General features: G+C 41.9%; 1 pseudogene; it reads right to left on the bottom strand.

Annotated features, from left to right (window-relative positions):
* Positions 1–3,633: 3,633 nt before the first annotated feature.
* On the bottom strand, positions 3,634–11,662 carry LOC101711677 (aldose reductase-related protein 2 pseudogene; annotated as a pseudogene).
* Between the last annotated feature and the right edge of the window lie 49,286 nt (positions 11,663–60,948).

The following is a 60,948-nucleotide window of genomic DNA, read 5'->3' as shown; positions in this document are numbered from 1 at the left end:
TTTTGTGCCCTTTGATCAACATTTTTCCTTCCTCATCCCTCTTGGAAATAGATTATTATTATTATTTTTTTTTTTTTGGTACCGGAGATCGAACTCAGGACCTTGTGCTTGCGAGGCAGGCGTCGGAATCACTGAGCTAAATTCCCAGCCCAAAATTACAGTGGTATTTTTTGTTGTTTGTTTGTACTGGGGATTGAACTTGGGACCTTGTGCTTTTGAGGTAGGCAGCGGAACCACTGAGCTAAATCCTCAGCCCTGGAAATAGATTAATAAAGGTAAAGCTGCCCATGAAAGATATGAAAGTTTAAGGTACTTGTGCCACCCTTCCACCATATCCTGCAGAATAACCAGGCCCTGCATTCCTTCTCTAGCAGAGCATGATGTTTATCATGGAACAACAAGATGAGACAAAGCCATGCTGATGTTTCATTGTGTGTTTCTTTGAGTACCAGAGAGGGTGTATTGGGAGGTTTCATTTTATCTATGTATTATGTATTAGGAGTCATTGTTTCTCCCTACTTGTTATTGATTTATAGATGCTCTTGCAAAGAGACTCCATTGTATAGAAGCACACCCAAAAACAAAGCCAAGAAGCCAGGAGTACAACATAGCTAGTATCCTAGTCATCTTTTCATTGCTGAGAGATAATACTTAACACCTACAACTCTAAGGAGAAAAAATTTATTTTGAGTCACAGTTTGTAGATGTGTCAGCCTATAGTTGGCTGACCCCAAGGCAGAGCAGCATGGCAGAAAAGAAGAGTTAATGGCATGGTGGGGGAAGCAGAGCAAGCTCAATGAAGGGAGGAGGGAGATAGACCTTTCCAGACCACACCCCTTGTGACCTAGCTCCTCTGGCCAGGCTTCACTTCCCAACATCACATTTAGCTATAAACTCATTTGTGGCCTAATCCATTGATGATTAACACACCTCCACAACCCAATCACCTCCCAGAAGTCCCTCTTATGAGCATATGAGGCTTCGGGAGGACATCTATATATAAGCCATAACACCTAGAAATAATGTTAACAAGAAGTAAGACCTTCATAATGAATGGTTTTACACATTATTTGACTTTTTGTGGTCACATATTTTTAGTATTTAGCTTTGCTTCTTTTTAACTTTTTACTTTGAGGTAAATATAGAGTCACAAGAGGTTAAGAAGGCATTATAGAGAGGCCCATGTATACTTCACTGTTTTGTCTTACACAATCATGGTAAAATATCACACCCAGAAATCTGACATTGATACAGTTAGTGTGTGTGTAGTTTTATGAGTTTATATATCTACCACTGGAATCAAGGTACAGAACTAGTTTTGAGCACAGATCTCCTTGCTGTTACTGTTTACAGACCATAGAGTTTCAGTTTGGGAAGATGAAAGAGCTCTGGAGATGGATTTTGGAGATGGTTGTGCAACACTGAATGTACTAAATGCCACTAAAGTGTAGACTTAAAAGTGGTTACAATGGTAAATTTGATGCTATGCAGATGTTACCATAAAGAATGTGGAAAAAAGGGTATAGATGTATTATGGCTTATATATAGATCTCCCTTCACTGTCTCATGCACTTATAGTGGGGCTCTCAGGAGATGACAGGATCATGGGAGTATGATAGTGGATCATGGGTGTATGATGCTGGATCATGGGTTTATAGCTGGGTGTGATGTTGAGAGGTGAAGGGGGGGTCACTATGGGTGTGGCCTGGAGGGTATATATCCCTCATCCTCCCTTGATCTCTTTCTCTCTGCTTCCTGCCTGCCATATGATGAACTCTTCCTCTGCTGTGCCACCCTATCTTGGAGCCCGCTGACTATGGACTGAAACCATTTGGCTCTACATATTGTGAGCCAAAATTAACCTTTCCTCCTTTAAATTGTGCATATTGTGTAATGTCTTGGCAATGAGAAAGACTAAGACAACATAGCAACATAGGCCAGTTGTGTGCCACTGTTAGTCCCTCCTCCCCGGCATGGACCCAGCTGGTGCCAGATAAGTATCACAAGTTGGAAGAGAACCTAAATTTTCTTATCCTCAGAGATTTCACAGTAAAGAGTGTGTGAAGTAGGAGCCAGGCAGTAAGAGACAAAGGTGGATAGAAGAAATGTCAGAGCAGATGAGATGGAGGAAGTGAGAGGGAAGGTGAGCAAGGAGAGCACTGAGCCTTGGTCTGGATGCAATGTGGGAGGAAATGAGTCTTGAAGGATGTGACAGGAAACAGCAGTGGTGGAAGAGGGGACCCAAAGGAGGGAGTCTTCACCCCTTTGGGGCAAACTAAATTTGGGGTTCAGGAATATGTTTTGCAGAGGACCCAATGGCAGGTTTTGAGACGATGGGTTGGCATTTCTATGCAGGACTGAGTGGAGCTGTGGGGCAGCATATAAAAGAGGCTTGTCCCACACTGCCACAGCTTCCCCACTGGGACAAGGACTCTGCTGTCCATAAATACATAGAGAATAAAAGGGGCTTGATGACATTTTAGCAAAAAAATGATTCCTAGCTCCTAACAAATACATATAAAAATTGTGATTTACATTGGGTGATCAAAATATATGGTGAATATTTAAAATTTAAAAAGAATTTATTACAGTAAAAGATGTATTGCCATTATTCCCCCTCAAAATATTCTCCCTGGCTTTTATCCCATCATTCTTGCCACTTTCTGAAGCACTTCTTGAAGTCTTGTTCCATAAGTGTCTTTATGAAGTGTGATTAAAAAGATGGTGAATGGTGCAGCTGAGCACCACCCAATGAAAAGACAGGCTCATAAAAACATTACAGTGTGTTCTCATGCACATTATCCACTGATCTGCCACCATATAACTTCTGCTTCTTTTCCAAAGTCCAGATGCCCATGAAAGGCAAACATTTTGAATGGATCCAGAAATCAAGGTAGCCACAACAATGCAACCAAAGACACTTTTGTCATTTCTTTTTATCCAAAATGAAAATTGTACATAATTAATGTGTTCAATCTTAAGTATATATATATATATATATATTTAGTACAGTCAATCTAATTAACAATATCTATCACCTCATGTACCTTTCATTTGGTAGTGTGCGATGACATAATCTCAGATCTGTTCTGTCAGCAGATTTCAGTATACAATACATTTTTATTAACTATAGTTAAAAACAACATAGAGACCACCTTTATCTTCTCTAATAGAGTTTGACTTCTTTAAATTTCATATATAAGTGAGAACATATATTATGTGTCTTTCTGTGTCTGGCTTGTGTCACTTAGCAAAATGTCCTCTAGGTCCATCATGCTGTCACAAATGTCTAGATTTCCTTCCTATTTTTTTTACTATTACTATTTTTAAAATTATTTTTATCATTGTATTCTCAATGGTAGCAGAGTTCTTGGCATTTAACAAACATTTGGACCGATCAAATAAGTGAAAACAGTTGTCATTTGCTTATCTGAGTCCCATTTTGCGGTGATGGTCTGGTCCTCTTTGAACATAGGATCTAAACACTGCAACATTGCCTAGGGTCTGCCTATAAGAAGTCCAGACACAGCATGAGTTTTAGAAAAGCCTGGCTAAAACAGTACTCAGAGGGAGTGAGTTCCACCTCCATGAAGAGACAGCATTCATCTAGTAATCCTATCACAGGATTCAGCTTCAATATTTTACATCAAAAGGATATTTCTCCAAACAAGGTGTGCCAAGGTACAATACATGATCTCCAGTTTCTATTGAAGCAGAACATATCACTCAACTTGAAGTCAAAGACCTAAAAGTTCTCAGTACCACACATTGGTGTCCCAGATTTGGGGACCAATGCCACATTCCTCTGGATATGGACTTGGATAAGAACCAGTACTGGGGATTTTTTGTGCTTCTCAGCAATTTCTTTAATCTTAGGATCCCCCAGTAGTGAAGGGTCCTTTGGCTTGGCCCAATGTCCAACTGGTGAGGCCAGCAGGCTGTAGGTGATGACAGTGATGTCCTTGGAGTGACAGTACTGGGTCAGTTTCTCCTGGGTGCAATCTAGGTGATAATGGATCTGATTTGTCACTGTTTTTATTTTTTAGTTCAGGTTTGTTCAAGAGCTTTTCAATCTGGACATGGGTGAAGTTGGAGACACCAAGGGCTTTCACCAACTCTTTGTCCACCAGCTCCTCCATGATCTCCCAGGCATACAAGAATGTTACTTTACTGGGGAGGATATTGCCTTTATCATCTCTGGGGATAAAGTTCTTCCTAGCCTGAAGTCCCTGTGGAAAGTGAATAAGATGTATATCCAGATTGGACCCAGCTATTCCCTCCTTGAGGTATCTTCACAAAAGTATTAAAGACATCATACCATAGTGATGTATGTATACCCATCTCTATAGCAGCACAATTCATATCAGCCTATATGTCCATCAATAGATGAATCAATAAAAAAGTGTTATATTTATACAGTGGAGTACTATTCTGCCATAAAGAATGATAAACTTGAGTCAAAGAAGACATGCACTTTGAGGCCATAATGTTAAATGAAGTAAATCAGACATAAAAGCTTAAATATTGCATGGTTGCTCTTATATGAGAAACTCAATAAATATATAAATAAAGTGCAAAATAAAAGACAGACTGTTGGGGGCAATGCTACATAATTCTAGGGAAAAATCATTTGATTAGTCCTAGTTCTTCCACCTACAGGCCAGCTATGGCATTCTGAGACATAATTCCATTTTGGCCTCAGGTCACAACTGATACCTTAGTGATCCAGTGATGCTGTCATTCTCCAGGACAAGACCACAACTGCGGGAGACACCAGGGAGGAACCAAATCTTCATCTGCATAGTTCCTCAGTGTTCTTAGATTTCCACCGCCCCCCAGTCTTTTGTTACACCTTGTTTATCCCAATGTGAAATACTGAAATCTACATATACATTTGTTACATTTGTTTCTCCCCACGTACTGAATAAAAGGTGCTGCAAGCTAGGGGTTCTTGTCTTTGCTGCCCAGAGCAGCACTGATCAGACCCAAAGCTCAGCTTCTTCTCAGTCTCATTTTTCTACTTTTCCTGTAATTTGCCATGTCCTGGCATGGCTCGCAGGAGACTAGGACTTACTGCAGAGGTTCTGGTAACATCCCCTTCCCCTGTTCCCTACAACAGACAATAGGAAAAACAAGAGAGAAGGAGTTATTGTAATCTGGCTTGGACAATGTATCTCAAAGTGTCCCTTGATTTAGTATAACTGTCTTATGTGGTTTATATGATTTTTAGCATATTGGTCTGACTGTTAATTTGTATATGTCTGATAATTTTATAAGGACTTAAAACTAAATGAATCTGATGCTGGCAATAAAGGAGGTGGAGGAAGGGGAAAAAAGAAAAAAATAGATTCCAGGTAGTCCAGTTTTAGATCCTTTAGGGTCTTCTTTTTTTTTTATTAAACTTTTTAATTGAGCATTGTACGTATACAACACAACTACATTTCTCATTGGGAATTGTACCTTTACATAATGCATCTTGGTTCTTATTTTTTCCCCATTCCTAGCCCTCCCTTCCCTATTTACAAATACTTTATTTCCATTTTTTCCATTTCTCAGCATTTTTCCTTTCCCTTCTTTCCTTTCCCCTACCCCTCCCACTACCCCTACCACTTTGGACCTTTTCTTCCTATTTTGCGTTATCGATTATTCATTCTAATCATTGGTACATTTTAGGTATACAATATAATGACATTCATCATTGGAAATTTGCACCTTTACATAGTCTCTCTTGGTTCTTATTTTTCACCCTTGCCCAGCCCTCCCTTCAACCCCTCCATTCTTCCCTATTTACAAAGATTTTGTTCCTAGTTTTCCATTTTCTCATATTAATCCCATTCCCTTCTATAATTTCCCCTAGCCCTCCCACTTCCTTCCCCTTTGCCCCTTTTCTTCCTATTTCACATTACCTATTATACATTTAGTCCATATTTACACTTTCAGTTTCTCACACGAGAGAAACTATTCAGTATTTATACATGTGTGTCTGATTTATTTCACTTGAGAGTATCGCCTCAATGTGCATCCACTTAGCTATAAATGTCTTTAATTTCTCATTTTTGATGGCTGAGTAGTACTCCATTTTATAACAAAACCACATTTTCTTTATCCAGTCTCCAGTTGATGGGCATTTGGGCTGTTTCCAAGTTTTAGCTATCACAAACTGTGCTGCTATGAACATAGGCACACATATATCACTGTGGTCTGATTCTTTTAATTCTTTGGGGGGAGATCCCCAGCAGTGGAATAGCGGGGTCAAATGGGACTTCCAGTCCTAGTTCTTTGAGGTATCTCCATACTGATTTCCACAGTGGTTGCACCAGCCTACACTCCCACCAGCAGTGGAGCAGGGTTCCTCTTTCCCCACAGCCCCGCCAGCATTTGTTATTGGTTGATTTCATGATAGCAGCCATTCTTTCTGGAGTAAGGTGGAATCTCAGCATTGTTTTCACTTGCATCTCTCAAAGTACCAGTGATGTTGAACATTTTTTCATGTATTTATTTGCTGTTTCTACTTCTTTGTGTGAGAAATGTTTGTTCATTTCAGATACCCATTTTTGGATTGGGTCTTTAAATTTGGGAGGTCTGATGTTTTTAAGTTCTTTATAGATTCGAGATAGTAGACCTTTGTCTGAGGAAGAGCAGGTGAAGATTTTTTTCCCACATTGTGGATTGTCTCTTCACACTGCTGGTGGTTTCTCTTGCTGTGCAGAAGCCTTTTAATAAGAAGAGATCCCACTTGTTGATTGTGCTACTTCATGGGCAACTGAGGTTTTGTTCATAAAATCTTTTCCTACACCAATGTCTTCAAGAGTTCTACCTAACCTCTGTTCTAACTGGTTCAGAGTTTCTATTTTAATATTTAGATCTTTAATCCATTTTGATTTTAGTTTAGTGCATGGTGAGAGATATAGGTCTAGTTTGAATCTTTGGCAAGTTGAAGCCCAATTTTTCCAGTACCATTTATTAAAGAGGCTATCTTTCCTCCAGTGAGGGTGTTTGACTCCTTTATCAAAGATGAGATGGCTGAGTGTGTCTGGCATTGTTTCTGCATCTTCTAATCTCTTCCACTGGTCCTCAGGTCTGTTTCTTTGCCAGTACCATGCTGTTTTTATCACAGTAGCTTTGCAGTATAATTGCAGGTTGGGGATTGTGATACCCCCTGCCATGTCTCTGTTACCTAGAATTGCTTTTGCTATTCTGGGTCTCTTCTTGTTCCAAATGAATTTTTGGATTGTTTTCTCAAGGTCTATGAAGTATGCTTCTGGGATCTCAATTGGAATTGCATTAAATCTATATAGCAGTTTTGGAAGTATGACCATTTTCACTATATTAACCCTTCCTACCCAGGAGCAGGGGATGTCTGTCCATTTTCTGATATCATCTTCAATCTCTCTTTTCAGAGTGCCATAGTTTTCAGAGAAGAGGTCTTTGATTTCTTTCATTAGGTTAATTCCTAGGTATTTCAGTTTTTTGGATGCTATTATGAAAGGAATTATTTGCCCTATTTCTCTCTCAGTGAGTCTGTCATTTGTGTAGAGGAAAGCTATTGATTTTTGTGTGTTGACCTTGTAACCAGCTACTTGACTGAATTTGGTTATTAAGTCTAGAAGATTTTTGGTGGAGTTCTTGGGGTCTTCTATATAGAGCATCATGTCATCTGCAAATAATGACAATTTGACTTCTTCATTTCCTATCTTTATTACTTTTATTTCTTTCTCTTGTCTAATTGCCATGGCTAATGTTTCCAGAACTATATTGAACAAGAGTGGTGATAGTGGACATCCTTGTCTTGTTCCTGATTTGAGTGTGAAGGATTTCAGTTTTTGACCATTTAGTATGATATTGGCTGTTGGTTTTCCATAGATAGCTTCTATCAGTTTGAGGTAGAGACCATCTATTCCAATTTTTTGTAGGGTTTTTATCATAAATGCATGTTGGATTTTGTCAAATGCTTTTTCTGCATCTATGGAGATAATCATATGGTTTTTGTCCTTGGCTCTATTGATATAGTGTATTACATTAATTGATTTGCATATATTAAACCATCCCTGCATCCCTGGGATGAATCCCACTTGATCACGGTGTATGATCTTCTTGATGATCTTCTGCATTGTGTTTGCCATTATCTTATTAAGGATTTTTGCATCTATGTTCATTAGTGAGATTGGCCTATAGTTCTCTTTTTTGGTTGGGTCTTTCTCTGCTTTGGGGATCAAGGTGATGCTTGCTTCCAGGAATGAATTTGGGGGTATTGCTTTCCTTTCAATTTCATTGAAGAGTTTAAAGAGTAGTGGCAGTAGTTCCTCTCCAAATGTCTTGTAGAATTCAGCAGTGAAGCCATCAGGGCCCGGGCTTTTCTTAGATGGTAAGTTTTTAATTACATTTTCAATTTCATTGGTTGATATTGGGTTGTTCAGAATTTTGAGGTCTTCTTCGTTCAAATTTGGTAATTCATATGTATCTAGGAATCTGTCCGTTTCTTCTGTGTTGTCCATCTTATTGGCATATAGGTTCTGGAAGTAGGTATTGATGATCCTCTGGATTTCTGCTGGGTCTGTTGTAATTTCACCCTTTTCATTCCTAATTGCATGGATTTGGGCCTTTTCTTTCCTTTTTTTTTACAAGGTTGGCTAAGGGTTTGTCAATTTTGTTGATTCTTACGAAGAACCAACTTTTGGCTTCATTGATTTTTTTGTATCATTCTCTTAGTCTCCATTGCATTGATTTCTCCTCTGATCTTTATAATTTCCTCCCTTGTATGAGCTCTGGGGTTGTCCTGTCCTTCCTCTTCTAGAAGCTTGAGGTTCAGCATCAGGTTGCTTAATTGGGCTCGTTCTGTTTTCCTAATATGCGTATTCACTGCTATGAATTTCCCTCGTAAGACTGCTTTCATTGTGTCTCATAGATTCCGATATGTTGTACTGTCATTGTCATTTAATTGAAGGAACTCTCTGATTTCTTAATTTCCTCTGTGACCCATTGGTTATTCAGAAGTGTGTTGTTCAATTTCCACATGCTTATGAAATTTTTCAAGTTTCTTTTGCTATGGATCTCCAATTTCATCACACTATGGTCTGATAATATACAGGAGATAACTTCAATTCCTTTGCACTTACTTAAACATGTTCTATGTGTGAGTATGTGGTCTGTTTTGGAGAATGACCCATGCGCAGCTGAGAAGAATGTGTATTCTGATTTTGTGGGGTGGAAGACTCTGTAAACATCTGTTAGGTTCATTTGTTCAAGAGTTTGATTGAGTTCTAGTATTTCATTATTTATTTTTTGTCTAGTTGATCTATCTATTTGTGACAGTGGGGTGTTGAGGTCCCCACTACAATTGTATTAGTGCATATATGACCTTTCATGTCTGTTAATATTTGTTTTATATAGTTGGGTCCACTAGTGTTTGGTGCATAGATATTTATGATTGTCATCTCTTCCTCTTGGATTCTTTCCTTTACAAGGATGTAGTGTCCTTCGTCTCTCTTAATCAGTGTTGGTTTGAAATCTACTTGATCTGCAAAGAGGATAGCTACTTCTGCTTTTTTTTCGGGTTCTTGTCACATGGAGTATTGTTTTCCACCCTTTAACTTTCAGTCTATGAGTTTCCTTTGAATTAAGTGTGTTTCTTATATGCAGCATATTCTTGGATTTTGCTTCTTGACCCATTCTGCCAGTCTATTTCTTTTGATTGGTGAATTGAGACCATTAACATTGATGGTTATAACTGAAATGTCTTGACTTGTCATTGCCATGACTTTTTCTTTTTGTTGGGTTCTCCCCCTTTACATTTAATTTCTTGTCATGCCAGATGGGTTCATTCTACTTTGCTTCCTGGGGTTGTGATCCTCAATGTTTGTTCCTAGGATATTGTGTCAAATTCTTTGGAGTGCTGGTTTGGTATTCACGAAGTTCTTAAGGTGCTCTTTGTCATGAAAGTATCTTATTTCTCCATCCATTTTGAAAGACAGTTTTGCAGGGTACATCACTCTGGGTTGGAGGCTGTTTTCTTTTAGGGCTTGGAATATGTCACTCCAAGCTCTTCTTGCCTTGATGGTTTGTGTTGAGAAGTCTGCTGTGATTCTGATGGGCTTTCTTTTGTATGTGATTTGTTTCTTTTCTCTAACTGCTTGGAGAACTTTGTTCTTCTGTTGAGTTTCTGGAATCTTAACAATTATATGCCTATGTGTAGATTTTTTTTGATCAAGGCTATTTGGAGTCCTATATGCCTCACTTATCTGTATGTCAAGCTGTTTTCCCCTCCTTGGGAAGTTTTCTGCCATTATTTCTGTGAAGAGATTTTTTTATGTCATCTGCACTCCCTCCTGTTTCTTCATTGAGCCCAATCAGTCTTATGTTATTCTTCTTTGCACCATCTAGCAGCTGCTGGATTGATTTCTCATGTTCCCTTATAATTTTGAAGCAATTTTTCTTTTCTTGGTCCCTAATTGCAATCTTATCTTCTATAGCTGAAATTCTGTCCTCACATTGGCTCATTCTGCTGTGTAGACTTTCAGTGGAGTTTTTCATGTCCTGGAAATTTATTTGCATCTGTTTTATGGATTCCATTTGTTTCTTATGTTGGGATTCCATCATGTTCCTGAGCTCCTCTCTAGATTTATTAATCATGTCTTGCACTAGGGACACAATTTCTCCTGTTATCTGAGAAATTATTTCTGATTTCATTTTTTCCAGATCCCCTTTTGTTGCCAGTTCAGTGGGTCCAGGTTGTTGAGTATCAGAGTGTTTCATCTCATTTCCCTTTGGAGTTGCTCTAGGTGATCTGGGAGTCTTGTTTTGAGATTTATTTACGTGTTTTCTCATTTTGACTGAGGGGGCGCTGTTGGTGCCTGCAGGGATTACCTCCTCTGAGCTGGGAGAGGTGGTACAGGGGCCGGGAGCAGCAGTAGGGATAGTGGCCCAAAAGCCCTTTCCTGTGGGCTGGGAGCAGCAGGAGGGATGGTGGCCGGGAAGCCCCTTCCTCTGGACCAGGAGCAGTGGGACAGCGGCTCAGAAGCCCCTACCTCTGGGCTGGGAGCAGTGGGAGGGATGGTGGCCCGGAAACCCCTTCCTCTGGGCTAGGAGCAGTGGGACAGAAGGTGGCCCAGATGCCCTTTCCTCTGGGCTGGGAGCAGCGGGAGGGATGGTGGCCGGGAAGCCCCTTCCTCTGGACCAGAAGTAGTGGGACGGCGGCTCAGAAGCCACTACCTCTGGGCTGGGAGCAGCGGGACTCAGTACCATGGTCTGGTGGTCCGGTGTCCTCTGAGTCTTTGTAGTGTGGAACCAGGTGGCTATACAGAGGAGCGCGGGGCGGGGCCCAGTGGATTGTTGCCAGGGTGCGGGCTGATTCAGCATGTTCCGCGCGACTCAGGACCTCGGCAGGGCGTGCGCAGACCTGCTTGTCTGCAGCGGGCTGGTTCCCTTTAGGGTCTTCTGACAGGCCTCCTTCACAAGGCTTCTCTCAAAGAATGCGGTCCATTACTTGCTAACGATGAACAGGCCCTTCCACTTCACAACCTTTTGGATCTTGTATGGCTTCTTCTACCTCGTCCTGATTCTGATAAGTGTATCCATAGTCAGTGTGGTGATACCCTGCATCTATGGCCACCTTCAGGTCTTCCCTGACTCTGCCTGGGGGAGACATCTCTTTGTCCAGGCCCATAGTGGGCATCTTTGGCTTTGGTACTGAGCTTCATGGAGGTGGTCCTCTTTGATGCAGAAATTGTTGTGTGTGAGATTTCCTTCTTTTTAAGGCCAATATATATATATATATATATATATATATATATATATATATATATATCACATTTTCTTTATCTGCTCATCTACTGAGTGACACTTTATGTTGCCCCATGTCTTGATTAGCATGAACAATGCTGTAATGGACAGGGAATGCATTTTGTGATTCTGATTTCTATTCCTTTGGCTATATTTCTGGAAGTGCATTGGGTCATATGATGGTCCTCAGTTTTTTATATTTTTTGGTTTTTGTCCTGCAGAGGATCAAATCCAGGGCCTTGGACATGCTAGGTAAGCAGAGCTGGTAAGGTGGAGCTGGCACAAGCTCTGCACATGAGATGTTGGTTGCAGCTGGCCCTGCAGCTAGAAGAAAAAAAGATCACCAACTGCCCATGTTCTTTCAGTGGGACACCTCTGTCAGCCAGCCTATCCCAGGAAGTCATCCCAGACTGTGTCTGGCACTGACGGGTGAGTGTTCCAGGGTCACCAGAGCACCTGGCAGCTCTCTCTATGTGCTCAGCCCCATCCCCTCCCACAGGCCCACAGGCTCATGCCACAGTCCTTCTCACCCTTCTTCTCTGGCTCAGTGGGCTTGGGATGCTGCCTGACACACAATTCTCTGCCACTTCTCACTGGAATGTCACCTCCATGAAGAAAGGGACAATTGTCTACTCTGGCATGTGCACCATAAATAACTGAGAAGTAGAGAACAGAGTGTTTCCTACCCAGCCTTCCCTCAGGTTTATTTGCTCATTTCTCTGCTTAGTTCCCTGTGTGTCCTCTGGATTCCTCTTCTCTGTGCTGTGCATCCATATCTAGGGAGATTAGGAGACTGTCACATCTACTGTACTGTGGAGACTATCTACTCAGCTGTCTAGGTTGACTATGTAGCCCTCAACTAGCACAGAAGCCCAAGAGGGCAGCAATTGCCTCAGCTTCGTTATTGGATCATGGTCAGTGCCTAGATAAGTGTCTGCCCATAGTGCGGTTTCGTGTATATTCTTGGAAGAATGGCACCCACCAGCTCCTTCAATGTTGTGTGCGTGAGCCTGGGCCCTCTGCCAGCCCCCAGGGACTCCTGTTCTGCATACACCCCAAAGCTCATAGAGTGACTCTTCAATTGTCTTTTTGATGAAGAGAATAGCTTCCCCAAAGTGCAGGGGTTAGTGAGGGGGGAGACAAAGCTTCCCTGTGGGGAAAGAAAATCACTAGTGAGAATAAGCTACAGGTCTTCCACAGGACCAAGACCAGGGCCAGCACTTGCCTTGGAGACCCCATTTCCTTCTACAGAGACTCTATGAGCTGGGCCTACAAGCACTAAACTGTTCAGAGTGCAAACAGAGGCTCAGAGGGGTACAGGGACATGCGAGCTGCAGGTGGCCCAGTTGTGCTGCAGAGGGCACAACTCACAGTCCTATCATCAGGGCCTGCCAGGTGGAGGTGTAGCCCCAGAGGTGATCGAGCCAGAGGGGCCAGAGAAAGGTTGGCTGTCCAGGAAAGCTGGTAGTAGGGGCTCCACAAGGGAGTGTGGCCTGACTGCTTGCTTATGGCAACCACATTTACCATGGCTACCAGTAGAGTGATTTCCAATCTGTGGTCCAACAAAGGGGAGACATGAAATTAATTGCCAAGCATAGTCGCAGGGTGAAGCTTAGATAAAATTATAAAGTCCTTAGTGGTTTGTGTTTCAGGGGAGATAGGTGAGCCCCAGCATAAAAGTGATTGTCTCAGTTAAATTTAAAAAGGGAACCTTGGAAAAATTAGCATTTCCAGGCCATTCTGTTTATCAAGGAGATGTAGTACCATAATTCCCTGCATTAAGAGCATCACCCCATGTATCCTGAGACGACATCCCACTGTAGAGAGGAGAAAAGAGAGCCTTGTTCTGGGTGGAGACATGAGTACATGGGGATACACAGGATGTTCCCCAGGTGCCGCTGAAATGGCCCCAGGAACAAATTGAAGTCCAGGTCTCTTAGCATGAAAGGCTGAATGACTGTTGTCACCACCTCCTTTCTGGAACGTAGCGCAGCCCTGAGCTGTAGGACCCAAGATGTTGGCCTGCAAAAAGACAACGGGTAACAGAAAATTGCACAGAATAACAAGAGGCTCTGTTATTTTCAGTGAACACAGCTCTGGTCATCTGATGATGTGTAAGAGCTGGAGGACTGAAGGACAGTCAGCCCAGTGCCACATGGACACTTGCGCGCAAGAGCTGAAATGACGTGAAATGGCAGAATGCAAATTATCACAAGAAGTGAAGTGATAATGTCAATGTCCCTTCTCTGATGTTCCCACCAAAAGTTGGACAGTGACCTTGCACCTGGCCAAGGTGGGGGCTAGGCAGAGAGGATGTGGTGGGGGAGGACATGGAGCCCAGATTCCTTTCAGAGAAGGACCATGGTCTCGCTGTTCAGCTAGGCCAGGAATGAGGTGTTGGTGGTGTCTGGCTCCCTGGGCCCCTGTGGTTCTATTCTAAACCTCGGCAGGAACCCCCTCTATCCACTCCCTTGGCCAATGGCTGAGTTGGCCTCTATCGGTATTTCAGAACTCTGGTATCTTGTATAGGCAAATGGCAGAAAGGACACAAGTGAACAGCTCCAGTTCAGTGTCCTACATGCAGCTCTGTATGGACAGTGTGCATCAGCCAGCAGGAAGCATCAGGCCCTGCTCGCCCTTCGTTCAGGCTATTTATGTCCCAGGTGACCTTCTGCTTCCCTGACCACACATGTACCTGTGTCACAGCATTCTACTCTAATATGATAGGAGATGACTCTGGGGATTAACACTGGGTACTGGACTTCCCTACCTCCCAGCTCTTTCCTGGATGTGAAAGTGACTGGACACTGGGCTCACAACATCCCAGAACCTGCTCCTGCCCAGGAGGACTGCCCTTCATGGCCCTGTTCTTCCATACTCAGGAAGAACTTCTGGAGTTGTGCAAGGGGACTCACAGTGTGTGGGGCCAGAGGGGACGTGTGCTGGGCTTCCTGGGGTCTCTAGGTACCTGGTGGGAAAGTACCTCAGGAAGACCTCTATTGGGCTCCTTGGTGCCTTTTGACAGATTAATTAGCCTGCTGCCCTTAGTCTCCATCTTCTTCAAAGTCTCAGAACATGAGGAAAATGTAGACAATTTTTTTTTTTTTGCCAAAGCATAACACACATGGTCTCCAGCCCAATTGCCCCGTCTTCTTAGTCATAGATTAGAGACTGTTAAGCTCTAAGTGCTAGTTGCTCAGCATACAGAGTAACTGGGGCTTCCCAGAGGGCTAGCAAACCTTTCTTGGTTAGCAGCTAGGGACTTTTCTTCCTCTAAAGCAGTGGTGGTGAACCTATGGCATGCATGTTATTTGTTTTTCTTTTAAGACAAAAGATGTTAATGTGTGAGTTTTTTTTTCTTTTAAATTAAAACAACATTCAGGTTTAATTGCATTGTTGGCACCTTGCAATAAATAAGTGGGTTTTGGGTTGCAGTTTGGGCACTCATCTCTAAAAAGTTTGCCATCACTACTCTAAAGGGATGCTTGTTCATGATCCTCATTTAGCAACAAGGCATTTCAGAAGAATGACTTCAAGGACTAGGATAAACGTGTTCCAGGGAGTAACTTGTTAGCTGGGGAGCACCCTGAGAAAGAAGGAGGCAGGTGTCTGTCCTTTTCAGCACAGTACCCCAAGCCCAGGAAAACTGTTTTCCAAACAAATCTTCTTAAAGTTATTTTTTGGAAGTAATGTTCCACAAGCAACCCTAAGAAATAGGTGCCAGTGACCAAGAGGTGACCTTTACTTCCTTATAATACAAAAGCCTCCACTCAGCAAAGAGCTAAGGCTCATTTCCATCACGTGGGAAGTACGAAGGAGCATGCTGTCAGACTGTACCTGGGCAGGATTTTCTCCACTACACGTGTGTGATGCCTTTCCCACCTGCACTGTACATTTCCTCCTCAAATAAGTTGAAGCTTACCTTACCTCCAGAGAGTCACAGCTTTGGAAATGATTCCCAGTGTTCTCCTTATTTGTAGCAAATACATTTTTCTCTGAATCCTATGCCCAGTACTCTACTGATTTACTTCCCACCAGGAGGCAGACCCATTGCATCCAGTGATATTACTGGGGTCTCTAAGGGCTAAGAGAGGAAAACAGAGAGAGGGGAAATCAGGCATCCATGTAGATTCTGCCAGAAGCCATGTGACTGAGCCTGAGAGCAGATCCTGCCACAGTGGAGCCTCCACTGAGACCACCATCCAGCCTCAGTTGAGCTTTGAGGGCTACTGGTTCTCAGAAACAGTGAGAGAACAAATGTTTGTGGTTGTATCTACTATGTTTGGGGTGATGTATTCACCCAGCATTGGGTCATGATATAGTCCAGCAGGCCCAAAATTCTGCCTCTATTCTTATCCTTCCCTTCCCTCCCTTCCTCTCCTTCTGGATTGTCTCCAACCACACTGGCCCCAATTCTAACCTCTTCTCTGACTGAAAACAATTTTGACTGTGAATCTCCAGAAAGTTGATCCTCCCTTTTGCCACACTCTCTCCAGCCACATGCAAGGCTGGATCTCACTTGTAAATCCTGTAATCAATACATGAGCCCATGGCACTTCATATTTCAACCATAGCAGAAGGAAAGAGGATGGAAGAAAATAGTGGCTTATCCTGGCTCAGACCCAGAGGGGCTCCAGCTGGGTCTTAACTAACATCTCTGAAGCTTTATCCACCTGTATGTAGACCCTCAGTGTCAAACATAGTGCTCAAGACTCAGCCGGAACTCTGAAATGTTTGCTGGTGGTTGGTTCATTCAGGCTGCCTTCCGCCAAGCCCACGGACTGGTGTCTTGAATGTCAGAAATTCATTTCCTCACAGTTCTTGAGACTGGATGTCTAAGGCCCATCTCTAGGTAAGGCTGGTTTCTTCTGAGGCCTCTGTCCCTGGCTTGCAGATGACTGTGTTCCTGCTGTGTTACTTCGTGGCTCTCACTCTGTACATACATCCCTGGTGTCTCTCCATGTGTCCTTATCTTCACTTCTTATAGAGGGGTGGATTAGGGCCCACCTTCATGGCCTCATTTAACTTGATTATCCCTCTAGAGAATATATTCAAACACAGGAGGCCCCTTATACACAGGGTCTATGTTCCAGGGTCCCCAGTGGATGCCTGAAACTCAGGCTAGAACTGAACCCTACGTGTCCTCTCTTTTCTCGTACATTTTTCTCTATGATGAAGTTTAACTCAAAATTAGCCGCAGGAAGAGATTCACAATAACAGTGGATCATAAAATAGAACAAGTATAACAATACACTGTAATACATATTATTTAAAACTTCTGAATTGTTTATTTTTGAAATTTTTCATATACTATTTTCAGTCCACAGTTGAGAGTGGATGAGTGAAGTCACAGGAAGTAAATCTGTGGGTGAGAAGTGGGGTCAGGGCTTCAGCCAATGAATGAGAGGACCATAATTCAGCCATTTGCAACAGATCCATTCGCTCCCCTTCCTGTTCAGAGCATCTTCAGGCTTCCCTGTATCTGCTGCCCTGGACTCTAGAAGGCGGAAGCTTTGGGTTCTTCGTTCTCAATATCAAACTAGGTTGCAGCTGTGAAGCTGAGTCTGAAATGAGGGGCTTGGGGCACCCAGGCTGTTGCTCAGAGGCAACAGAGGCTTTGGGAAGACTCTCCAGAGACGGGAAAAGTCTCAGTTGAGGGGAGCTTGCCCAGCCTCTCACCTAGCAGGTGTGCACGAGGCTGGGGCAGCTGCCTCTTCTAGAGTCTAAGCCCACTTTCCAGGTGCATCCTATATCCTCGTTTTCCAGGTAGTTTCCACAGCCTGTCCCCACTGCCATTCTGCCTGCCCTTCTCCCAGGCCAGAGAAGAGACCTTTCACTGGAAGGAACTCAGGTGTGGTCACAGTCAAAGGGGTCCACGAAGTACGGTGTGTGCATGTGGCCACTAGATGGCACAGCAGCTCCGCGTTCTAGGAAGTGCAGAGCCTTCTGAGAAGGAATTCCTTCCTTGTCCGCTCCACTCCTTCCCTCTTTTCCTCTCCTCTCTTCTCCCTTTCCCTCTTTCCTCCACCCTCTCTTCCTCTTCCTTCCCTCCTGTTTTCTCCCTTTCTTTCCCTTCCTTCCTTTCTTGGGAGTTGAACCTAGGGTCTTCACACTGAGCCACATCCCCAGCCTTTTGTTTTGAGCTTTTGTTTTTGCCTAGCCTTTTGAAAACATTTAAAAATTTTGAGACAGGGTCTTACTGAGGTGCTAAATTGCCCAGGATGACCTTGAACTTGCAGTCTTTCTGCCTCAGCCTCCCAGATTTCTTACCTCACAGATGCGAGCCACCATGCCCAGCTTGTCTGGCTGTTTTTTGAGTCCATTTTCAGCATTATCAAGTGCTAATCATTTTGATACCAGTGAGAAAAAGGAACCATTTTTAAATACCCCCACCCCAAGAGCTTATCTGGCAAATGTGAATGGTAATATTTCTCTTCCATCAGTTTATAGTGAAAACTTCAAACACAAACTGTGAGCACTCATTGGCCCAGCACTTAGACCTCACCATTAGCATTTACTACAGCTGTCACCTACCCACAGCCATCCTGTCATCTGTCATCTATCCATCCCTCTAACCCAGCCAGTCTGTGTCTAAAATTTGTTTCAAAGAAAGTGAGGTATAAGATTTTGAGAAAATTTCCTTTTCTCGGAGTCACCCCTCTCCCACTTCAAGCAGATGGGTGAGGGCTACATTTAATGTCTCAGGACAGAGATGTGGTTGGGGAGAAGGGAGAAATAGCCTGTAGCCTTTGCTTGCTTTTGAGCCAAAAGCCTTGGCTGCGGGGTGGGGTGGTGGTGGTGGTGGTGGTGGTCATGGTGGTGTTGATTTTCTGGATGGAGAAAATGTCTCTAGCAGAGACTGAGAACAATTCTCACAATATTTGTATCTGGAGGAGATTCTCTTGGGCCCAGGGAAGGGAAGGAGAAGAAAGGCAAATAAGAGTTGGAATCAGTGGGCCTGTGCCCCTTTCTTGGGCAGAGGCCCTGGCAGGTGACAGGACCCCAGGGAGTAATGGCTGCATTGGATGCCTGGAGAGACGGGACCTAAGGTCCTTCTGACCGAGATGATGGGCTTCTTGGACCCCTGGCACCCAGTGTCTGGGTCCCAGGGGTTCCTCTGTTTGCCCTGGTAACATGTTGACTTTCTTTGTTCCTCATTGTTAGGGATGGAATGGTGTCCCTATTCATACATCAAACCCTGAGGTAGATTCTAGAATTCTTTTTGTGGACTCGTGTTATTAGGGCTACCCAGAGAAAGAGAATCCATAGCATGTCAGGATCATAGATAGGTATTTATTTCAAGAAATTGGCTCTCAAAATGGCAGGCCCAATATCTTCGGGCATAATGCAGACCAGGGAAGAACTGCAGCTCAAGGGGAAGATCCTTTCTTTCTCTGGGAGTTCAGTCTTTTTACTAGGAGGTCCTTTAACTGATTAGAAGAGTCTTGCCCACATCATAGAGAGTCCTCTGCTTTACTTAAAAAAAAAAAAAAAAACAACCAACTTTCACAGAGATGTCTGAATGATGTTTGACAAACTTCTGGGAGCTGTGACCTAGCCAAGTTGACACATGAAGTTAATCATCATACGTTGCTTGACACTGGTCAAGTTAAAACTGAGCTGAACGTGGTCCTTGTGATGTTCAAAGGGGACACGGAGAGGGAGGACGGCCTGTGCTGACTGCCCCTTGTTGAGGATGCACTGCTCCACCCGCCACAGGAAACTGCCATCTGAAGGCTCCCGAAACTGGAGCAATCCTGTAAAGCAGTAATAGCTGCCATTTATTGAACACTTACTGTGTAGCAGACATTCCGCCAAGTGCTCATCAGGGCTTATCTCATTTGAATTCCCTGGGCTCCATCTGGTCAGCAACACTGTTCCCTCCCCAGGACTCCAGCCCAGAAAGCTGGACACAGGGCCCCATCAGTACTTCCGCTCCACAGGTTGGGGGATGTTTTCCAAGAGAAATGGGGAAGGGCTGGAAATTCCTTCTTTCTTCTGTGAGTTTTTTTCTAAACATTTTATTGTCATTCCCCCAAGAGCTTGGGTTTTGAGAAACCCAAGCCCAGAAGACTTCTTTGATCTCTGTTCTCTTGTCTGCCTAGTTCCTCCAAGAGGAAAAGTGGGCCTAGCTGCTTGGATAGAGGGAGGCAAGGGAAAAAAAATCCTTGGGAGGAAAAGTCAGTTAATATTTTTAAGACATTAGCCCACCTCATCCATGATAGCTGATCAGTCATATCTTCTCATCACCTTTCTTTGTCATGTAGTTTACTTTCTTCTCTGCTCCACTCCCCAGCCCCTAAAGTCATTGAGAAGAGGAAGATGAGTTCAGAGCATTGAATATACCTGACCAGCCAGGCGTGCTGGTGCTTGGCTGTAATTCCAGCACTCTGGAGGCTGAGGCAGAAGGATTGCTAAAAGTTTGAGGTCAGCCCGGGTTACATAGTGAGTTCAAGGCCAGCCTGAACTGCATAGCGAGACCCTGTCTCAAAAAGAAAAAAAAAAAAAAAAGAAAGAAAATACCTGAAAATACCTGATCATTCTGTCTTAAAAGATAATGCACAGACTCCTGTTTTATAAGAAAAGAAACTTATAAGAGATTTTCTTAAATGCAGCTTTGTGTTCATCTTCTCTTTTCTCTCTCCCTCTCCCCTCATAACTAAAGGAAGCTGGTAGCAGCCACTCTGCTTTCAGCTCAGTTGGTAGAATGCCTGGAGGGCAGCCAGTGGCCTGGGTTCAATCTCCTGATAAGTCATCAATTTCTTTCTCACCCAAAACATCTGGTTTAGGATCCTGAGTTATGAGCTAATATTAAATATAAAAGTTTATAGCATCACATATATAATACTGTTGATTAGAAACATCAAGGAAAGTAATTGACTGGAGGGGACTCAGGGTGACCAGCTGGTTGAACATCTGGATGGCATCCAAAGAGCCTGAACGGAATTCCCAATTCATCCATTCTTTCTTGGCCAGTAATATCTGGTTTGGCATCTTTAAAATTTTTCCTTCGGTACTATTTTTCCACAGTATTTATATAAAATACTGTGAATGTGTGTGTGTTTCAGATAACTGAAAGAAAAGCTAAAATAAAATAATTACAGTTTTTATCTTCCCATGCATCCATTCATCACATTTATGGATTTCCCTACTCTTGTTGTGTCACCAACTATGACCATTAGGTGGCAGTGTGCACCCATATGCTTTTCTGTGTGAGGGGAATGAGGCGGTCCACTTATTCATGTGGTCGGTAGCTAAGCCTCCCAGGAGAGAGAAGAGCTCCTGCTAGTCGGGGGCTTTGTTCTCAGGAACTTTCACTGAGATACATTGTTTAGATACTGCCACAAAATTTCTAAGTCAATGGCATCTCAATAACCTGGCCCTGAAGTTAGCTAAGTCTTTCCGTGACCCTACTGTCTGCCCAGTAGCTGCCACCCCTGTTACCCTCCTCTCTTTGGTTTGGTTCCGCCAAAAAATCAAGGACGTTTCCATCTCCCCTGACACGGGAGGGCTTAGGATTTAAGAAGGGCTTCAGTTTCTTTATGGTAATCTCCTCTCTCACAGCTTCTTGCCAGGACGTCAGGCAGAAAGTTTGCCTGCTGTGTGCCAACCCCGGCTCAGAGTAGCTAGTTTGAGTGTCGTGTGGGGAAGGACTCTGGGGCCTCCAGGTCGAGACTCAGAGAGGTCCCTCCTTCCCACTCTTTTTTTTTGTTGTTGATACCAGGGATCAAACTCGGGACCTTGTGCTTGCGAGGCAGGCGGCAGAAGCCTCCCACTCTTCTTTCTTTCCTTGTTTATTGAATTTCTTTGAAGATCCCAGGTACTGGGCAAAGGATTTCAACACTGAAGATCGTTTTGTTCCCTGCTGTCATAGAATTAACAAACTAACAGAAGACAATAAAAACCCGGACACATGATTCGGCCTACAATAGGAAAGCTATAGTGTGAGGACATGTAATCTCAGCACTCTGGGAGGCTGAGGTAGGAAGATAGCAAGTTTGAGCCAAACCAGGGCAATTTAGCAATTCCTGTTTCAAAAAAAAAAAAAAATTTTTTTTTAAAGGGCTGGGATGTAGCTCAGTGCAAAGGCCCTGGATTAAACCCCCAGTAAGGGGAGGGGATCTTACCCAGCCTTAGGCATGAGAAATGGAATTAGGATGCAGACAGTGAAACCAGAGTAATAGGGAAAATATTAGAACAAAAAAATGTAGCTGGATGCAGTGGTACATGGCTGTAATCCCAACACTTGGGAGGCCGAGGCAGGAAGACTACAAGTTCTAGACAAGACTAGACTACATAATGAAACACTGCCTCAAAAAAAAGAAAAAAGAAAAAAAGTCTGCCAAAAATATATATACACTTCAGGAAAAGAAAAATAGTATAATGTGTTTTCAGCAGATGCATCGCCCTCATATGAGGGATCCTAGAGTATGTCGTACATTGCAGAAAACCCACTACACTGCCGGCCCTTAGAGAAGAAACGGAAAATGCATGTGCAGCAATCTCAGTGACCAGGGTTACCCACGCAGCAGTTTGCTGTACTAATAAGTGTCTGGAAGCTAATGGCCACCACTTTGAGCACCTCTTGTAAGTGTACAGGCCAAAGGTAACTTGTATTAATCTCATGATGTCTCAATAAATTTAGTATTAAAATATTTATACAAGTTTTTCTTTTCCTGAACGGTCTATACGTTTTTGGTGGACTCTATATAGTCAGTACTCACCTTTCATTTTGCAGCTCCGAGTGGATGACTGTCCAGATGCGGCCCCATATCTCACCTCATATCATGGCTGAGTGTGGATTATGGGACCGGCCCCGTGTACAGAGCCAAGCAGGTAAGGTGGGTGGAGACAGAGGAGAGCCAAGAAGCCCTTGCTGCAGTCCCAAGGGGGTGCTCTCAGTGCTAGGTGACTGCTGCCCTGCGAAACGCACATTCACAGTGTCAGATCATGTGTTGTTTAACAAGAGAAGCTAGGGATCTAGTTTTCTATGTGAAATTTCCTGAAAATATTTATGAACATGTTGGGGGCGCACAAAGCTGTGCATGGAAGCTGAATTTGGACCCTTAAGGATCTCCAGCCCACGGAACATTTGTTTCTCTGGCTGCCCCCTACTGGCGAAGATGGGTGGCTGCATCCTTTGTTTTTCTGCAATTGTGGACAGAACCAACTTCCTTTCACCCTTCCTCAATCTGGCTTTTGATTTCTAGAATAACTATTTTTGGGAAAAATTTACAGTGCCACCCTGATGGTGGTTTCTCACCTTTGCGTTCCGGAAATCAGTCATACCGAAGGCAGTAGCAGTTTTGAGAACAACTTTGTGGGTGTGAATTTTTCAGGCTGATTCCAGTGAAGTGAGTGAAGTAGAATTTACGTCTTGACCTGCCTGGAATCCAGATCCAAAGACCTGAGTGTCCCTTGCACCTGGAAGGCTGTAGGAGTCTAGAGTCAGAGCGGGCCTTCTCTACCAAGATCCCCAGACGCTGAGGGCTTTTCTTGAATGGGCTCCACTCCTTGAAGTTGTGTGCAAAACTTGTTGCTTGTTCATTTTTCTTGGTGAGAGCTGCTAGCCGGAGTCAGATTCTCCAAGGACTTATAACTCAACAAGGGGAAAGACAGGGCTGCAAATCAGAGTTCTGAATGGTGAGTGAGGCCTTGAATCCCTGAAGAACTTGTCGACATGCATATTGCCAGGCCCTGCACCCAGAGTTTCTGAGGCAATAGGCCTGGGAGGGCTCCGAGAAGTTGCCTTTCTAACACATTCCCTGGGGATGCTGCAGACACTGGTCTGGGACAATGTCCTGAGAACTCTCGATGCAGAGTACCAGCACTTGGTGAACAAGAACAGATTCCAGGCTGTTAGCGCCATGTTGGTACTCAGAGTTGGCCATCTTGTTTTCAAGTACAAAATTATAAAAGAAAAAAGCATATTTTAAGAGCTCTCTTTACTCTTAAATCCACCCTTTGCTGCATCAAAAGTGGTTTTCAGATTCTGGGCAGCAAGTCTTTTGTTTTGAATGCTTAACTTAATGGTGTTCTGTCTCGAAACCAAATGACAAAGAGCTGGCATCTGGAGGAGGAGGGCAGAAGAGTTTGACAATGACATAACAAGGACAAAGTATCTAAGGGCAAAATACCGTGCCTCCTGGTCTTTTCCCCTAACACTTCTGTCATGGTACAGGAATTTGCTCAAGGAGTAGCTCACTTGGGGCTGCATGTATGATTCTAAGGTAAATATCTATGTCTCTCTTTGGACTCCTTATGGCTCAACTAAATTTGACTAAGGAATGATTCAGATTCCTTTCAGTTTTAGAAATTTCTGTGATCTTTGAAAAAAAAATAGACACATTGGAATGCTTAAATGTGTTGTCCAGTGCTGTTTTGTTTGTTTGTTTGTTTGTTTTTGTTTTTGGTACCGGGGATCGAACTCGGGTCCTTGCGATTGCATAGCAGGCATTGAAACCACTGAGCTAAATCCCCAGCCCACCTGTAGCTTGTTTGCTGAGCAAATCACCACGACACAGCAAAATGTCACCATTCACAAGCAGGTGAGTCCTCATTGCATGCAAGATGCCTTGCTGAAGGCTTCAAATGTGCTGAGGTCAAAGTGTTCTGTGAAGTCCCGTTTGTTCAGGAATAGTGATGACTCAAGCCTCTTCTGGCAGTGAAAGTTGGAAAGGCTCCAAGCTTCTGGCACTGCGTTCCTGGTGGCCAGAGCTTTGTGAGAACATTGCTAGGTTGGTGACTGGTTCTTAGAGTCCTTTGTCTCCTGACTTCCTATTTCTACCTTTACTATCTTAACTTTTCCCTGACTGCCTGTAAAAGTAGAAAATGGATGTTTTCCATTCTTTGCCTTTTGAGAAAGTTGTTTGAGGGGGTGAACAATAGCATGCAAAGCAGGACCAGCAAAGCAGGAGATGGTGGATAGAATTTTGCAGATGGCAGAAAACATTGTCCCATGGCTTGGGGGAAGGCATTTCATGATACCTCATGACAGTAGGATTTCCCAGGACTTTGGTAGTGGCTAAATTCACATCATAAGATGCATGTTAACGTCCCTTTGCAGCTGAGATCTGAATCAGTGAGTAAGGGGCAAGGTTCTCAGGGGTTGGTATGTAAGATAGGAGGGCAGGTGTCTTCCTGGCTTGGGGAAAGTGGAAGCTCATGAGAGAAAATCTGTTTACTCCTTTTAATAGCTCTACCCTTAGCTGGGTGCTTTGTGCCCATAGTCCTCAGCAGTGGGGAGAGAAGGAAAAGGCTGGTTTGTTCGATCCTCACCCCTTGGAAATGGGAGAGGGAAGTCTCACTGCTTGGATGAGGAAGGCCCTGGGTCTGCAGTCTAGAAGGCACTTGTGGGGCTGATGCTCATTCACCTCCCTACCTTTTTCTCCCAGTCTTGTGGGGAAAGAGCCCAGGGCAGGCATCACAATTCTTAGTTCTTTTCTCTGGGAGGGCAGAATCTTGGTGTGATTCAAAATAAGTCTCCACAACTCTCTGAGCCTGTTTCCACCTCTGTAAGGTGAGGGCATTGGAGCTGATTCTGTGGTGTAGATAGGGATCCGGAATGGGGATGATTAGAACATATGAGAAATTGAAAGAATGATTATATAAGAATCCTTTTGGCTTATGTCTTTTTTTGTTTTTTGTTTTGAGACATGGTCTCATTATGTAATTCAGCCTGGCCTTGGACTCACTATGTATCTCAGGCTGGCCTAGAACTCATGGCAATCCTCCTGCCTCAGCCTCCTGAGTTCTGGGATTACAAGTGTGCACCACCATGCCTGGCTGGTTTATGTCTTGTCTTCTGAGTAATTACTTTGAAGGTAATGACACACAGTGTAACAAATATTGTTATTCTGTTATTATTTGATTATAAAACTTTGTTTTATTTTTTCATAAAATAAAAAATGAAAAAACATTTGCTTTCAGGTTTATTGAGGCATCATTTTTCATCAATAAAAGCACCCACCTGGAAAGCAGTTTGATAAATTTCTTTCTTTCTTTTTTTTTTTTTGAGGCAAGGTCTTCCTAGGCAGTTCAGGCCATCCTTAGCTCTCTGTGTAGCCCAGGCTGTCATCAAACTCCCAGTGATCCTTCTGCCTTAGCCTCCCTAGTGCTGGGATTATAAGCGTGTGCTACCACACCTGGATAGTCTTGTTTTACTGTATTTTATGACTTTCTGAAGTTGTTTTTATTTGTTTTTGTTTTGCTTTGTGGTCCAGGAAATTGAACCCGGGGCCTCAGAGGTGCTAAACGAGCACTCTACCACAGAGCTGCATCTGCAGCCCTTTTTTGTTTATTTTGAGATAGGGTCTCGCTAAGCTGTCCAGGCTGATCCTCCCTCCTCAGCCTCCTGAGTACCTGGTGATACAGGTGTGGGCCACCCCACCCGGCTTGAAACTCCTGCTGTGGCATTCTTGGCTGTATGAGATTGTATTGGCAGTATGAGATTGGGACTGAGTTCACCACACCCGCAGGCAGCCGGAGGGAGGAGTCGGGGCAGGGCCCAGTGGTTCTGAGCATCACAGGCAGTAATAGGTAGTGGGGACTTTCTAAAGAGACTTGTTTTTATCTGCCATTGTTCTCTTTCCTCCCCTTGAAGTGTCTTCAAGGACTGTGCCCTTGAGCTGTCCAGATGGCAGGTGTGGGGTCTGCAGAGTCTGAGTCCTAGAAGCCTTCCCTCCTGTTGCCCTCTCTCTGCCAGCCCCACTTCCATGTCCCCCTCTCTCTACTGGTAGTGGGTTTTGTTCACCTGGATGGAGCAGAGGATAAAGTTTGGAAATAGCCCTTCACGACCTGCCTCCCACAGTGGCCTGTGCTCATGTCCCCACAGTCGGCATGGTGGCTGCTACATACGATGTGCTCAGGATATAGAGAAGCAGCAGAACCTTTCAGTGGTGCTAGTTTGATAAATTTCAACAGTGGTAAACACTACCAGTAAACACTACCGAAATAGGGAGAAAGATTCCATCCCTTTGAATGATACTCCATGTTCCTCCCCATGCAGCCCTCTATGTCCACACCTTGTCCCAGGTTACTTCTGACCTTCTATCTTAAACCTTGCTTCTCCATTTGCTCCTTATGTTAACTTCTTATTGCTGATGGTACAAAATGACACACATTCAGTATCTTGAAGCAATGCACATTTATTCTTAAACCATTCTGGAAGTCAGAAGGCTAACATGGGTCAGCAGGGCTTCATACCTCTCTGAAGCTTGAGGGGAGAATCTATTTCCTTGTCTTCTGTTGCTCTTAGATGCTCTGATATTCCCTGGATTATGGCTCTAAATCACTCCAGGCTCTGCTTCTGGTGTCACATCTCTTTCTCTGACTGAATTCTCCTACTTCCCAGTTATAAGGATCTCTGTGACTCCACAGGGCCTGCTTGGATAATCTAGGATAATCTGTCTTAATCACTTTCTGGTTGTTGAGACTCAACACCTGTTACCCACACTTTCAAATAGAAGAGGTTTATTTTGGCTCATGGTTACAGTCTCCCTTGCCTAGCTCTAAAGCAGAAACAGCATGGTAGAAGGGTCCGGTGAAAGAAAGGCTCCTCACATCATGGTGTACAGGAAGCACAGAGAGGAAGATTAGACCCTTCCAGGTCACAACCTCAGTAATTGTCCTTTATGACCTCCAAACAGCAAGTTATCTATAGTGCCCCCATCATCCAATCACCTTCCAAAAGCCCTGTCTCTGAGTACATGAGAGTTCTAGGGGTCATTCCAGATCCAAACTGTAAGATTCTGCCCCTGACCCTCAGAAGACTGTGTGTCTTTTTATGCAAAATACAGTTAGTCAAGAGCTGTGAGTCATCAAAGTCCTAAAAGTTGAGCATTGCCGAAGAGGATCAGTCCAAAATTTCCTCTGAGACTCAAAGCAAACTCTTAGCTGTGAGTTCCTGTAAAAATCAAAAGGAAAGTCAAATAATTCCAACATACAATGGCACAGGATTAATATTCCTGTTTCAAAAAGGGAAGTGGAGGATAGAAAGGAATGGGACCAAAGTAAGATTGAAACCTAGCATGTAAAGCATTAAGTCCTGTAGCTCTGTGGTGAGAGTAAGAAAAAGCTTAGAAAGCCCTGCCTGTAGGGCATTGCCATTTGCAACCCTCATGGCTTCTCTCTTGGGATGGCTTTGCCCACTGCCTGCAGCTTTTCTCAGATAATCCATGTTCCAGCATCTCCAGTTTCCTGAGGTCTTTACTGCACTCTTGGTTTCACTCTCACAGCTCCACACAGTGTCTTCTCAGTGGTGCATTGTCTAGCTTCACAGGCATTCCTCTGAAATATGGATGGAAACCCCTTTGACCTCATAACCCTTGCATTCTGTGTTCCTATAAAATCAGCACCACATAGATGGCACCAAAGTCTCCACTCACTTGAGCAGTATCTGGGTCCCCTTTGATCATGGCTACAGAGCCCTCCAAGGGCCCAGATGGCTGAGCACTGTGAAAAATATCTCAAGGAACCAATTCCTTAGGTGGCCCTTCTGGAACAATGTGTCCTGGGGCTGTCTTCTCAAAGCAAAATCTTTCACTTATATACCTCATACCTCGTACCATATGAAGGGTGGGTTCTTGTAATTCCTGAGATGCCCTCAAGCCATCTTTACTATTGTTCTGGTACAAAGTATTTAGTGCTATTGTTTTCAGCAAGCATGCTCTACAAGGCCTCAACTTTTCAGGCACTTCCTTTGTGGCAAAACTGTGAACTTTAAAAATGGTCCTTGCTCCTGATTTTCATTATAGATCTCACTAAAAACTGCCTATGATACTCATGTCACAGCCTGAATCTTGGGCTGCCTTGAAATTTCCTCCACTAGGTTAGTCCACCACCCTTAATCTCAATTTCCTGCAAAGTCTCAGGGCATGAGCAAAATGTAAACACATTTTCTGCCAATGTCTAACACATCTGGCCTCTAGCTCAACTTCTCTTGGAGTCCTTGTTCCCACCTGAAATCTCCTGAGCCTTTCCTTTACATCTAAATTTCTATCAACATTCTGGTATTCTGAACTCTGACAAGTATCACTCATCAGGCTCAGCTTACAAGATTCTAGGGCTTTTCTAGCCAGCATCTCCAAATCTTTCAAAACTCCTCCTGAAAGCCAGTTCCAGAGGCTTCTAAACCACATGGGCAGGTAAATCACAGCAATGATCTCACTTCTCTGGTGCTAAAATCTCTTAGTCACTTTTCTTTCATTGAGACAAAATGCAGAACACCTGCAACTTGGAGAAGGACAGGTTTATTTTGGCTTATAGTTACAATCTCTGGTTGGCTGGTTTCAAGGCTGAAGCAGCATGGTAGAAAGGTCTGGTGGAAGAAAGCTGCCTACATCATGGAAGCTAGGAAACGGTGGGAAGAGAGATGGCAGGGAGGGAGATATACCTTCCCAGGTCATGTCTTCAGTGACCTGACTCTAAGCAGACCTCATCCCCTAATAGCAAGTTAGCAATAGTACCCTCATGATCCAATTACCTTGCAAAAGCTCTGTCTCTGAGCACATGAGAGTTTTGTGGGTCACTTCAGACTCAAACTATAGCAATCTCTTTTCTTTTTTTCTTTTTCTTTTTTTTTTTTAACTGTGGCAAAGTTTCACATTTATTAGAGGTAGGAAAAAAAGGGTAGAGAAAAAAACAGGCCTTACCAAACAAGTTTGAGCCGAGGGAAAAAGGAGAAAAAAAATAAAAAGAAGAAAAAGTCTAACCTATAGTAGTGTAGGGTGTGCTACTGTGAGGAGACAGATAGGGAGTTCTCAATGGCAACCATCTCTTTTTCATATTTCCCATATTGGTGTCACATCTGGTTGTCATCCGATCACAATGTTCTATCCCCCCCCCCCCGCCCAGTTCTAAGAGCATTGGGTCTACCTGATCATTGACCAGAACCTCCAAAAGTGTAAACCTTCTCCCTTTATTAATTTATTGTGCAGGTATTTGTTTTAGTGACAGAAAGCTGAGTAATGGATCTCCCGTTCATTTTTCCCTGATGTCTTGCAGTCTTTTTCTCACAACTTACCACTTCTAGCCCAAATCCTTTTTCATTTGTCTTGTTACCTCTGCACAACTTCTTGTTAAAATGGTATATAAGCTATCAATCTATCCACTTTTTTGGGTCTTTTTTTTCCCAGAAGGCTTCTGTGTGTATAGTGTTAGTATAAAAATACTAATATCAGATAAAATTCATATGCTTTGTTCCTGGTAATTTGTCCTTTTTCAACTTAATTTTCAGGTCTGGCTACAGAATTTAAGAGGGTAAAAATAAAGCCTTTTCTCTCTTCTTGTTCTTTGACCTTTCCTGCCTCATCCTTTCTAGCTCTTCATCCTTCAGGTGTACCATCGTCCTGTTCCTCAGGGTGAACTTGGGGTTGGGGAGGAGGCTGTTGCTTCTTGGAGAAGCCACCAGTTGGGCTGGGGATGTGGTAGAGTACTGGTCTAGCAATCGTGAAACCTGGGTTTGATTCTCAGTACTGAAAAATTTTAAAAGGCCAACAATGTCTTGGGAAGAGTTTATATGGAGAAATAGAAATTTGAAAGTGGCCTTGAAACAGCCAGGACAGAAAGAAAGGCAGTAGAGAGGAAATGGAATGTGTAAGAATTGTAAGGGAGAAAAGATTCTTACTTACTTAGATGGGTCCACTTGCCCCCTGTGGAGTGAACATCATGCATTGATGGTGGGAAAGCAATAGTCCCCAAAGGACAAGCAGGATGAAGAAGAAATGGTCTCCAAGTCTTCCAAATGTCACATGGTTCTCCACATGGTCCTTTTTTGATTTGGACATTTGGGAGGCCTGCTCTCTTTCTGGATTGCTTTTTGCTATATTTTGTTTTTCCAGCATGCTGGAACTACCTTTGCCTGGAAGGCTATGTCTCCTCTTTATGCACTTTTATTTTATTATTTATTTATTTAGTTAGTTAGTTACCAGGGATCGAACTCAGGACCTTGCGCTTGTGAGGCAGGTGGCGGCACCACTGAGCTAAATCCCTGGCCCTTTTATACATTTTTAAATTCCATGTTTTTAATGAGGACTTGCATAGGCTGCATTTGATCTAGAATGGACAAATTTCTGTAGTTCAGATGTTGTCCAGGGCAGCTCATGGGAAAGCCACTTTCAAGTTTCCAGTGAACTCCACCAGAAACACCAAGCTGTGTTGGATCCTGGGGTTCTGTATCTACATGTCCTTTCTAGGGTCTATGTACCCATTTCCCAGCTCCTGGGAATGTTCATAGATGTGGTGGCTCACAGCTATATCCCTCCAGAGTTGCCCATGGCTGGTGGGCATTTCTTTCACCCAGGGTTGCATACATCCCAATGGTTGGGCCAGAGTCAATGACAGACCTTCATCTGTTTCTTTGTTGAATACAGAATTAATCAAAAGGCATTGGTTGCTTTTAGGCCTTTATGTACTTTGTGAGGTGACCAAATGAATTATATCTCTGAATTTCAAGATGTTTTCCTCAGGGCATTGTCTGCTGGGGCAGCCCCACCCCTCAGTTGTGAGACTTTCACAATAATAGTTGCGTTGCAGATCTTAAAGTTCACTCTTCAGGAACACCTGTCGAGACATTCGGCATCTAGGTAGAGATTTAGGAAACACCCCGATCTTGTCTGCAACACATCACCAGAAGGCAATTTAGCCCTGCAGATGGCTCATGGCTCCAATTTCATGTTATTTCTTATTAGCTTCAGTTTGAAATGGGAACATTTTCTGACCCTGTCCTAAATTCTGAGGCTGAACACTGTCTGAAAGCCCATTAACCCTTCTGTACTGAGTCCACACAATAAATAATCTCTCAGTGACCAAGCTGATATTATCAACCTAAGTTTTGGTCTGTGGCTGACCCTATCTGACCTCCAGCATCCTGATCCTAAAGACTATTAGAATTGTTAGTGGGGTCAGCTTTATCTAAGATTGCTGAAGGACTCTTTCCAGACTAGGGGTAAGATTCTAGCCAATTGCAGTATTTCAGTTCCAATATCACATAGTGTTCAGTACAGATTTCCCCAAACATATGACTCCTGCATGAAACACACCTCCTATTCATTTTCCAGTAACTTTGTTAGGTTAATGAAGTTACTGGTTAGAGTCAGATAATCTTCACCTTAAACAAGGAGTTACAGGAAAAGCAAATCTTAAAAGAACACATTACTTATTTTGCTTCTACAACTACCTTAATATTCAATCTATTAAGTTATCTAAAACTTTTCTATATCAGCTGACCCTATCTGACCTCCAGCATCCTGATCCTAAAGACTATTAGAATTGTTAGTGGGGTCAGCTTTATCTAAGATTGCTGAAGGACTCTTTCCAGACTAGGGGCAAGATTCTAGCCAATTGCAGTATTTCAGTTCCAACATCACATAGTGTTCAGTACAGATTTCCCCAAACATACGACTTGTGCATGAAACACACCTCCTATTCATTTTCCATGTGGAACATATAAAAATATGTATTCCTCTCTCTTGCACTGCCTTGCTCTGCCATCTGGTTTAAATTTGTGTGAATGTTGGGTGCTCAGAAAAGGGTTAATGATAAAGGGGAGGAGGTTCTGTTTTCATGGCTGGGCTCTGCAGGAATCTTAAGTTCTCCCAGAAACTGAGCCCAATCAAAAACAACCCACAGGGCTGAGGAGCATTTCCTGTTCAACCCATAGAACTTTGCATTGGCAGGGTAAATGCTGCATGAAGAGGAGAGAAGAGAAGAGAAGAGAGGAGAGGAGAGACCAGGACAAGACAGAGCAGGGCAGGGCAAGAGAGGATAGAAGAGGATAGGAGAGAAGGAAATTTTGGTTCTAGCATCAGCATTAGCACTGCTGGAGGAACATCTGCCAGGGTATGGCCTGTGTAATAACAACTAGCACTTTAAAAACATAATAAAAACCACATTTCTATAATTGTATCATATACAGGCCCAGGATTGTAACATCACTTGTCTAAATGTGATGCACATTGGATGCAGAAGTTTAGGCCCTTTGGCAAACACTTATCCAACAATATTATTTTCATAGAGACATAATTTCTCACAGGGTTTCAATCTCATTAAGGCCAGCTACTTTTTCCGATGGCTAATTCAAAAATTTAACCCTTTCCAGTTCTTCTTTCTAATCCTCATGAAGGTTCACAAGAATGTGACCTCTTCTTTCCCAAATAGAGTTACCTTAGGATGGGTGGGCAGGGACACTTGGGATAATTATTTCCTTAAGGGGTGTCCAGGGAAAGGAATTCATGGGAGGTGAAAGTGAGGGTCACTCTCTGGAAAGGCTCTAGCCAGAAAGATGGCCAAACTTGAGGTTAGCAGACTGGTGTAAATCTGCCTGTGACCATAGTCAGTAATGAGTCAGGATCTTGATTACTTTATGTTTTACATGAATGCTGTCATTATAATGCAAGGTCTTCTGCTCTGGTTCTAGGAGAAGCAAGATAGTAAAATGACATTGTGTCTTAAAATACAGTGTGCTACAAAGTGGTAGCACCTGTGACTGGGACAGTGCCTGCATAAGAAGCTTATTGTGTATCCCACATTTTCAGGTACTCTACTGATCCCCATGGATGGTTATCTATACTTTATCATTTGCAATTGCATTGAAATTTCCCATATCTAGTTCTGTTTTCAGACCTGGCAAGCTGTATTCAGTGGGGGCATTTATTATTTCTTCCAATCTTTCTGGTGATTTAACAGCATGTTCAATGCATGTAGCTAGTGATGGGAGCTTCTGAGCATTATTCTTCTCCCTTTTGATTTCAAAGTGAGCACAAATTTCCATCTAACCATATAGGATATGCTTTCACCTAATTCCCTCTGCTAACAGTATAATCATGAAATGTAGCAAGAAGCATCTATAACCCCTAAGTAACTCAATAATGGGCAGCTACAGGACAACAAAAATCCATTTCCGTTAACCAAGTTGATTAATTTTCACATTTGTTTTCTTTTATCTTTTTCTTAAAAAAAAATCATACTACAGATTGAACTCAGGGCATGTGCACAGAGTTGAATTCAAGCCCTTTTCATTTTCCATTTTGAGACAGTCTTTCTCCCAATCACCCAGGCTGAGCCCAAACTTGTCATCTTCCTGCCTTAGGCTCCTACCATGCCTGGCTTACACATTTGATTTTTTCCCCCATGTGTTCCAGTGGATGATCCAGAAGATCAGGATTCTTCTGACCTAGTTTCAGTGAATTTACTACAGTCTGCAACTGTGCTGTTCATATATCAGCAGCAACAGTGTCATGTGGGAATTTGTCCAAATGCAGGAGCTCTACCCCTGCTCAGACTCATTCAGTCTGAGCCCAAGTGTTCATAAGAGCCCTAAGGAATTTGTATGGATATTCAGATTTGAGAAGTACAGTATTTGCAATGCACACATATTTGCTTAGCCTTGCCTGCTTCATGTAGTAGGTTTGTGGTTTATATGTAAAGAGAAGGGAGAGAAAGAAAGCAGGCAGAACATACTTATGTACTCACTTTTGGGAAGGATTGAAGGAGAGATTATGCTGGAGACAGAACAGCTATGGAGGGAAGGACCTGGAAGGAGCTTGGAACCTGGGAAGAGTTTGGAACCAAAAAGAGCTTGGAAGAAGCTGCCTGTAGACATCTGGTTTGTGGTTTCATGGAAATGGGGGTGATATTAATTTTTGAAACAGGAGAGCATTTTGTGAAATAGCATTTGAGAAACCCTAGTGTGTTTCTGAGGGGGGGACCAAGCCAGGCTAACCATTGCTATGCATCGTGATCTGCCAAGTGGGCTGTAGGACTGGAAGGAAATGGAGGTTGCTTATTTCTTCCACTGATGCCTGAGCTCCTCCCCCAAAATCCTCTGGCCTTCTGCAGTCCCACCCTGGGTGTGAGACTTACAGCTTCCCTGATCCAGTGTCAGAACCTCCCCTCCAGGCTGTGCTAACTTGTCTCCCTCTGGAAGCTCAGAATTTATCCAGCCCAAGCCCAGATTCCTGCTCTGGTGGGCCTGAAACCCTCTCTTTTCCCACCCTGCTTTTCCAGGCCTCCATCTTTGCTTTGCCGGAGCTGCCAGATGTCAAATAGTTCCATATTCTGTGGCTTCAAGATCCAAGCAAATGTCCATGAAGGGGAGAATTGTAACCACTGAAATGCAGCATGAATACAGGGCCCTGGATCCTGTTTTAGGCAAAGATGTTGAGCGATTTGAAATTACTCTCCTGGGAGTTGGTTGTCAAATTTTTGGTGTGTTCAGGAAATGTCTGCCACATTTTACATCAACATTTTCAAACTGCAAGTGAGTGAAGTGTTGAATGCTAACAATGACTGAGGGAAATGAATGGTCACAGTGCCTGTGGTAGATTAGCTTGGCTAATAGAAGTAACTTGTGTTTTAATTGGAAACAACAACAACAACTTTGGCCATGGGACAACTGTTCCTGGTGTTTTACGAGGCGAATGCACACTCCATCCTGTGACACGAAGCCACAGTATGTCGAAATCTTTATATATAGATTATGAGGGGAAAGAATGGGATGCCTTCTGGCTACCTGCTATCACTCATATTTCAAGGTCCAGAGGGGACAAAATATAGCTAAATATGCCTCTAATCACACCTTTACTCAGTACTTTCGGGTCTGTTACTCAAGGGCTTCAAAGAACTTGATACTATCACTGTGAGTCAGCTATTTAGGATTAGGATTAAGATTTTACTCAAATTTAACTTCCACCATGAGCCCCTCAGCTGGGATTAATGTCTCCTTTCCTGTCCATTGACATGAAGGCGGGTAGGGGCCAATTGCGAGGCCCCTTTTTCTTCTGTGCTGACTACTTGGCTACAAACATGCTGTCAGTTCATCCTTCCACCATTTTTACAGAAGAAGAAACAGGGCCTGAGCTTCATCAATTTGCTCAAGAGCACACAGCTAGGAAGGTATGAAAGCAGGATTTGAACTCAGGATTTGATGCTCTGAAGCCTGTTCTTTTCTCTGTACTAATAGGTTTTAAACTGTCCCTGAATGAGCAGTATCAGCATTACCTGGGAACTGTTAGACATGTGAATTCTTAGGGCTCATAGGCCTGAGAATCAGAAACTTTGTGGGAGAGGGCCCCCTAATCTATGTTTTACATTCCCTCCAGGTATGACTTCTGCTGTGTGCTCAAATATGACAAGCACTTTTCTATACCAAGCTTGCTGCTCATGTGTTCTGTGATATGTGTGTTATTTTAGCCACCAGAGTGTAACCTCCCTAGGGCAGGACTTCACTCTCACACTGAGACTCACCTGGGTGAAGCAGCTTGCTCCAAATCTGATGTATTACAAGATGAAGCCAGGATGTGAACCCAGAGAATCTGACTCCAGGGCTCAAGCTCTTACTGCAGGCTACCCTGCTCTGCACATATGTACTGGGTGGAGTGTAAGTGTCAGACCATTCTTTGTACTATATGGAGAGAAAGTCAAAAGTGTAAAAAGGAGAGAATGGAAATATAGAGCAGTGGACAGAGAGGGCTTGGATGTCTGTCGGGAAGGAAAACATCATTTTCTTACAGAAGGGTATTAGCAGATTTGCACTACTATCATGAAATACTTGAGGCCATTAACTTGTAAAGAGAAAATGTTTATTTGGCTTATAGTTCGAGAAGGTGCAGTCCAAGCTTGGCTGAGTCTATTGCTTTGGGCTTCTGGAGAGAGTGGTATGTCATGACAAAAGCACACAGCAAAGCAGACTGCTTAAACCCTGAGCCAGAAAGCAAAGATGATGAGACAGGGTCCCACAATCCCCTTCAAGGGGACACCCTTAATGGCCTAAGGACCTTCTATGAGGTCCTACCTCCTAAGGGTTTACAAAGGCCTCCCAATAGTGCCACCCTCGGGACCAGGCCTGTGACACATAGACCTTCAGGGTATACTCATCCAAGCCTTTTCAGGAAGGAAGAAGAATTCTCAGGTTCTCCTAAATTAATTCCTTATAGACCCAGTCATCTTGAATTCCTGTCTAGGCATGGCATCCAGTCTACTCAGTCCTTTTGGAGCAAATAATACCTAAATGTCTTGAGTTGCACCAGAAGGGGCAGCTTTCAATGAGTCAGGGGAAGGGTGAGAGGGACAGGGGAGAGGAGTGTCTGTGGGTTCCCATCCTGGTAGGGATGCTTGAATTCAAACTGCTTGGTCCAGGTCATAATTGTGCTTCTCAGAATCAGTGTCTTATTAGACATAAAACATCCTCTCTATTGTTCAATTATTTTCGAGTATAAAATAGGGGAAAATAATAGCTCAGAAGTTCATGTGTAGCTCAGATGAGACTAAGGCTGTGAGAGATCCTTACATACAAAAAGTGCTGTCTGGAAAATTCCATGTATATGCCTTGACCATCGGAGAAACTCATCAGTCTTGATTTCCAACATGAGATTCTTTTCTGCCTGAATTTCACTGGGACATGTGTGATTTCTCAGCACTTCCTGCAGATGCTCGGCTTAGATGGCTCTGAGGCCAGAAATGACTTCATGGTCCTTTTGTCACAGGAACTATCTAAAACAGAAAGGACTCAGTGACTCAAGAGACCAGAAGCAGAGGCACCTAAAGGTAAGTGATGCTGCTCCACATCCTGGCCCTCAAGACAATGGCATTTCACAGCCTAGACTTGTCGAATCTCACTTAGATGTCTGGGCTCCCCCACTGAACAACCTCTTCCCCTCCCTCTCTCCAATCCCTCCTCAGGCACCAAAGCCCTTTCCAAAATGTCTTCACCTTTCATGTGACGCCAGCACGCAAATCCCCAATTCCAAATAAATAAGAAAGAAACCCCTTTCCACCCGGTTTTGCTTGTGCCCCAGCAACCCAGAGCCTGGATAAAATTTCGAGGCAGGGTGCATGTGTGTGTAATTGCTTCCTGAGAGGAAGACCTCCAGAGTCTGCTCCAAATGAGGTGTTAATGATGAGCCCTACAGGATTTGTTACTGTAGCAAAGGCCCATCTGGATTGACTATATTAAATTGCTTTTTATGTGGATGTGGCCAGCAACAGAGTCTTTTCCCTCTTTGTTAGGGAGCATCCTGCAATAGGGAAAAAACCATAAAAAATAACCCTCCCAAATACTCCTACTCTCTTTCCTTTGCTGAGTCACTGTTAGCATGTTACTTTATGCACCTTCAGATCTCACAGACTTTGTCTAGGGAGGGGATCCCTTAGGAATAGAACCTGAAACACTGTTACTGGATGCATAGCTTGGAGTACTACCTCTTTTTAAAAATAAATAGTCAATCATATTAATTATATAAAATATGACATCCCCATACATACATATATTGCACATTGAGCATATCTACCACCTTACCACTCCTTCTCAGCAATCCATGAGGAATTAGAATATTTGGTGTATGTAGTCTGAAAACTGAGGTTTAGGGGAAGCTAAGAAACTTCATAATGTTATGGAAGTTAGATGAGTGGTAGTTTTTTTGACTGTAAAATAGTTCTTCCAGTATCTCTCTGAGGTGATATCATAGACCTGTAGAACCATTAGCGTGGTACCGGGGTACTATAGACTCTCCAGGCTCTTGTCCTGAACAAAAAATTGGACAGGAAATGAAGTTGCGAGGTTTTAATTTATGAAAGAAAGATATTAGAGGTGGAAAAAGAAGTGTGCTCTGCAGAACAGAGTGAGTATAGGACAATTAAAGGTAGAAAAAGAATTATGCTCTAGAGGGTGCAGAACAGGTGGGTGACAAGGCTCACAGCAGCCACAAGGTTCATGGCTGCCATCTTTTACTGGTGCTATCAAAAACCTGCTTGATCTTGTGCTAGAAGATTTGTTTTTTTTTTTTTGGTTCTGGGAATCGAACTTGGGGCCTTGTGCTTGCCAGGCAGGCGCTGTACTGCTGAGCTACATCCTCAGCCCGGAGAAGAGTTGAAGACAGCATTCTCTGATTGGTAACAGGTGCAGGGTTTGGGTGCATGTCCTGGGTCTCCGTCATGCCCCCTTGCTCAACCACTTTGCCCCATGCTAACCTTCTGCCTTCAAACTGTGTCCTTAGAAGATCTGTCACTAGAGTTTATGTCCAGCCACTTCATTTTTATGAACAAGAAGAAATGTTAAGAGAGGCAAAGCAATCTGGCCCAGAACACAGAATTGTTATCAAATGAAAAAGAATACAAGAGTTTCGATTTTTTTTTTTTTTTTTTTTTTTTTTGGTACCGGAGATCGAACTCAGTACCTTGTGCTTGTGAGAGACGAAATTTCAATTTTTTTTTTTTGGTACCAGGGATCGAACTTGGGTCTTTGTGCTTGCGCAGCAGGCAGCAAAACTACTGAGCTAAATCCCCAGCCCCAGGAATTTCAATTTTAAGAGGTTGGTTGTTAGTTCTGATTCTGGCTAAAAGAGTACTAATTCCTAATGCCTTCCTTTGCAAATAACTTCTTCTCACTTTCCAACACTGTAAGGCTATTGATTTGGCAGGTGCAGACTGTAGCTGGGACCCTGGTATTCTCTACAGACTTAGTTATTCATCCCACCTCTGTTTCAGTTGTCCTAGATGCCCAGAAAACAGGTGATCTTGCTGCCTCCTAGCACTGCTGTGGGTATTAGATGAGTTACAAACAGTTATAAATACTAAACATACCCACATATTGACAGCATATGGCCCATTAAAGGTTGATTTGGCTTCACAATCAGTCAAGTCTTCTAACAACTCATTTGGAAGACATGCTCTTGCAGATCCTAGCCAGCCAAGGAAAGCAACTGTCTCTCCGTATGAGGAAACCAGTGCCTGGAATTCAGCTGATGTAAATTGATCTGGCTGGATCAAAGTAAAATTTAAAATTTTCCTCACCATTACATTTTATTTAATCTTTCCTTTATGAAGTCATGCTATAGGCTGAATGTTTGTATCTCCACACATATACTCTTATGTTAAATCTTTTAAAAAATTTTGGTACTGGGGATTGAACCTAAGGCCTTTACACTGAGCTACATCCCTGACCTTTAATTTTTTTTTTTAAATTTTGATACAGGTTCTTGCTTAGTTGCTAAATTACCCAGGCTGGGATCGCACTTGCAATCCTTCTAACTCAGCCTCCAAGAGTGCTAGGATTGTGGGCATGTACCACCATGCTGGACTTAGTTAAATCTTACTGTCCAGTGTAATGGTATTGGGGCTGGGGACTTTAGGGATACTTAGGTCATAAGGGCAGCAATGTCATGAATGGGACTAGAGTCTTTTTTTTTTTTACCCCATTAACTTTATTGGTACATTTTAGGTATAAAATACAGTTACATTCATCATTGGGATCTTGTACCATTACATGAGTCTCTTGGTTCTTATTTTTTTTCCCCTTCCCTTGCTCTCCCTTCACCCCTCCACCCTTCCCTATTTGCGAAGAACTTGTTTCCATTTTTTTCCTCTTCTCATATTTTTTCTTTTCCCTTTTTTTCCTTCTCCTACCCCTCCCAATTCCCCTGCTCTTTTAGACCTCTTCTTCCTGTTACACAATATCAGTTATACATTTTTTAAATTACAATATTAAGATCTAGGAGACATTACCACAGATTTTACAGAATTTAAAAGGATATAGAAAACATATTGCAAAAATCTTTTTTGAAATAAATTTGACAACTTCTAAGAAGTACCTTGGAAGACAAATTAATGAAACTAACTCTGGAGGAAATATAAAATTTGAATAACACCTATTAAAGAAAGTATATTCCTAGCTTGAAAACCTACCTATATGACAACAGCAGGCTCATAAACATTTTAACTGATAAATTATATCAAACAATTAAAGCAGAAAAAAGGAACACTTCTCCCCTCATTTTAGGAACTCAACATTGTGCTAATCCTAAAACTGGGTAAAGATAATAGAAGAAAAAAGTATGAACATAGATAGAAATTTGTTTAACAAAACAAACTCTTAGAAGTCAGATCTGGCAGTATGTAGAAAGTGGTTTTGTTATAGGGATGGAAGTGTTGGTTCAGCATTGGAAGATCCACCCCCAAAAGTCATCATTTTAACAGAGGAAAGGAAAAAGCCATATGATCCTGTCACTAGTTGGAGAAAAAGTATTGGACTAAATTCTACAGCTGTTCATGGTAAAAGCTATCAGGAGACTGGAAGTAGAACAGAAACTTCTCAACAGATTAAAGACATGTACTCCATACTTCCAGCGAGAACCCCTTATATGAATGGAGAAGATACAATGCTTTCTCCTTAAGGTGGGGAACAAGGGCAGATATGCTCACTCTTTATCTGTCCATTAAACTTTGAAACCTAGTCCCCATCAAAATAGTCTGGCAATAAAATAACACAACTAGGATAGGATTGGCACAGCAGAAGCAAAATCTTTATATGTAGATGAAATGATCATCTACAGAGAAAATACTAAGAAATCTCTAGGAGCCCCTAGAACTTGTACTTGAATTTAGCAGGATTAGAAAACACAAGGTATATATAAAAATTCAGGTCTGTGTATACTTGCTATAAATGAAGAATTGGATATTGAAATTTAAAAGTTATGTAGTAGTACAAAGGACCTAGAAAAGTTAAAAACAAAAACAAAAACAGTGTTGGAAGACGTTTAGTACCTAATTTAAAGACTTCTTCTAAAGCTACAGTAATCAAGGCAGTGTTGGTGTAAGGAAAGACATATAGATCATTGGAATAAAACAGAGAATCTAGAAATAGTACCACACATATATGGTCCACTGAGTTTTGAAAGATTATTTAACATGAGCATTTTATAGAATATAAACTCGATTCAAGAGCTGAGGAAGAGATAGTGTTTGCAGCAAATGGCACTAGAACACCTGGTGTCCATATATAAGAAATGAACCTCAACCCTTTTTTTCCATACATGAAAATAACTTGAAGGGATCTATGAACCTAAATAAGAAAGCCTAAAAGTATAAAACTTTAAGAAGAAATTATAAGGGAAAATATTTTTGAATTCAGGGTAGGCAAGAACTACCTAGGATACAAAAAACATGATGTATAAAAGAAAAAAAATTAAATGAGATTCCATCAAAATTTAGAACTTTAAATGACATCATTAAAATGAAAAGTAGTCCTTAAACAGACCATATTTACAATGCATATAACCTATGAGCAGAATATATAAAGAATTCTTAGAACTCATTAATAGACAACCCAATTAAAATATAGACATAAGAAGATGATAAATAGCCAGTATAGCACAAGGAATGGTGTGCAACTCTAGAATCAGAAAAATACTAATCAGTACAATAATAAGATTGAATTATACACTCATTAGGGAGATGAAGTTAAAAGTTTTAAAAGCCTTGTTATGACTTTTTCTTTTTGTTGGATTCTCCCCCTTGCGTTTAATTTGTTACGCCCAATGGATTCATTCTGCTGGTTTTCCTGGGGTTTTGATCCTCATTGTCTTTTCCTAGGGTATTGTCTAAAATTTTTTGGAGTGCCAGTTTGGTATTCATGAAGTTCCTGAGGTGCTCTTTATCATGAAAGTATCTTATTTCTCCATCCATTTTGCAAGATAGTTTTGCAGGGTACATTAATCTGGGTTGGAGGCTGTTTTCCTTTAGGGCTTGAAATACATCACTCCAAGCTCTTCTTGCCTTGAGGGTTTGCATTGAGAAGTCTGCTGTGATTCTGATGGGCTTCCTTTGTATGTGATTTGTTTCTTTTCTCTCACTGCTTGTAGAATTTCGTTCTTCTGTTGGATTTCTGGAATCCTAACTATTGTATGCCTATGTGTAGATTTTTTTTTGATTAAGGCTAGCTGGAGTCCTATATGCCTCACTTATCTGTATGTTAAGTTCTTTACCCCTCCTTGGGAAGTTTTCTGCCATCACTTCTGTGAAGAGTTTTTTTTAATGTCATCTGCACTCTCTCCTGTTTCTTCATTGACTCCAATCAGTCTTATGTTATTCTTCTTTGCATCGTCTAGCAGCTGCTGGATTGATTTCTTGTGTTCCCTTACAATTTTAAAGCAATTTTTCTTTTCCTCCTCACTAATTGCAATCTTATCTTCTATATGTGAAATCCTATCCTCACATTGGTTCATTCTGCTGTGCAGACTTTCGATGGAGTTTTTAATCTCTTGGAAATCTGTTTGTATCTGTTTTATGGATTCCATTTATTTCCTATGTTGGGATTCTATCATGTTCCTCAGATCCTCTATTTTTTTATCTGTGTCCTCTCTAGATTTATTAATCATGTCTTGCACCATGAGCAAAATCTTTGCTGTTATCTGAGTAATTATTTCTGATTTCATTTTTCCCAGATCCTCTTTTGTTGCCAGTTCAGAGAGTCCAGGTGGTTGAGTGTCAGATTGTTCCATCTGGTTTCCCTTTGGGGTTGCTGTAGGTGATCTGGAAGTCTGTATTTGAGGCATGTTTATGTGTCTTCTCATTTCCACTTGGGGGGGGGGCGCTTCTGGTGCCCATGCGGCTCACCTTCTCTGCCCTAGGAGCTTGGGATGGCAGCAGGGGAGCTTCCTTCCAGGTTCTGGGACCAGCTCAACTTCTCTGCCCTAGGAGCTTGGGATGGCTGGAGGAGCTTCCTTCTGGGTGCTGGGACCGGCTGAGCTTCTCTGCCCTCGGAGCCTGGAATAGAGGTGGGGAGCTTCCTTCTGGGTGCAGAGACCAGCTCACCTTCTCTGCCCTAGGAGCCCCAAGGAAACCATGTGATGTGATGGTAAAGTGACGTCTGGCGGGATCCCTTTTGTTGCCATGTTGTCACACACACCTCTGCAGTGAACATGCTGGCTTGGGACTAGAGTCTTTATAAGAAGAGACCTCAGAGATATCTTTCACCCTTTCCTTCCTGGAGGGACACTAAAAGACAACCATCCATGAACCAGAAAGTGAGCCTTCATCAGACACTGAATCTGCTGGTGGCTTGATCTTGGACTTCCCAGCCTCCAGGACTGTGATAAATAAACACTTGTTCATAAGCCACTCAGCCTCTAGAATTTTGCTGTAGGTGTTAAAACCAGGAAAGAATGTAGCTAACATTTACCAAATAACCTAAGACAAATAGGGCAATAGATAAATATGGGAATAGTTAGAACTTTCCATGGGAGTTGGGACCTGTTTGAATGTTCATGGTACTGTGGCAGCTCTGATGATGTGGCCTCCAGAAAAGTATTATCGCTGGTTCAAATTTGGAATTAATTTCAGGCAACTGATTTTCCATAAATAAATAAGTTCCCTTTATCTTGCTAAAAGGCAAAAAGAGGCTTCTAGAAATGTTTATGGCTTGAGGTTAATGAGAGTTGTTAATGTTTTCTAAATGCTCTCAAGAAAGGCTAGATGTTCATTGGTGTTAATCTATATTCTAAGAAGGGATTTGGCTGTGGAGCATTGTGGTGAACATGATTGGATATGTTTCATTAAGACTGCAGCTCCGTCTTTTAATTAACTTCTTGTTCCTGTCTTTGGTGAAATATTAATTATTTTTTAATCATCACTGGGATGCACTTTAAGGAGAAGCAGCTGGAATCATCCAACCTTAGTTTCATTATACAGATAGGTGTTATAATAATTAACTTAATTAGCTTGTCACTGCTTGCATAAAATATGACTGTATTTGAGATCAGATATTGCTTTGCTGATCCAAGGTTAATTAAAAAATAGAGCATAGAGGAGGTCAGGCTAAATGGAGTTGGTGGAACCCTGATATCTGGGCAGCTCAATAAAGAATGTTTCCGCAGTGGGCCAGGAACAGAACCCAGCCATAGCACAGTTCTGAAGCATCCTTTGGTGTCCACATCTGAAGAGGTCGGGAGTCACCACCACCAAGTCCAGTAGATGGAATCCCATCCTCGGTGATCTCTCTCCACTTCAGGGCTTCTTACTCTGGATCCCTACAGAGAGGGTCCCCCTTCCACAAGATAGAGAGGGAAATGAATGAGATATTTTCCTTGAGTTGAAGGTGATTCTTTGTCATCTCTTGAAATCTGAATATACCTGAATGTAAGATGATAAAACCAGGAAAGAATGTAGCTAACATTTACCAAATGCTTTCTGTGTGCCAACTACTGAGCTAAATGATTCACAAGTAATAACTCACCTAATTCTCACAGCAGTGCTAGGAGGCAAATAAGATTATCCCTGTTTTGGAGTTGAGGAAATTGAGAGCCAGAGAAATTAAGTAGTTTGACAAAGGTTGTGTGGCTAGTGATATAACCAGGATCTAACACAGGAAGTTTAGCTCCAAAAAGTGATGCTTAACCATTCCTCATTAATAATTGCTTTTGAATGGAATATGACTATATGATGCCGTCTACTCATTATAATAATGAAAATAAATAGCATTCTTACTAGGATGAGAAGACCTTCTAAAATGCAAACTTGTTCCACAGAAGCAGGAGCCCTTGCAATCAGAAAGCTGATACTTAATCAGAATGTTTATTTCTAATAAAAATGCTGAGGAACCCGCCTGGGTTTGGAAGAATAATTTTGCTTATTCCTTGTCAATATATGGGTATGTTTAATGTTTATAACTGTTTTTGTTTTGTTTTGTAATTACAGGGCAGCCCATTAAAGGTTGATTTGGCTTCACAATCAGTCAAGCCTTCTAACAACTCATTTGAAAGAGTAAATGTGCTGCCCAGAGAAATTCACAGCTTTGCATACTTTGAGATAAGAGCACCTCACAGCCTTTGGAAATGGTTCGCTGAGTAAAGGGTGGGCTGTCTGGAAAATAATGGAAATTTCAAACTGAGGTGGCTACATGACAGTGCAAGACATTGTTGGGGTGAAATGTGGACTGTGCTCTTTGGTAACTGGAAGGAAATTCCCTATGGAGCAAATGCTACCTGAAACTGAGATGTACCATGATTGACCTGAGTTATTTGTCTACATTTCTGTGAAAATGATCTTAAAATCATTTTCTCTGATGTCTCCTAGAGTACTGCTGGGTTTGCTGACTCTCTCAATTGGAATGACTGAAATTTATTTTAAACTTAACTATTTGTTCAAGCCTGCTATTATATTACTTTAAGCTGTTATTAATTTGCCAGAGAATGATGTGTGGTTTGGACTGGGTGGTGCTGATGTGGTTTGTCATACAGGATGCTAAATGTAGGGCAGAAGCTTGGAAAGGAGAAAAATGAGAATGGTTTTTAAAAAGTGTCTGTTAATATTATTGTGGCGTGAATCATGTGCCACATGCTGCTACTATCTGGATATTGTCCTTTTTTTTTAGATTATGAAATCCAAAAAGTAGAAAGTGACATAGAAATAGAAAGAGCCACTATAGAATTTAAAATCTAGAAGAAAAAGGATAATGTGTGATAGTACATAGTAGTTCTTTTATCCCGAAGAAGCACATTCCAAGACCCCATGGGATGCCAGAAACTTGATAGCACTGAGCCCTATTCAGTATATACTATGTTTTTTCAAATAAACACCTATGACAAAGTTTCACTTTTAAATTAAGCACAGTAGAATTTAACACAAATAACTAACAATAAAATAGAACAAATATAGCAATGCACTATAATAAAAGTTATGTGCATGTGTCTTCTCCTTCTTAAAATGTCTTATTGTTTGGCACTATATTTTTGGGCCACAGCTGACTGTGGGTAACTGAAACTGTGGAAGGTGACACGATGGGTAAGAGGAACCTACTGTAAATCATCCATACATTGCACCTCACTGTGGAACTAATGATGACTTTAAGGGGAAGAGCTCTCTAGGGACAGGGATGCCATGCTTCTGGGAATCAGACACCTGAGGGTTTATTTTCTTAGCTCTTCTCTTCCTTGAGCTAATGGGGGAGGGGACATAGAAGAAAATGTCATCACCCAGGCAATGCAGGTAGCCTGAAAGGACATCCTTGGGCACGGAATAGATTAACAAAGTGTGGTACAGCCATACAATGGAATACTACTCATTAATAGATACAAACAAGTTGTTGATCCACACAGCATCATAGATTTAAGACCTTGTGCTGCATAAAAAGAAAACTATCTCAGCAAGTAGCATATTATAGAATCCCATTTCTATGACATTCTAAAAAAGACAAAACTATTGTAACAAACAATAGTTCAAGGCCAGTGATTAGGGTTAGTTGAGAGCATAGCTAACTAACTACACATGGGCAGCATGAGAGACTTTTTGAGATGATGTAACTACTTTGTACCATTATTGTAGTATTGTTATATAAATCATTGTGTGTGTTAAAACTCAGAAGTGTACACACATCAAAAACCTTCATAATTGCTGCCTGTGAATTTGGAAAGCAAATATTGAAAGGTATTCTTATTTTAACTAAACCATTTCTCTATTTCCATTCTCATAGTAGTTTAAAATAAAATCACAAAGATCTACCATGTTTCTTTTCTGTCGAAATGCTTCCATCTCATTCTGTGTCTCAGAGTTGTCCAGGGCTTACTAAGAAAGACTACAGGAGTCTTGTAGGGTTGGGGAGCTTGCTGATTCCTTGAGGAGCTCTGTGATGGAGCCCAGGGTAGGCACAGTGGCAGCTTAGGGTTGGGAGGTAGGATTGATCTTAGGAAAACACTCCTGTGGATGCAATAAGGCTGTGTGCTCATTCAACCCAGGTCTTCTCAAACCATGCTTCTATTCTGTGAGCATAGATGTTAAAAGAATGGTAGCTGTGTGTGTTTGTTTCACTTAAGTCTTTGGTCACTCTAGTGATTATCCACTGGCAACAAAAGAATTAAAACTTTCAACAGCAGAATTCCACATTAAAGTGATCCTGCCCAGCTCTTACTAAAAGCAGTCATAGGATAAGGCACTAACACTGACCAAAACCAACGTGAGACAAACACAAGTCTTTCTCCCAGTGAGATGAGGCCTTCTGTGAGGCCTAAGTAAATGACCTTGTCAATCTCCCCCTTTCATGTACAAATTTAGTTACAATGCAGGTATTCCTGGAAAACTAACAAGAAACAAGATGCTTCAGAAAATGTATTTCTGAGATATCTGTGTTTAGTAACTCAGACCCATTCCCAGGATTTCAATCCCTTATAAAAACCCCAGCCTCCCAGCACCCTGATGCTGTACTCCTCTCTCAGAGCTCTCCCATTGAAGTAACTTTTCTGTATTCCTTCACTTTTGGTAAATCCTTTTACTGACTATATCACTGGCCCTCTACACACTGTCTCACATGGGAGTTATGTCAAGTAATGAGGACTTATTAAAAGGCTACACTAGAATAGGACTCAGGAAAAACCAGACATTAAAGTCTGGAAAAGAGTGGGAGGCACCTCCCATAGCTGGACTTTTGCTGCGTGTTCCATCATGATCAGAATAAAGCTGATCTTATGCCTTCTTCCTATCGCACTACTCATTGGCATATTTCTCATCTTAATCCCTCACATCCCTTTTCCATCTCATAGCTTCAGTTCACTCACAGTGCCTGCTTCTGAACTTACACTTCAGTTTACAGTTGCAATTATACTTCAGTGCAGCCATCACTGCTAATCACCTACTTCTTGATGTGTCAAATCTGGTCCAGGCACACGTTTCTGCATGAGTCTGCATCTCAGGCTGCTCATCAGCTTGTGAATGGGATATGCTCAGTTCCTGCTGCAGATCCAGTTAGCATGTATGGAAGATGTCACCTGGTCTATATCATGCTGTGTCTTCAAGGGACACTCAGCAGAGGCTGTGGGCTTGGGGGAATCATAATAATACCGTGTAATATAATACACAATTAGCCACAAGATAGAACACAACAAAATGATACTTTTTTTTCAAGTGACAATGTACAGGTGCCAAGAACTGTAAAAGGTCTGGTAGTTTACCCTACTTGCAAGCTAACAAGCTAAGCTGTCACTATTTCCCAGATGTTGAATATAAACAGAAGACAAAGGACTTTATTATAGCACAGTGGAGTACAGGCTCTTCCCATTTACATCAGTTCTCCACGACTTGGATTCCCTGGGGGACAGGGGTGACACAAATGAGCCTAGATGGATGATCTTGGAGTGGGCTGTTACAGGATGGAAATCCTGAGTTTGGGGGATTTACTTTTTTGTTATTTTTGTTTTTTAGTATTAGGGATCCAACTCAGGGTGCTCATCACGGAGCTATATCTCCAACCCCTTTTTATTTTTTTATTTTGAGTCAAGGTCTCACTAAGTTGCCTAGGCTGGGTTTGAACTTGGAAAACCTCCTGCCTCAACCTCTGAAGTAGCTGGAGTTGTTGGCTTATGCCACTGTGCCTGGTGGAGTCACTGTTTCTATAGTGAATGACCAGCATGTCTGCTCTTTGTGGATGATGCCATATCATCCCTCATTGCTTACTGCAAACACAACCTGAAAAATGGATCAGGTAAAGAGTGATCAGGATTTGCATCATTGGCATATTCAGCTAGAGCATGCAGGGGTGCTCCAGCCTATGGTAGATTGCCCCCTCAACAATAGATTTCTCAGTCTATATTGAAATAATGGAGAATGCAATTGGACAATAATGAGGGTGGAAATAATTTCTATTTTCTATCACTAATTCTTCCTAAAAACTTTGTCCTTTTAAGATGAAAAAGTTACAGAGATTACATTTTCTTCCTACCTTCTCAAAAATGGGTTGGCTAACTATAGGACTGCAATTACTAATTGTGGCCATGGGTTAGCCAAAAATACTGTCAAAAGGCAACTCTCTTCAGGGCAACCTCATCCTTCTAGCCAAGAGATGAGGCACTAGGTTCCTGCAGTAACCTAATGGCAGAGAACTCGATGGCTCACACCACTGTGCACTTTGGGTTCCATTTCTCTGCTGGAACTCCAGACTTGACCTTCCCAAGGCAAGAAGTAAACATGCTCACCTCAACTGAAACTTGAAAAATGACTTTAGTCCAGGAAGCCACTCCTATCTTCATCTGTGATCAAACCTTCAGCCCTTCTCTTCTGAGAGATTCATTAATCTTTTATGGAAGCCATGTTGGTGATGCAAGGCACAGAGACCCACTACCTACACTAAAAGATAGGCCATGGGGCTGGGGATTTAGCTCAGTGGTTCCAGCACCTGCCACACAAGCGCAAGGTCCTGAGTTCGATCCCTGGTACCAAAAAAAAAAAAAAAAAAAAAAAGACAGGCCACATTTTGGGCATGGCTTTCAAATGTTAAACTGTACTGATGGTAGTGGTTTCCTTTTCCCCAAGTGCTTATTGTATATGAATGAGCAGTGTGCTAAAAGTTATTTTATTTTCACAAGTCTAGGAAGGTGGTAATTTTATTGTCCCTATTTTGTAGTTGGTGGAACTGATGCTTACTGAGGCTAAGAAGTTTTCCAAGGTCACACAGCCAGGAAGTGGAAAAGCCAAGTTTGGAACCCAGTGCTAGTGTAGTGACCCGCTAAGCTCATCGCCATGTGTCTCACACTTTCTTGAACCTGGATTGCCTTTGATCTCTTACATTTTCAGATGCCAGCGAAGTAGAGCAGAAGGGTTGTATCAGGGTCAGGTCATTGAGAAGCAAGTTCCCTAGTCACAGTGACTGTATCAGTCAGCTTTTTCCATTGCTGGGGAAAAATACCTGAGATATCTGCCTGAAAGGAGTAAAAGTTAATTTTTGGCTCACAATTTGAAAGATTTCAGCCCATGGTCAACTGGTTCCAAGGACATGGTGGAGGAAAATGCTCCACCCAGGAAGCAGAGTAGAAGAAAGAAAGAGGCAAAGAGATGGGAAGGGACCAGGGACAAAAACACACCATTCCAGATCATGCCCCCAGTGATCCACCTCCTCCACCTTAGAGCACATTCAGCTGTGAACCCATGAAAGGATTAATCTACTGACGAGCACAGTGCCTGCAGGACCCAGTTACCTTACAAAAGACTGACTCTCTACATAAGAGAATTTTGGTGACATTTTAGATCAAATCATAATAAGGTCCCAAACTACATTATCACTACCTAGTGAATGATTGCCCCCCTTGCAGCTCGGATAACTAGCAGTGGCTTTTCCTACTTGTACAGGGCTACTGAGATATTCAAATATACATGAAAGTGCTTTGTAAACCATAAAATCAGTCAATAATTATAAGAGATTATTGCTGTTTGCTCTCAAATGTTCAAAAATACAGATTCTGACTGCAACTGAGCCTCTCCTATCACCATTCAATTAGACAACAAACTTTACTTTCCTAGGCCCATGTGGATTTCTCTTGGAGAGTGACTTCATAGAAGGCATGCCTTCCTTTCACACATTGCCGCTACTGCATGTGTCTTCTTGCCCTTCTGCTTTCAGCCATGAATTGAGGCAGCACCAGGCCCTTCTCAGAAGCCAAGCAGATGTTGATGCAATGCTCTTGGACTTCCTAGCTTCAGAAGCTATGAACCAGCATAAGCCTCTTTCTTCTACCTAGTCTTAGGTATTCTTTTGCAGCTACAGAAAATGGACTAAGAGAGTGCATCCCTTCAGATCAGGGGTGATGATTAGCCTTTGTTGAGAAGGATGCTGAGGTTTCTTGGGGCCAGATAGGAGTGCTCTGTGTGACATTGACTGAGACATGGGAAGAAAAAGGGGCTGTACTCATGTCTGATTTAGTCTGTGCTAGTCTTGGCTTGAAGCAGAGACAAATAAAGACAAAAGAAATATTATGTAATGGTCCTAAATTGCTGTAGAGGACCCCGCAGACATGGGCATCTAGGAGAGCTCCTGTTGTGGGTCCCTGCAGTGTCAGAGGAGTTCTGAAACACCTTGAACTTCCCACAGTGGGAGGATTAGTTCTCCCACTGTACCTGCAGCTTGAATAATTTTTCATCCTTGAGGCATGCCTGGGCCTGACTCTGGGGTTGGAGAACTGGGCTGGGAGCCATAATGGGGAGCAAACCTCCCTGGACTGGGGCATGTGATGTGATGAAAAGCCTTGACAGCAGATGAGAGAAGGAGTGCCGGAGGGATCATGCTCGGCTGCTCCTATAGCTTGCAGCACATCTTCTATTAAAACCAGGCCTCAGATCCCATTGTTCACTCAGTTTTCTTACTCACTGCCAATCAGTTAAGAAAGCTGTTAGGAAAATAACATTGACCAAAACCCAGGGCTGTGACTAAAGCAGTCATCTTTGGTGTCTTGAATTGTGGGGCTGTGACATCTGAAATGGTCCTTGGGGAGAATTTGAGGGCTTCAATTAAATATGATTTGGTCTGGGTGGTGAGGCCAATCTACCAGGGACCTATGATACAGGCCCAGCGTTTTCACCATTTCTGCATAGAAAAGTATTTCAAAGCAGTTTGTAGCACATTATATTTCCATTTAGAAGATAATAGCCCCTCTTAAATTTTTTTCCTTAAATTCTTTTATTGGTACATTTTAGGCATACAATACATTTACATTTATTATTGGGTGCTTGTACCTGTACATGATGTATCTTGGTTCTCATTTTTTCCCCATTCCCTGTGCACCCTTCACCCCCTCCACCCTTCCCTATTTACATAGACTTCATTTCCATTTTTTTCTTTTCTCATAATTTTTCCTTTCCCTTCTTTCCTTTCCCCTTCCCCTCCTGCCACCCCTACCCCTTTGGACCTTTTCTTCCTATTTCACATTATCAACTATTCATTTTAATCCTTTTAATCCTTAATTACACTTTTAAAATAATTAAGCAACTGTAGTCCCATTGCTCACAGATAACCATTATTTATATTTTGGCATACATCCTTCCAATGTTGTTCTTATCCCTATATGTGGAGACAAAATTGACTCATCCTATAGATCTACATGGTTCGATATGGTAGCTGATAGCCACATGTAACTATTCAAGTTAGAATTAATAGGAACAAAAATACAGCTTCATAGTTACACTATTCACTTTTCAAGTGTTCAAAAGCTGCAGATCTATAATGGGAAGTACAGATGTAGAGTACCTCCTGTCAAGATAGAAAATGCTACTGGACAGCACATGATATGGTTTGAATATAGGTAGCATCCTCCAAAGCTCTATAAGACATGAACTTCAGGGTAGTGCTACTCTGAGGTTCTGTGTATCTTTCTGAGGTGGGGCCTAGTGGGACAGGCATAGGTTATTATGATCGTGTTCTGAAAGGGGATTATGGAATGATAGTGTCTCTCTTTCCCTGTGATTCCTGGCTTGAATGGGTTTTGCTTCAACACATGCTCCCTCCATGATATGTTTTTCTCACCCAAGACCTAAACTGATGGGGCCATCAATCTTAACTTGAACATCAGAACTGTGAGCCAAAATAAACCTATTTTTACTTCATAACTAATCCACCTTAGGTATTATGCTATAGTACCACAAAGCTAATACACTACAATGGTTATAGTCTTACCATTTTCTCATTGTTTATAAACATATTTCTGTGTCATAGAGTATGATCATAAAGTAGTACCATTTTAAATGACTGCATAGTATTCAGTTGTGGATATCTCCAATTGCTTCAAAAAGTTTCTTTAAAATAGGACATTCAACTTATTTTCTAGTTTGTCACTACTATAACAATGAGTCAATAAACTTTATAAAATTTAGTTTATTTATACATGTTTACTTTCTTACTATTACTTCAAGAGCCGTTTGCACAGTTTTAAAGTATTTTTTAGTATCTAGTACAAAATTAACTTTCAGAAAGACTGCATTTATTTACACTTTTCATGAGTAACATATGTAAGTATCTCTTACCCTAATCTAGCCAACACTTTAGAAAATTATTACTACTTTGATAGGTGAGGCAGCATTATCTCAAACATGTTTTCCTTAAAATTCTTGGATTTCTTCAAGGGTTTATATTTCTTTTGTGACTTGCTGTTGCTTTGTTTTTGAATAAAAGGTGTATATCTTTCTAATTGATTCATCAAATTTGTGTGTGTGTGTGTGTGTGTGTGTGTGTGTGTGTGTGTGTGTGTATGCATGTGTGTAGTACTGGGTATTGAAGCCAGAACTTCACATCTGTTAGGCGAGCACTGTACCACTGAGCGTCATCCCCAGCCCTTTTTGTTTTTTATTTTGAGTCAGAGTTACCCAGCTGGCCTTGAACCCATGTTTCTCCTGCCTCAGCCTCCAGAGTAGCTTGGATTACAGGCATATGCCCCTGTGCCAGGCCATACAATATCTTTATATGTGGATGAATGAAGCCTTTACCACATACTTACAAGGGTGAATTATTTGTCATTTGTTTTTCTTTCTTTCTTTTTTTGATTACTTATAAACATTATAAAACTGTATTTAGTAAAATCTGTTTTTCCTTTTATATTTCTGCCTTTGATAAAATATTTTGGTTCAAACTTGCAAAAAATTATATCCAAATATTTACTGTTTTATGATTTACTCTTTTTTAATACTTAAAATTTTAGCATATCTGGGATTTATTCAGGGTGTGGTGTGAATTTGATATTTATAATTGCTTTATAAATGATTGGCCAGTTTTTTCCAAATCATAAGTTGAGTTACCCATTCCTTTTCTACTGATTTTGTTTCACCCTTATTAAGTACTGCATATATGTGTATACATACTCACAATCTGCTTTTATACTTCTGATTTATTACTTTTTAATTTGGAACAAGTAACATATTGCTTTAATTACATGTTAATATTTGTGTGGTAAGTCTTTCTTGTAACTCTTCATTTCCAAAATGTTTTTGGCTTTTCCAGCATACATGTTCTCCCATATGAATGTTAAATTCATTTTCTGAAACTTTAGAAAATAGTCTTCTCAGAAGTTTTACTGGCATGGTTAAATATATGACTAAATTTGTTAAAAATTGATTTTTATCAATAATAAATCTGCCCCGAACAAAATATTATGTATTTTTATTTTTTGTTTAATATCCTTCATTTATGTCTCTAAGTAAAGTAATTTAGTTATTCTGTTTTCTTCATCAAGGTCCTGAAATGCATTTTACTCTCACTTTGTCAAAAATTTGGAAAACTTTCATTATCAAGATAGAGCAGGGCCAGGGATTTAGCTCAGTGGTTCCACCACCTGCATCGCAAGCTCAAGGTCCTGAGTTTGATCCCTGGTACTGTGAAAAAAAAAGAAAAGAGCAGGTCCTGACGTGTGGATGGGGGAATTGGACTGGAGGCATAATAGCAAGACAAGTTCCTGGAGGGAGACACTTGATATGTTATTTAAATTTTGTATCATTGTAGTTAGTAGGGTCTTTAAATGACATTATATTTCTGAATATATAATTGGGAATATGTAGACAGAGTATACATTTGGCTATTTATTTTGTAATTAGCTTTAATGGTTTTGTATTTTTATATTAGCTATTGTTTAGGTTGGATATCTTGGGCTTTGCAAAGAGATAATCATATTATTTGCAAGAAACACTTTTCATGTTGTAGAGTTTTACCCCTTTTTCTTATAGACTAATATAGTGAAGTATTAAAAAAAAAGCATAGATATTTGAGGTAGATAGACCTGGGGTAAATTGGAGATGTATCACCTAAACTTAAACCTTCTGCAATTTACCCAATCTCTAAGGCTCAGTTTCCTCAAAAGAGGAATAATGATAACTACTTTATAGGGATCCTATGAGGATTAAATTAAATATTGCCTGTGAAGCACATAGCCAAGTACCAAGCACATACAGCAGCTATTACTGCCTGTCTGATTGAGTTAGTGGGAACTCCCAGAGTGCTAAATAATAATGGTAATCATGGACATCTATGCTTTAATGGTAATAGATTCATTTCTAATGGCAATACCAGGCCCTGATGATGATGTTGATGGTGATGATGACAGACTAACATTAAGCATTTTGTGTCCCATTCAGCATGTAGGTCATAAAGAAAATTGCAGGAAATTACACCAGCACCTTACAAACTTGCTTTCAATCATATTGCTTTTATTCATTCATTCTATTATTGAATTAATTTGTTGAACAATCATTTGTTGAACATGCATGGAAGATCTCACTTAATATGTCTCAGTCCTTTCTATAGTCATGTAGGGTATGGTGTTACTTATGTGGTAAAGAGGGAAGAAACAGATAGATAAACAGACACTGGGAAATAAATGCACCAGGAGCTCATGTACAAACCATCTGTAGAAACACACATGTGCTTATGTTGTGATGATGCCCATTTATCTCAGTCCACCCCTGTCCATTGCCGTCTACTCTTTTGCCTCACTGGAAGCAGAGAAGGGATTTGAGGGCTTGCAGCAGGATGACCTTTCTTGAATGGATGTTGTATTCTTTTGCCAATCATCTACTAGTGCTGGTAATTAAAAGATGAGTATGGTGGTGTGGATGTGGATATTGATCTTGAGTCATTCCTGGCTGAGCAAAGCTGAAGCATAAGCAGCGTTATACCCGAACCCATTAAGGTTCTGAGATCATACAAGGAAATGCTGGTTCAGAGAGGCAAGGAGCTTGAGGGCTTGTTGGGGTGGGGAGCTTGGTAGGTAGAGGTGGCAGGAGCTGGGAATGACCTCACAGAGGTCTAGTGTCTGAAGTGAGGAACAGGGGACCGCAAGAGTGTTTTAAGAAGGCAAGAAAGGGGATTAGTGTTGGGAACAGGTTTTGCAAAGATACTGAGGCACACTGGAGCAGATTACTTCACCTGCCAGTGAAGAGTATGTTCATCTACAGTGAAGTTGAACTTATAATAGGTGGACTTTGTGATTGAATTCAATTTGAAGCTGCCTGGCTACAAATTAGTACTTATCTCAGATGGCTTAATGAGATCAGGAGAGGAGGAAAGGGAAACAACAGTGCCTTGTAAATATTTATTGTCATGATATTTGCTGGGGCAAAACAAAAATAAAGCAAGTAAACATAGGTTTCACTGAGAAAAGATTGAAAAGCAAATGAAGAAGTGAGATAATCACCTTTAGGTGAAAACAGAAGAGTAATTTTCCTTCAAATTTGTTCAGTTTCTCCATGTCTCTTCCCATTTTTGTCCTTCTCTCCTCTCAGATGCTCACTAGCCAGCAGATTTCTTACAACACTGATGGGAATATTAGAGTGGGGCATAGAAGACGATTATTATTTAGCTCTCCCTAAACTCATATGCAAATGCTATGCACAGGAAGTATGCATCCCCCTTGGCCTCTGTTATATGCTAATGAGTCCAGAATTTGGGGTTTGAGTCATTTTTCCACCCGAGTCAGCTTCTCCTCTTTTTTCTCTGCACCCTGTTTCCTTCCAGGTATTTGCTTTGGCAGGCTATTAATGGGTGGAACCCACAGACACAAGGAAGTGATTTTATGGGCTTTCTTCTGGGCTCATGTACAATTTTTTAAAAATTCCTTTTGATCTTCTAAGATCGCAGCAGCCAACTCTGGTTAACATCACCAAGAAGGCAGCCGCACCCAGTGAGTGCGGCTGTAGGAGCTAAGCTCCTCTTGTGCCAAACTGCAGCAACTCTGTCTCCTCACCTGGAACTGGAGGCATCTTGAGATGATTCAAGCAAGGGGAAGTGGAGAGCTGGGTAATTAACATGTAAATTTGATTAATTCTTACATCTGTGCAGAGCATTTTGTGCCGAATAAATACCAAATACATCTCTTAAAAAATTCTGTTGCCATCTTCCCACTGTAGATTGACTAGTTTAATCCTCATTTTATAGAAAAGTTCCTGATCATTGGCCTAGTAAGAGCTTAAAGCGATCCCCTCCTGGTCATCCAAAACTTTAGCCTGCTCTGGAATTCCTGGAGGAGTTTGGAATGGAAACTCTACTAGAGCGCATGAGAGACTGTGGGAAAGAATGTCAGCACCTGTGAACCAGGTATCAGCCACTGTTTTGCTTGGCTGGAGCCAGTGCTTAACTCTCAGGGTCCCTTCTGGGTCCCGTGGTCAGGCCTGCTCAGCAGAGCACCTGATCACTTCATGGGTGTGTGAACACTTACAAGTCAAAATGACTGTACTAGAAATAAGTATGTTTCAGAGTGGAAGACGATCTATTCCTCTTTTTCATATGGAGTCACTATGTTGCTCAGGCTGGCCTCAAACCACTGGACTCAGGCCCTTCTCCTGCCTCAGCCTCCCAAGGAGCTGGGACTTCAGGCATATGTCACGGTGCTCAGACTGAATATACTCCTTTTTGGTTTTTTGGGGATGAGATACTGGACTTGTATCAAAGAATTATTGAAACCCAGTGTATCTTAACCAGTATCTCGCTTAACTAATTGATTGTATTTTAGTAAGGCTTTTGAGCTGTGTATACCAAGTCTCTCTATGCAGATAAAATAAAAAATTGTAGATTGGGTGACAATATGAGAAAGAACTGTCTCCTACTGAATACCCAAGCACCAAACCTAGAAAACAAAGATTACATGAATCTGGGAGATTGTCTCTAATGTTGAACCCTAGGGTTTTATACTGTAGGACTTTTAGAATTACATCTTTTTTTTTCTTTTTTAAAGTAGGAAGATATTTATTGGTAGGAAAGCTCCAGAGGGACAGGAGGGGTCCAGAGTAGATAGCCCTAAATTACATCTTTTTGAAGGCAGATTTGGGGCTCATTACATTTGGGGATAATACAGTTAGCAATAAGAAGGCTCAAACCGTAGCTCAGACAGCTGTGGCTGTCAACAGAGGAGGCTGGTCTTTTGTCCCCCCCACCATCTTTCCCTTCTTTATCTTTAAAGCATGTAAAAGTTTGAACACCTCCCCAGAGGGCTCTGGACAGATTAAACAAAAGAAAGGAAAGTGGGTGAGGTAGTATCATTCTGTACATTCTTCAGATGAGGTCTAGATTTTCAGGAGGTGGAAGATTCCCCCACCTCTTACGTAGCATTGGTGGTTGAGAATTCAAATCCCAGCCTCTCCCTGCCCCATCTTTGCACAGTATGCTTAAATTCTTTGGATTTATGTTTTGAAAATGGTGATTGCTTTTTCTCAATGTAAATGCTGAGTGCAATAAAAGGTGGCTATAGCCAGGCATGGTGGTGCACACCTGTAATCCCAGCACTTGGGAGGCTGAGGCAGGAGGATTGCTTTGAGTTCATGGCCAGCCTGGGCTACATAGTGAGTTCAAGGCCAGCCTGAATTACAGAGTCAGACTCTGTCTCAAAAAAACCCCAACAAAACAAAACCCAAACAATAACAACAAAAACAAAAATGGTGGCTTAGTGCCTTATAGGGATTGGCACATGATTAATGCATTTTTTAATTTTATTTTTTGCAGTGCTTGTGATTGAACCCAAGTCATCGTGCATGTTAGGGAAACACTCGACCATTGAGCTTCATACCTAGCCCCTCAATGCCTTCTTTGAATCAGGCAACCAGGCCTGGGATACAACAACTGCTGCTAGTATGTGCTTCTGCTGAGGCCAACACATCAAAAAGACCAGCAGAGCTAAAAATAAAGGGGACAAAAATGTATGCAGGCCACAGGATTGAGAACCAGCATTTTAGATGGGCTACCACATGTGCAGGAAAGTAATGATTCAATGCTGGAGACGAAAAGAGAATGAGCAGAAAGGGACCACAAGAAATCACATAGTCTAACTCCCCGTGTGGGTATGGAGAACACTGAACAAAAAGAAGTCTGTGGATTTGCTGAAGGTTTCCCAGGAAATTACTGGCTGGAATGATCCAGAGTTATCTCTTTTATCATATTGTTGTCATTCTGATGATGATTGATGATGATGTCAATGACTTCCATTTGTATACCTCTTTATATATTAAAATGACTTTTATATTAAAAGATATAGGCAAATAGTATTCTCATATTTCAGATGAGGCAACTGAGGCACTTAGCAACTAGGGGATTTGCCAAAGGGAACACAGAAGGAGACTGAGACTTGGGTTATTTTGGTTTCTGATCTAATATTCTTTCTAAAACAGAACTTGACCTCCTAATTGTACTGAACAGACTTCAGAAGGGTGAGTCCCTGTGAAAATATGTTCCAAGTTTTTTAATTCTACAGGTAGAGATTGCACTATTAAAAATATATTTGATACAGAGCAGGTATTTTATTCTGGAAAATAAATCCGAGAGCTGTAGGAAGGTAAAATATTCTATATTTATCATGGCATTCTGCTCTGTAATAAGTGACATGTGAATGTCCTAGGGCCTCATCTTCAGAGACTAAATGCAATACATGGTCTTATAAATAAAAACAAATAGAGCCTCTGCCTCCTTGTGAGTCCCTCTTTGCAGCACACCCTATCTAAGCCTGGGGATGGGGGTTGTGGGAAGCCCAGCCTAAATGTAAGGAAAGCCCTGCATTACTCTTCAGCAGGTGGTGTGCTCAAAGTGCCTTCCTCACATAGTGACAGTGTCCAAAAAGCATTCATTTTGAAGGACAGGGGCTGGTCTAGATCCCAGAACAATTACTTAGTAACTTGTAAAGTTGCTTAACTTCCTTAAACTGCATCTTCATTTGTACAATGAGGGTGTCAAAGTATCTGACTCACAGAGTTGCTGAAGTGGAGAGGCCATATTTACTTGCTCTGAAATGTTTTACTCACAACACTTGTGATACCAAATGTGTGGGATTTTCCCTTCACCCAATCCCCATTCCCCAGTTCTCCAGATATCTGAAGAGTGTTTTACAATTCAATTCAGGTTTGATACTAACTACCCAGAATCCCAGCAGACCCCACAGGTTAAAGCTGAGTCCCTAACTCCAGGCAACAGCTGTGTCTCAGGGTTTACATACACTCTGACTGGCTGGCTGCAAAGAGGCAGTTCCCACAACTCCTTCAGGGTCCTTAGTTTGTTAGAATGCCCCGTAGAACATAGGAAAGTGCTTCACTTAGCCACATGGAAGAAATGCTTAGGACAAAGTATGAGAAAATGTGTGGGTGGGGAGAGCTTGCATTTCTCTGTGTTTAGCTCCTTGCAAACTCTTCAAATCCTGTTGAATTTATAGGTTTATAGGGAGGTTTCATTGTGTTGGCATGATTGACTAAATCATTGGCCATTTGGCAATCAAGTCAATCTCCAGCTCTCCCCTCTCTCCTGGAGGTCACAGAGTGATACAGAAAAGTCCGACCCTCTAAGAATGGCAGGTTTTCCTAGTTACCAACCCCCTTGGCAAAGCTAGAGCCCCTAGCTACAGTCATCTCATAAGGATACAAATGGCCCTCTCACCTAAAACCCAGATGCCAACGACTTTAGAAGCTATGTGCAGGGAATCAAAGGCAAAGGCCAACTATTTATTTATTATTATCATACTGCCTGTGCTAGTCAGCTTTTCACTGCTGTGACAAAATATTTATCAAAAACAACCTAGGGCCAGGGATTTAACTCAGTGTTTCACCACCTGCTGTGCAAGCACAAGGACCCAAGTTTGATCCCTGGTACCAAAAAAAAAAAAAACAAAACCAAAAAAACCCAAAAACCAACCA

The sequence above is a fragment of the Heterocephalus glaber genome, unplaced genomic scaffold (genome assembly GCF_053883595.1).
Source record: "Heterocephalus glaber isolate CG9 unplaced genomic scaffold, H.glaber_assembly_v1.0 deba00000474, whole genome shotgun sequence".
In the NCBI taxonomy this organism is placed as follows: domain Eukaryota; kingdom Metazoa; phylum Chordata; class Mammalia; order Rodentia; family Bathyergidae; genus Heterocephalus; species Heterocephalus glaber.
The sequence above is the reverse complement of the archived record's forward strand: the minus strand, read 5'-3'. Positions and strand labels throughout refer to the sequence as shown.